At 37.6% G+C, this 72,089-nt stretch overlaps 1 protein-coding gene and 1 long non-coding RNA gene across 2 annotated transcripts; one reads left to right on the top strand and one right to left on the bottom strand.

The window, feature by feature from the left end:
* The first annotated feature begins 25,052 nt into the window (after positions 1-25,052).
* LOC107769865 (GRAS family protein RAM1-like) lies at positions 25,053-26,731 on the top strand. The gene has a single exon (XM_016589118.2). It carries the CDS (start codon positions 25,113-25,115, stop codon positions 26,508-26,510), a length of 1,398 nt encoding a protein of 465 aa, XP_016444604.2. The 5' UTR covers positions 25,053-25,112; the 3' UTR covers positions 26,511-26,731.
* A 23,147-nt stretch (positions 26,732-49,878) lies between these two features.
* LOC107769864 (uncharacterized) lies at positions 49,879-53,735 on the bottom strand. Its single transcript, XR_001644497.2, has 2 exons — positions 53,454-53,735; positions 49,879-50,428 (listed from the first exon to the last, which is right to left on the bottom strand). It is a non-coding gene; the product is annotated as an uncharacterized LOC107769864 (long non-coding RNA).
* Positions 53,736-72,089: the final 18,354 nt, after the last annotated feature.

The following is a 72,089-nucleotide window of genomic DNA, read 5'->3' as shown; positions in this document are numbered from 1 at the left end:
TACAAAGTTATTACAGTCCAGAAAAAATAAAGTAAAGAAAATACATCAGAAGTTGAAAATTACAACCAAGGAGAGCCTGATTCAGACTTCCTGTCTGAAGTATGAAGTAAACCAACTCCAAAGATCATGTTTCAAAGCCTTTCTACCAATTGGGTGTGTCAGAGTTCCCTAAGAGTTTCATAAGAACTTCGGGCAGTACTTACATACAAATGTATCGCCATATTAAGCCAAAGTGTAGTGTGGAAGGGCCAGCCCTCAAGTGTCCAAGTTCAGAGGGAACTCAAGGTCCCAAGGCAAGACTCACAAGAGGGGGGTAAAACTTAGAGACTAGGAGAGAGTGCAAGTGCAGAATTCTGAAAGGGGAAAAAGGGAACGGAAACAGTACACATAGGGATATATGGAATGGGGGATTGTGAGATCACAAAAAGAGAAGGCTGATGGGCATACCCAGCAATGGGATATGCTGGCACACCCTCTATCCTGTTTAGAGGTTAAGACCCCATTGGTTCAAAGCTCAGATCATGGACAACAACTCATATTGCCATGCCCTAAGCCACCGTTTACAAACACATAGGGTTAATGGGATATGGAGCGAAGATTCACAACATAAACAGGCAGTAGAACATAGGCATACTAAGCTAAATGTCGAACTCTACAAAGAATAATAAAGTATACATGGATAAAACTACTGTAAGTAAACACATTGAGGTGATGCTGAAACTTAAATCAGGACATACCAGTTTCGAAGAAATAAGTAGAAAAAGCAATAGTCTTGTAAAAGCCAAAGTTCAAACAGGAAGATAGAATAATATAAGTGTGAGTTCAGAAGAGATTGTGAAATTGTGAAACCTGAACTGTGTGTTTGTGAAAAGGGTCGTGCCTTTTATAGTGTAGAAAGCAGGCAGAAATAAGGTAAGAAAATAGTTTGAAAACTGATTGTCGATCAATTACACAAGGCTTCCCTTAATTAAGGGATTCAGATTCAAAACGAGTAAAACCATTTAAGGAAAGGAATTGAATAAAAACTTTGTGTAAAGCATGCAATTGAGGGCAAATACATAAAGGTTTTTTAAGGAAAGGGTTTTGACAGTACACGGTTTGAGAAAATAAGGTAAGAGAGTCAATTAACAGCCAGTAAATCACAAGGTCTGAGATTTGGTATGAATGAACCAAGTCAGAAAAGATGAAGAAGGGTTTTACTTAAGTCGAGTAACAAAGGAAATCAGTAAAAGATGGAAAGAAATCAATCAAGCTATATTCAGAAGAAAGTTTGCACTAATTGCAAATTTGAAAACCATTTAGAGGAAAATTCATCATATATAAGGAGCATGTGAGCATGAAAGAAGACTATCATGTAAATTAGTAGAAAAAATCCAGTGTAGAAGAGTTTAGCAAAACGTTCAGCATTGTATGAAAACAAAGATGTCCAAACTCGGTTCAGAGACTCAAAGTCAGTCTGAAAGAGTTAAGGGTTCTAAAATAAAACCCTAGTTCAATCAAACCTCCCAAACCCCCAAATTCTAGGGTTTCCACCTTGAATCAAGTAAGAGATGAGGAGGCAAGTAGTCGAATCGAAACATGTTTAGAGGTTTCAGAAAAGAACTGAAACTTCTAACATGCTTCTTCCAGCAACAGAACTCATGAACAACATGTAAATACAGTAGAGGGGTTCAAGGCAAACATAGTAAAGAAACTAATTCGAAACATGATGAGAAAAGACTGATAAAAACAGTAGAAGAAAGCCTGCTTAAGAAGAACCTTTTAAAAGAAACTTAAACAAAGTTCAATAGTAGAAAAATAGTAAGAACACGGTAGAAGAATATAGTAGGCGAAACATACCAGAACATAGTAGAAGAAAATAGCAAGACATAGTAGAAAAGCATACAAGCACATAGTATAGAAAGCACAGTAGAAGAACATACAAGAACGGAATATAGAAAGCACAATAGAAGAACATACATGGTAGAAGGAAAACATAGAGCACAGTAGAGGCAAGTACACACAAAAGAAAAGGGAAAGAACGTCAGAGAAACACTTAAGCATTTTCAGAAAACCCATCGTAGAAGAAAAACTTTGAAAAGTAATTTTCGAAAGAAAAGTTAGGGAGATCGTTTGAAAACTCAAAGAAAGCACAGATACACAACGGATCTAAAGAGATCGGAGAAAACCTCGAAGGGTAAGAGTTTCAGAAGAACCCTAGAAATGAGAAAGGCTTTGAAAAGGTCACCGATCTGAGTCGGAGAGGTCAGAACCAGGCTCAAAACACCATGGTACACTGGGGCAAGGCCGACGATGACTCTGGAACCTTGAATCAGCAGAGGTCTGGGTGAAAACCTTCGAGGCCTGGACTTGAATCTTCAGGTAGAGCAAGGGGAGGTGAGTATAGGGCCCTCACATCTTGGGAAGCCATGGTTTCCGGTAGGTTTCGGGGTGGAAGATGATGAGAGGCGGCTAGGGTTAGGGAAGGTTCGAGAGAGTTTGAGAGAGGGGAGGGTTTCATAGGCGGCTGGTTAGGTGAAATGATTTAGGGTTAAAGGGTGTTGGTGGATTAAAAAAGGAAATGAGGGATTGTGGTTGTTGATCATTTTGATCAACGGTCTGAATTTAATGGGGGGCCGGGCGGGTTGAACTTAATTGGATCAGGGGCAGGTAGTTTAGAAATTGGGACGCTCCATTTGAAATTGAAATTGGGGTTAATTGGGGAGTCGATTTGGGCTAAAATTTAAATAGGTAGGGCTAGTATTAAATAGCCAATTTTTCCCTCTTTATTTTTATAAAAAATAGCAAAATGATTTATGGAAACAAATTAAAGGTACTAAATTAATTAATAATACACAAATATTAAATTAAAAATACTGGGATCAATTTTGTAATTATAAGTGCAATTAAATCTTAAAATAGGCTAAAATTGCAATTATATGCAATTTAGCTTTAATAAATATTAAATAAATTTGTATAAATGTGTAAAATTACCTTAACTATATTTTGGTATAAATATGAGAATAAAATATGTTAATCACCAAAATGATAATTTGAGGAATAATTATTGGTTTTTGTACTACTAAAATAGGGCAATAAATTGATTTAAAAATCTTTAAAAAATTATGAAAAATACTAAAACATTTGGACACACTTATATATGCATGCATATTCTATTTTGAAAGTATTTTGCATTTATTAAAAATATACAGGAAAAAATTGGGTATCAACAGCCGTCTGCTTCGCAAGACTAAACCTTGTCTTGTTACATCATCTTATTGCATATCATGGGCTGAAATATCGCCAATCTGTCCAAAGGCGTCATAGTCTAAAGGCACCATCCTCATAGCCCAAAGACACCATATCATGGCTTGAGGATCTCTCAAATTTGTATATCATTATTCAAAGGTGTCATGGTTCAGAGGCACCATTTTCATGGATCGAGAACATCATTTCATGGCCTACGAATCCCTCATTAAAACAATTCATGGACCAGGACATCATGATCTAAGGATGTCATCTTTAACCGTCCGAGGACAACCTTCATGGTCCAAAGGGAATTTGCATCATGTTTAAATTTTCGCAAATACAATTGTAGAATCTTTTATCTGCAGGTAACCAGTAAGCAACCGCTATCCTAGCAAGAGCGATTTCGCTCTAGTTCCCTCCAACCATCCCGATCATAGCTGCTTCCACATATCGTGTCTATTCTTGTAGTAGTTTCATCAGCATACTCCGCAAGTGAATCCAGAACTACACATGGCCTGATTCCTGTAAAACCAGGGATATGTAGGCAACTTAGAAACTGGAGCTCGGCCTCTGCCTTTCAAAACATCCCATCCGGTCAAAATCGGCCATCATTTCTTTACCCGAAAACTCTTTCATCCTTCCCGGGTAAAGAGGGGCAGCTGTTGATACCCAATTTTTCCCTATATGTTTTGAATATGCATAAAAGCCCTCAAAATAGTGTGTGTATATATATGTGCATACATAAGCATGCCCAAGGTTTTTATTATTTTTCCCATAATTTTAAGGGTTTAAATTGATTTATTTTCTCCCCTTTTATCTATAAAATCCCAATAATTATTTCTGAAATTATTGTTTTGGTAATTCATTTATTTTATTTCTATATTTATGCAAAAATATGGCTAATGTAATTTTTATGTGTTTTCACAATTGCATTTAGTATTTTTAAAAGCTAAAATGCATATAATTGCAATGTTAGCCCATTTTAGATATAATTATGTTTATATGCATAAAATTGGATCCTGTATTTTTAAATTATTAATTATGAATTTTAAATCATTTTCGTACCTTAATTTATTTTTCCAGAAATTACCTACTATTTTTTATAAATTAAATATGGGAAAATTGGCTATTTAAATAATAGCCAAATTTGGCTTTCAATTATAGCCAAAATTGGACCCCCTTTCTAGCCCAATTTTATACCCAAATCACCCGACCCATACCCTATTAATCCTTACCCTAACCTGGAACCCACCTACCCGTTTTAATCCTGACCGTTGATCTCCTAGATCAACGGTCCAAAATATTCCTTTCCTTTTTAATTTTCAAATGACCTCTAACCCTAAGTCACTTTTCCCAATGCGCCGCCTTTAGATGCTCTTCATCTCCACTCTTTTCTCAAACCTAACCCTAGACTCCTCCACTCACCTCCTTCTCCGGTTATCTCCGACGACTATCTCTCAAACCCCAAGCCTCCAATGGTCACTCTCATCACCTTGCTCATCATCTCTAAGACATTCAAGGGTCCTGGGCCATGCCGATTTGGACCTAGGATTCTTGATTCTATTTTTTGAGGCTTCTCTGGTGTGATTTTGGGCAAAATCACACCATGTGTGTTACGATTTATGAAGTTCCAACAAGTTCTTTCTATTTCTACCTAGGTTTCCTTTTGAAACCCTAACTCTCTTCTAGATTTTTCATATCTGTGTTATTCACATGCTTCAACTATTTCCTTCTATGATTTGCTTATTTTCGAGCTTTCTTCTGAAATATCCTCTAGTCTAAACCGTTCTTACTTTCTTTGAAAACTAGGGTTTTCTCGGAGTTCTTTCTATACCGGTTTCAACTGATTTCTTTATGATTAAACCTTTCCCTCGTTTATCTTGACCGATTCTATGTTCCTACTGCTTTTTAACTCAACTCTATTAAAAGCCCTAATTTTTAAAAGATTTTCTTTACTTGTTTCTGTGAGTTAGCATGATTCTCTTTACTTGTTTCTGTGTGTTAGCCTGATTTTCTTTATTTGTTTCTGTATGTTTGCATGATTTTCTTACTCTGTTTCTATGTGTGAGCATTATTTTCTTCACTTTGGTTCCATGTGTTAGCATGATTCTCTTTTCCTAGGCTCTGTGTGTTAGCATAACTTTCTTTGCCTTGGTCTTGTTAATTTCTCGTGGTCACCATGCTTCGAATATGTCCTGCTGAATCTCTAGCATATTTACATCACCTATATATGACTGTGCTTGCTCATCTCTTATTTCTTTCTGCCTGTATAATTGACCTTATTTTGTTTGCTACTTCTGTTCATTCGTCTCTATTTATATGTTGAAACACGCAGAATCATGAGCCCTCATGATTGATTCTAATTTTCCTTAACTGATGGTAATTGAAAGATTTTCCTTCAAGGCCCTAGAATTCTACTTGTCTATTTGAATTCATTGATTATATTACCTTATTTACTATGATACTTGGTTTTGCTTAGTCTTTCCTTAATTAGGTCTTTCTTAATTTGGTCATAATCGACTACCTTATGCCTAATGGACTCTGACTTCTTTCCTTGTTTAATTATGCACTGATTCCTCCTTTCCCCCTTATATGGTACTGAATCTTTATATTTGACCTTGATTCCTCTAACTCAAGGAATTACTTCCTTGATTCTCTAAGTGATTGATTCTGAGTTCTTAAATTAGTATACTGTTGTGTTTTGACCTTATTTCACTACTTACTTTCAACTATAAATACCCTAAGTCTTTTATAAACGACACACACTTGGCTTCCAAAAACCCCCTCTCTTATTTAAAATGTCTGTGTTATTCTATTACTATTAGTCGGTTGCAAGCCAAGGCTAATCATCTGCGCTCTATGGTTCTTTCATTCTGCTTACTTCTATCTTCACTGGTATGTCCTAGTTTAATTTATAGCCACAACAACAACATGTTTCTTTTCTGGTTTCAGTTTCTTTTATTTCTAGCCTCTTTTACTTATGGTTTTGTTGTGGAGTTTGTAGTTTAAACATGCTAGTATAACTCCCCTCCCTTTAAGCTCATGTATTCCCTTGTGTGATTCAAGTATGTCTGGGCAATTGTTTTCCTTTACCTACTGTGCACTTACCATTTTGTGAATCCCAAATCCCTATTCCCCTATAACTGTTTATGTTCCTCATGACTGGTTTGTGATTATGCCAGTGTCAAGTTATCTCTGAGCATGTCCATACCAGTCATAATACTCCTACTGGGGACATGTGCTTGCAGGCAATGTCTGTGTATCCCCAAACCCCTTAACCCCTGTGTGATTACTGAATACATTTAGATTTTGTGAACTTGCTATGTATGGTCTTATCCTGAAGTGTTTGAACTCTATTTACTACTCCAACCTCTTTCAAACAACCTATATTGCTTTACTAATTGCTTTCAAAATAGACCTTTAAGTCTAGTCTTTAGTAAAATTCTTTCAAACATGTGTCCTGCACTTTCACTTTACTCTTAGTTAATAAGTTTTGCCTCCTCTAGTATGTATACTGCCTTGGGGTCCTCTTGAGAACCCTTGGGACTTTGGCATATTGAGGCTGGATTTCCACACTTCATTGGTTCAATGCTTGGCTACTAAGTCTAGGTGTAAGCATTGCCCAGGGTGATTGAGACCCTTAGGGAACTTTGATGCACCTAGACCTTGATTTGTCTGTGGAAATGATGTTTGAAAGACCATTGGAGGCTTTGGGAAACTTGGGCCTGATTGCAGGCTCCCTATAGAATAGCTTCTTAGTTTTCTATTTCTTTTATGTAATTCATTTGTTGGCCTGTAATATTTTGTAAACAGATATTCGGGGTAATTTAGTAAAAGGGGTAGGTAGATGTATACTTTGTGGGGGTAATATGGGTAGAAATCCTGCTCTTAGGATTTTACTTTCAAATCTGCCTGCTTTACTCAATAGAAAACAAGTTCATAAGGTGTGACTCTTGTTGAATCTGATTTCATTTTAGACATCATGTCTATAGGTTTTCACTTTTAATGTCATTTGCATAAGATATAAACCATGTTCATAAATCCTGCATTTGTCATGTTAGAAACCATGTTTCCAGGTTCCAAGCCAACATGTTTTAAATCAATTCAAGTGTAGATACCATGCATATAGGACATAATTCTGATTCAATAAGTTACTGCAAATTGCCTAAAACTAGTAACACGCCTAGATACCATGCTTATCGGGACATCTACTCACAATTATGTCTGATAATCTAATTAGCCTAATGAGTCGATTTTATCTCACCTAGTTTACTTCTTAAAACTAGCCTTGTCAAACGATAACTCTCTAAAATCGGTCCTTTCATAATTGCTTTAATCCCATTAGACATTCTGCTAATAGGTATTGAAAGGTTCTATTTCAAAAACTTGTCTGTTTCTGCATTAACATAAACACAGTTTTGCATATAGGCGAGCCTTAGGGCATTTTCAAAACTTGCATTTCTATGAAGCTGTTTCTGTCACTCGATGTCTCTGAATTCAAATAAGCTTTTAAAGAGGAGGTCCTAGGCAGCTAATAATGTTATGACTTATGTATCTGAAAGTGGTTTATTTCTGCATAATCACTTAGAAATCTTACTTTAGGACTTTGATTACTAAAGACCTTAATTGTGGTTGAGTCATGCTGCATGCATGCTTGTTTGCGGAGAAAACTATGAGCCTTTTACTTGCTCTCATTATGTAAAAGTCCTAGATGTTTTTTGACTGTCGCCATTAGAGTTTTGCCTTTAAAACCTTAGGGGTATATCTAGAACGACCTATAGGTAGAGGTCCCAACTCCCTCTGGGACTATTAAGAAGGGACGGATAGCAGCATATAATAGGAATCAATGACCAAACACTCGCTTTCTATGACTAATACGGGGATGGGAAGGGTAGGCATGGGATATAATGACTACGCGTTAATGTCACATGTAGCCCCTTATTGAGGAGTGTTTACCGGACATTGCGTGGGGTGATCCTATAGGATAAACAACCTATGACCCCTTCTTACCCCAAATCCTCTCCTTATTTAAAACTTTGTTTGTATAATTTGTTCAAACCTTTATTTAATTACTTGACTTGTTCAATGAGCTTTATAATTTACTTGTTTATATGGACTAATTTGTCAATATAAGTTTGGTCGGGACCCATAGTTGTAGACCAAGAGGGGTGCCAAACACCTTCCCCTCGAGGTTATTTCGAGTCCTTACCCTAATCTCTGGTAATGCAAACCAACCCAAGAGTTAATTGCTCTAGGTACCCTAACGCACCATAATCCGTTAGGTGGCGACTCTTCAAATACCCAATTCCTAAAAGGAAACGAGTCATTACACCCCGTGAATGTCGAAACCCGGACGTCCCTCCGCGAGGATGGGAAAAAGGGGGCGCGATAACACTTGAAAGTCTTTTTGAAAGTGAGTGTCTTTGTGAATTTGTCCCTTCTATTGTCATTGTAAATATTGTGAGTTTGGGGACTTTCTTTCTAGTGAGGGCATATGAACTGTGAGGTTCGACAGAAGTTGAGTTCTTGAAGTTGAATGCAATTGCTCTCAGCTGAGAGTAACATTGTCGAGGCTCAAAGTTTCACAAATTGATTAGTTTTCCTTGTAAATAACAATGATGGTTCGGGAAGGGTAAATAAACGAAAGGGCATGCTTCTAGTACTGACAACTAACACCGTCCACGGTCACTATTGTTTCATATCGTTTAGATGGAGTCTAGAATAGGATAGTGTCGTATTAGTTGCTGGAGGACAAACAAGAGTTTAAGTTGGGGGTGTTGATGTTCCGGAGAATTTCGGCACATTTAATACAAATTGCTTAGATTTTAGCTTGTTTTAAACGTAACTATCTTCTATGCTTATGTAATTTTAATGTTTTTGCACTGTATGAGGTTTAAGGACCTAGGAACATGGAAATGAAATCAAAAAGCCAAAAAAGACAAGAAAAAAGCAAAATACAATCACATATGTGAAGATACGGGCCGCAAATCCAACATGCAGACCACATAATGCAAGAAATTGCAGAGTCCAACAGTCAATTGGCCAAAGTCAGGTGCAAGAAATGCGGTCCATTATGCGACCGTATAACAGGTTTGCGAGCTGCCTAATGGATCGCAAACTCGCTGTAGCAGTTACTGAAGGTAGAAAATGCGGTGCAAGTTGAGATCGCAAATCAACAATGCAAACCGCATAACCTAACTGCGACGGATGCCTGTAAACTAGGGTTCGAAGATGCAATGGACTTGAAGAGAATGCGGACCGCATGTCTGTAATGCGACAGATATCCGGTCGCATAATTGACCTGTAAGGGTATTTTTGTCCGATTTTGGTCCAGAGTTTTGACCCACCATAAATAGATTTTATTGGGGTTTTGTGAGGGCATCTGGTCTTGTTTTTGAGCTACATTCCAAGTCTTTAATATTACTCTCTTTTGGAAGCTTTTGAGTGAAGAATCTTGCACTTTGTAAGCTTTATGGCATTTAATATTCTCATCTTTTTGTATTTTAGCATGTGTCGCTAACTTTAAATACTAAGGTTGTGGACCCCAAATGGGTGTTATATTAATGAGTGTTTAACATTGAATATATGTATAATGGTTGGTTGATATATATTTATTTCTCATTCTTCATTTATTGTTGGTGGTTGCAAACATAAACAAGTGCCATTAAATTCTTTCTTTACTTGGAAAAGTGAGTTAGAATTTGGTAGAAATAAGTATCAAAGACTCAAGGCTCTAAACCTTGTTTAATAGAATCACTTAGGAATAAATGAGTTTTATTTGGCATATATTGATTGTTCTTAGTTGCAACTCTTTTATATTTGGAAAAGTCATAAAGAGGAAATACTACCCAACTATTGAAAAATATTGGGTATTCATTTAGAAATCATTTGTATATCTAAAGAACCTTCCATTAGAAATATATCATATTAACACCGATAATATTACATTCCATTGAAGGGGACACAACCTTGGTTTCCTTAATCAAATTATTTACATTCTCAACATTACAATTAGTTATTTCTTAAAATCACAATCATATCATACTCTTGTTACAATTAACCGAATAGAATTACCACTTAAGTCAAGTAACACACTACTCGAGTAATCTTTTTACACCTATTCCATGTGGGATTCGACCCCAATCTTGTTGGGTTATTATATTTGATACCGACCGCCTTACACTATTTAATTAAAGTGTAATTTGAGAATATCAAGTTATGGCATAGTATGACCTACCTAGATAAGGTAAAAATCATGTGGTTATAAAACGGGTTCTATGAAACAAAATGTTGCAATAATCGTAATTTCAACAAAATACCGAGCAAAGAACTTTAGTATACCTACAAATGCCCAGAGGGACATTTCATCAAACTTTATATATGTTTGCAAAGTGAGGCCTAGAGATTAGCTAGAAGCTAGAGGAAAAAGGGGAGAAGAGTCGCATAGGCGCACTTACAAGGTCAAAGTCGTACAGGGTGCATAATAGAAGCTAGCAATAGTTACGATATTGGAAGGAATTCGATCACAAGTCATGGCGTGGTAAAGAGGCCTAAAGGGGGGAATGCCCTGGCTTTTGGAATTATTCAAAGAACAGTTGCCTAAATGGAAAGGAGAATATTAAAGTATTCGTAATGAGCTATGGGTAATGAGAATAATAAGTGCGCCAGTCAACATTCAAGGACGAATATTCCAACGAGGGGAATAATGTTACGCCCTGCAATATTATGTCGATATTTCATCCCGTAGTATTATATTACGATGATGTTATGCCTTGCAGTACTACATTACGATGATATTACGCTTTGTAGTATTAAATTATGACGATGTTGTACCCTGTAGTATTGTACGCTAAATTTGTCATAAGGTAATTGATATCAGTCCAAGGAAAAGATTATTTGGAGATTATAAAGACGATATTTCAAACAAGTGATGAGTAAATTCGTGAATGTGAGAGGGGAAGCAAGTCAAAGAAAATAAATTTTCGTCCAAGTTTGGCATGTTTGGATAAAATACGGGCCGAGCATTAATACCCGATATTTACGGACTAGTACCATACAAGGTACCATATGACCATGATAGTAGGATGTATAAAGTGTATTAAAAATAAGTAGAATTTTAAGTAATTTGAGACAATTCTTAATTATGCGGGTAATTGGTTAATTATCGGATAGCGAAATATTACCTAATTAATTAATTGATTAATGGATAAGATCCAAAATCTCACGTGGCAGCCAATTACTAAACCAACCGTATGACTCTTAGTCATAATTCATGACTAAGAATCATTTTTTATAGGTGGCAAAATAATGTGAAGTCTTACATATCAAGACCAATATAAAACTAATGAAAAGTTTTTCATTCCAAATATTTTTTTTTTATCAAGGATTACCATCAGAAGTGGGGGGAAGGATTGTTAGCCATTTTTTAAAGGCTTTCAATCAAATTCATTTCCAAAAACACTTCAAGCAAACTACTACTTTAATAACGTGATTTCTCAACTAAAATCCGACGAGGTTTGTTAGCACAATTAGCAACGTGAAATTTTGCGATTCTAAGGGAGTCCGGTGCAACCTTTTTCAAGAATATCGTACGGATGTTTATCTACTACTCCATGTATGTTAAGACTAAACCTTTCCTTCATTTTGGCATGATCTCATAACCACATGAGTTTGATAACGAGGTATGAAGAGAAATTCATATTCCTGAATTTATGTACATTTCCTAATCTCCTAAGTTACAGTATTCCCCCTTATCATATTCAATTGAGTATCGTTTTCTTCCCGTCAAGAGAGCAGATAGCCTATATATACAGTATTATATATATATATATATATATATATATATATATATACAGTATTACAGTATTTTCATTACCATCGAGCTATAATCGATGGGCAGGCCCCTATTAGGAAACCTCTGATCAGATGGTAAGTTATATACCGAGCCTGTTGTGGCCGAGCGCCTATGAGCGAGCCCAGTTGGTCGAGATACATAGCCTAGTATGGCCGAGCACCTATGAGAGAGCCTACTACGACAGAGCGGTTATATATATGTATACCGAGCCTTATAGGGTCGGACAACTATTTTACTTACTATATTGAGAGAGTTGAGTCAATATCAGCAGGTGAGCATATCTTCAGATTTTTTTGACTCCCAGTTACTTTCAGTTATTATATTATCAGTTCAGTTTCAACTTTCAGTATATTGCCTTACATACTCGGTACATTATTTCGTACTGACGTCCCTTTTCTGGGGGCGCTGCATTTCATGCATGCAGGTTTAGACAGATAGGGCGGTAGACCCCCTCATTAAGTGTTGCTCGAGTTCAGCTTGATCGGTAAGCTCCATGCCTTTCGGAGTTGCCGGGTCTAGAGCTTTATGTACATCTTGTGTATATATGTATATATGGTATGAGTAGGTCGGGGATTTGTTCTGATCATAGTATATCCACAGTAGAGGCTTGTGGACATATCCTATCAGTTAGTGTAATATGTTGGGCTTGTAGACCCTATATGTATATTTGGTTGGTTTGTCAGCTGCAATAATTATGGCGGTCTTGTCAGCCTAGCTTTATATTGATATTTAGTCAGCATTCACAATTGTCTTGCAATGTGGACATCAACGACATTACATGATCAGAGTCACTTAGTCGCAAGATAGGTGAGGCATCAAGTGCCGGTATCACCCACAGGCTCGGGGCGTGACAATAGTGTTTAGGAGTTCTGCAGAGGCTGAATACAGAAGCATTGCAGCTACAATAGCTAAACTCATTTGGCTACAAGGACTTATGCAAGAAATTAGAATTAAGGTAAACTTATCTATTGAAATTTATAGTGATAGCAAGGCTGCTATGCAGATTGCCGCCAATCCTGTATATCACGAGAGAACTAAAAACATCGAAATAGACTGTCATTTTATAAGAGAAAAGATAATGCAAGGACTGATAGTAACAAAGTATATTCCTAGCAAAGCTCAACCAGCAAACATTCTTATCAAGGGCCTGAACAGAGTTCAACATGAACATCTAAGCTCCAAGCTAGGAGTTCTCAATATTTTTACACCCCCTAGCTTGAGGGGGAGTGTTGAAAAAGGAGTAATTTAAGAAGGGCAAATTAGCAATTTCACAGCTAGTGCTAACCGAAATTAGGAAGTAGTTAAGACTTTCATTAGTTAGTTAATCACTAACTATATGATGTAATCTCTCACATTTGTAAATACACGGAAGAATACAATTCTCTCTTCAATCTAGACTCTCTTTAATTCTATCTCTGTATTACATCTTCTTCCGTATGTTCTTCTAGGGTTCATACCCTATTAATTCATGAACAATTACAGAAACCAATGAAAATATTGGAACTTTATATATGTTTGAAGTTAGGAAAAACTCTTGAAGGCTTGGTTAAACCATGTTAGAGTTGTTTCATTATGCATTCCCGTCGTAAAATTTGATGTGTTATTTCTACAATCACAACGGATAATCAAAGTCTTCTCAAAATAGTCAGAGAACTTAGAGTTGAAAGTGATAATAATCATATAGATACATGTCCAAAACCGTTTGAGCAGTACATATTCAACTGCTTCTTTTGCAATTCTTTTATCGTATTTTCACCACAAATTAAAAGAGATCACTGAATATATACAGCTTAAAAATATAAAAGAACATCTTTAGGCGTGAAGCACGGCTCTAGTTTGAAAATCCAACAAAATTCTTTTAAAAGAAGAAAAGAAAAGTATACTTTTAAAAAGCTTGCATTGAGTAACTGTGAGGAAATCGGACTGCCATTTGTCAAATGCATGGATTAAAAGAAGAATCGACACGCTTTGCATATAATTTAAGTAGCTATGCTACTCTCTTAGTAGGAAAGAACAAGATATCTTATTAATAATGTATCTGGAAAATAAATTAATACTTAACAGACAAACAATTAAATGAAAGAATATACTGTATACAACTAGCTATCAATACATGTTCTCCATTAAAAAGATACTCAAAAAAGTTTGAAATTCCACTCCATTACAACAACAGCTTCCATGTTTCTTGCAGATTTCCCGAACATAATTTGATTCTTTAAAACACTTTTTTCAATGTTACTAATTATTCCTTTTTCCGGCTAATAAATCATAATACTTCCAAAAGGAAGAAGACGTAAAATTCAGATTTTTATTCTTCTTAACCATTGAAAAATCTCCCTAAACCTTCAACCAAACTCTAACTTTATAAAAGAGGAAAAAAGGGAGAAAAAATTCAATTAGCAACACTACTTGTGAGTATCGAATTAAAACTTGTTTAAGATAATCTACAGTTGTTTCGGTTTGCCCTTTTTTTGCCAAAGAATTATTCACAAAGCGCATAATTAAGCTAGAAGATTATATTCGGTAAGGTGTGGAATAAACAAAACAATCTCATGATCTAATATTTTCAAGAAACAATATAGTGGTCCATCCTATACAAATATTTCAAAAAAAAAGAAAGGATGCCTTTCTCTGACCTCTCTCTAGAAAACCTCTCTCTAGAAAACCTAGAAGAAGAAGCCTAGTTCTTCTCTTAGACAACAAAGTTCCATTCCATCAACTACTACTCATATGTCAAATGCAAGAAGAACAAAACTTAGGAAAACAACAGAATGCAAAAACCACACATGCTCTCAACGGCAAAGACGCAGAAATGGAAAGTATTGCAGAAAACAAAACAAATGCACAGGGCTCTCAACAGCTCTTGAGCTCACTAATGGACAGCCCACAACACTCTAATGGAAAACAGGACCAAAAAAATACCTTCTTATCCAAGCTGCAAGAAAATCAAGACACTACTCAAACCAAAAACCACATAACAGTACAAAAATCTATCCTTGGCTTTGATACTTCGGATGAAACTGAAAACATCTTTGATTCGGACAACTTCATACCCATAACTTCAGAGGATAAGGAAAGAATATACAAAAATTGGGAAAATGTTCTAATAATAAAAATATTCGGCAGACGAGTAACTTACCAATTCCTACAACAAAAAATACATGCCATATGGAGACCTACAGAGCACCTATCACTGATTGACCTTGGATGCGATTATTATCTAATAAAGTTCACTAGACAGGAAAACTACGACAAAGCATTACACGAGGGGCCTTGGTTCATCGGAAATCAATTCCTCACTGTTAGGAAATGGGAGCCTAGGTTCATTGCCTCAACAGCATCACTGACCTTCTCAGCTATCTGGGCTAGATTACCAGAGTTCTCAACGAAGTTCTACGACTATGAGATTCTTCACAAAATAGGAAACAAACTAGGGAAACTTTTTAGGATCGACGTGTGCACTACTTCAACCACCAGAGGCAAATATGCAAGATTATGTATCCTAACACCCAATGAGAAACCCCTTATAACACACATCATAATAGGAAACCACTACCAAAAAATAGCCTACGAGGGTTTCAATCTCATGTGCGAGTCATGTGGACGACTAGGACACAATACAATCAATTGCCCTCATACTGCATCTACTTCTAAGCCAAAACCTGCTACTAACAATGACATGAACATGGAGGTTGATACCCTAACCAAAGTAATAGACTATTGGACAATAGTGACACATAAAGAAAACGCAACAAAAAGATCACTACCTATTACTAACCAAATCGATGAATCTGCCAAGACCACTACTGGGCAACAAGGCATGACAAGTGTCAAAAATGGAGAAGTCCCAATTGACAACTCACAAGGGCAACAACAGAAACATACGACCAACCCAAAAACCTGTTAAACCCAGCGGACAAAAACAATTACCCTTGCAAAAACCATATCTCAGACAACAATACACTAGACAACCCTATCAACATGGACCAAAAAACTATAGGCAAATCTAGTTGCTACAACACCCAAACGGTACCCTTGCCCAAAAGCACATTGGAAAACCAAACACCCCTACCTTTATCAAACATCTCCACATCACAGTTAATGCCCCACTTCAATACCTTAGAGCCCACAGAACCTGCAACAAAAAAGAAGGTCAAACCTACGTATAAACCTAGCGGGCAACTTCCTATGAACCAGGAGACAATGCAAAAATCTGGAGACTCCGTACAAAACCTAACTACAAAGGACAACTCAATAGATATAGACCAAAAACAAAGCTTAGGCAAAGCCCCATCAACATTAATTAGCGATTACAATCATCCTAAGACTAGGCTTCCCACCTCCAAAAAAGAAGACATTACCTCAAATGATCTCCTGTCACAAATCACTCCAACAAAAACAATTGAAAAACTCCTTTCGGACCAAAAAGCTGGTCATCCCATCCCAACAGACGTGTACATCACCCCTATGTATAACAAGTTGAACTATTTATCTACTAACTCAAACAAGCCCTCATCATCCAAACACTCATCTCCCATTCTGCCAAAAACCAAAGAGCATAACCATGGTCAGATCCCGCCACACAAATTTTCAACGCAGATACAACAGGAACAGGAGGAATGTTTGGATGAGAAATCAAACAAGAACACCTCACTATGCACACCATGCTCCATACCCACCCATGAACCCTCGGAGCCAATAATATACACAACAACACCATTACCAATGAATCATGCTCCACAGTCATGGCTGGAATATGGACTGACAGGCTTCTCCCTCAACTTGAATCTCAAGTTGGAAGGGCGAGACATCACGATTCAGCTGGAAAATTCGAGCTACCTTGCTCAAATAGTGACGGAGGGGCTGAGGATAGGGCTGGACAACGCGGCAAACCACCCATGGCTGGCCTTGTTCAACAACCAAATGCCTCCCCCTGTGGAATTTGGCAAAGTCCCACATCGGTGGGATAGCCATTTTGGTTGTGAAATTTTCCCTACAAAAGAAGGCCTAATGTTTAGGATTTAAATACACCTCTTATTTGCCTTCTCATCTGTTTAAGGCATTTGTATCTTCTCTCTTTAGTATTATTTCACTTGTATATTTGGAGTGGAATAAAATATTGGTTGTGTCCGAGGAGTAGGCAAAATTAGCCGAACCTCGTAAATTCTGGTGTTCTCTTTATTGTTGCTTTATTGTCTTATTTATTTATTATTTGGTGGTTGTCATAATTTTGGTATAGTAGTTGTGACTTATTCACACTATATACATTTGGCTTCCGCAACAATTGGTATCAGAGCCAAGGTACTGTCTTAGTATGCTCTATGGTTGCAGCATAGTCTGATCTTCCATATCAGAAAAGATTTATCTTGGTAACTGTGTCAAGATTCTGTCTTAGTATGCTCTGTGGTTGCAGCTTAGTCTAATCTTGCACACCAGAAAGGAAATAATCTTGATATGTGTCGTCAACTATTAAATAATATTTGTGTCAAAGTTGGGAGACAATAAACAAGAAGAATCTACATCAAGTGTCAACAATACGTCATCATTGGCATCTTCGCTTATGACAAGAATTGTGTCAAATGCGAAATTTGCGGTAGAAATATTTGACGGGTCCGGACATTTTGGGATGTGGCAAGGCGAGGTTCTAGATGTCCTTTTTCAACAAGGGCTAGATCTTGCTATTGAAGAAAAGAGACCAGATGCTATTGGAGAAGAAGATTGGAGAATTATCAATCGTGTTGCTTGCGGTACCATTCGATCCTACCTTGCTAGAGAGCAGAAATATCCATACACAAAGGAAACTTCTGCAAGTAGATTATGGAAAGCACTGGAGGATAAATTTTTGAAGAAAAACAGTCAAAATAAATTGTACATGAAGAAGAGACTGTTTCACTTCACCTATGTTTCTGGTACCACGATGAATGAATATATCACCAGTTTCAATAAGTTGGTCACAGATTTGCAAAATATGGATACAACTTATGATGATGGTGACTTGGCCTTGATGTTGTTGGCGTCACTTCCTGATGAGTACGAGCACCTTGAAACTACTCTACTCCATGGAAATGACGAAGTTTCTCTCAGAGAAGTTTGTTCGGCTTTGTACAGTTATGAACAAAGAAAGCGAGAAAAACAGAAGGGCGGAGAAGGATAAGCACTATTTGTGAGGGGTCGTCCTCAAAATAAAATGAGGACAAAGAAGGGAAGATCCAAGTCTAAATCCAGACCCAGCAAAGATGAATGTGCCTTTTGTCGAGAAAAAGGGCACTGGAAGAAAGACTGTCCGAAGTTGAAGAATAAAGCCAAATATAATAATGGAAAGGCCATTATGGATTCAAATGTAGCTGATTGTGATGATTCAGATTTCTCATTAGTTACAACAGAGTCATCAACATCATCAGACATATGGTTGATGGACTCGGCTTGTAGCCATCATATGTGTCCCAACAGGGACTGGTTTGTGGAATTTCAAGAAGGAGAATATGGAGTCATCCACACAGCGGATAACAGCCCTCTTACCTCATATGGCATTGGTTCAATACGATTAAGGAACCATGATGGAATGATCAGAACATTAACAGATGTTCGATATGTACCGGATTTGAAGAAGAATCTCATCTCTGTGGGAGCCCTAGAATCAAAAGGGTTCAAAATCATTGCAGAAAATGGAGTGATGAGAGTATGCTCCGGTGCACTAGTGGTAATGAAGGCTAATCGGAAGAATAATAATATGTACCGCTATTGTGGCAGTACAGTTATTGGGACAGCGACAGTGACATCCAGTGACGACAAAGAGGCAGAAGCAACCAAGCTATGGCACATGCGCTTGGGACATGCTGGAGGAAAATCCTTGAAAACTCTATCAGATCAAGGATTGTTAAAAGGAGTAAAGGCTTGCAACTTGGAGTTTTGTGAGCATTGTGTCAAAGGGAAACAGACAAGGGTTAAATTTGGTACAGCGATCCATAATACTAAAGGCATTTTGGATTATGTACACTCTGATGTTTGGGGTCCTTCCAAAACACCTTCATTGGGTGGGAAGCACTATTTTGTAACCTTTGTTGATGATTTTTCCTGAAGAGTATGGGTGTATACAATGAAGAGCAAAGATGAAGTGTTGGGAATTTTTCTCAAATGGAAGACGATGGTGGAGAATCAGACAGGCCGGAGGATCAAGTGTATTCGCACAGACAATGGAGGTGAATACAAAAATGATCATTTCAATAAGGTATGTGAAAATGATGGCATCATCCGACACTTCACTGTTAGACATACACCACAACAAAATGGAGTGGCAGAACGTATGAACCGGACCTTGCTGGAGAAGGTACGGTGTATGTTGTCCAATGCTGGCTTGGGCAAAGAATTTTGGGCTGAGGCAATTACATATGCATGCCACCTCATTAATCGCTTACCATCTGCTGCTATTAATGGCAAGACACCATTTGAAAAATGGTATGGAAAACCTGCTGTAGATTATAACTCTTTGCATGTGTTTGGCTCAACTGCATATTATCATGTGACGGAGTCAAAATTGGATCCAAGGGCAAAGAAGGCTATTTTTATGGGAATTACTTCTGGAGTCAAAGGATATCGCTTATGGTGTCCTATGACAAAGAAAGTAATATTCAGCAGGGATGTTACCTTTGATGAATCTGCTATGGTAAATAAGGTAACAGAAGATACCAAACAAAATGAAGGTGCTTCTAAGCAGGTGGAGTTTGAGGGAAAATTTATTTTTCCTACACAAGAAGCAGAGGAGGAAACAAATGAAGATTATCCTCTAGAAGGAGAGCCAGTAGAGGAGATTCCAACTCAGGAACCTCAACAACAACTTGAATCAATAGCAACCAGCAGGACAAAAAGAACAATAACGAAACCTGTTCGTCTCATAGAGACGGTTGCTTGTGCAACCTCAATTGTAGCTGATGATGTTCCTACTACTTATAAAGACATTGTCCAAAGTTCAGAAGAAGATAAATGGAGGATTGCCATGAATGATGAAATACAGTCCCTTCATCAGAATCATACATGGAGATTGGCCAATTTCCCGAAGGGAAAGAAAGCAATTGGGTGCAAATGGGTATTTGCAAAGAAGGAAGGATTTCCTAACCAAGTAGATGTTCGCTACAAAGCAAGATTGGTGGCCAAAGGATATGCTCAAAAGGAGGGAATTGATTACAATGAAGTGTTTTCTCCAGTTGTAAAACATTCCTCCATTAGAATTATGTTGGCTTTGGTAGCACAATTGGATTTGGAACTAGTTCAGATGGATGTAAAAACTGCGTTTTTACATGGAAACTTGGAGGAGGAAATCTACATGACTCAACCAGAAGGATTCAAAGTTGCTGGAAAAGAAAATATGGTGTGCAAACTTGAAAAATCGTTGTACGGATTGAAACAATCTTCTAGACAATGGTACAAGCGATTTGACGAGTTTATGTTGTGGCAAGGGTACAAGAGAAGCAAATACGATCATTGTGTGTATTTGCACAAGCTTAAAGATGGTTCCTTTGTATATCTTCTCCTATATGTTGATGATATGTTGATAGCTTCCAAGAATTCGGAAGAAATTGATAAGTTGAAGATTCAACTGAAGAAGGAGTTCGAGATGAAGGATTTGGGTGAGGCAAAGAAAATTCTTGGCATGGAGATAATTAGAGATAGACGTTCAAAGAAACTCTGTTTATCTCAAAAGGAATATTTGAAGAGAGTACTTCAACGTTTTGGCATAGATGACAAGACTAAGCCAGTTAGTACTCCACTTGCTTCCCATTTTAAGCTAAGTAATACTATGTCGCCAATGGATGAAACTGAACGAGAGTATATGTCAAAGGTACCATACGCAAATGCTGTTGGTAGCTTGATGTATGCAATGATTTGCACAAGGCCTGACATTTCACAAGCTGCTGGAGTTATTAGCAGATATATGCACAATCCAGGGAAGGAGCATTGGCAAGCTGTGAAGTGGATTCTATGGTATATTCATAATACTGTAGATGTCGGGTTAGTTTTTGAGCAGGAAGACAATCAGTCTGTAGTTGGATATTGTGACTAAGATTTTGCGGGTGATATGGACAAACGAAGATCAACTACTGGTTATGTGTTTACTTTTGCAAAGGCACCAGTTAGTTGGAAGTCTACTTTGCAGTCAACAGTTGCTTTGTCTACAACAGAGGCAGAGTATATGGCTATTACAGAGGCTGTGAAAGAGGCAATTTGGCTTCAAGGATTGCTAAAGGAGCTTGGTGTTGAACAAAAAGGTATCACAATTTTTTGTGATAGTCAAAGTGCTATTCAATTAGCGAAGAACCAAGTTTATCATGCAAGGACGAAGCACATTGATGTTCGGTATCATTTCGTACGAGAAATCATAGAAGAAGGTGGAGTCACGATGAAGAAAATTCATACTACAGAGAATCCTGCTGATATGCTGACAAAAGTGGTGACTGCGGTCAAGTTTCAACATTGTTTGGATTTGATCAACATTGTTGAACACTGAAGATTGAAGATGAAGACACAATCAAAATTTGTTATTGAAAGAAGATTGAAGATGTGGAATTTTTCCAAGGTGGAGATTTGTGGAATTTGGCAAAGTCCCACATCGGTGGGATAGCCATTTTGGTTGTGAAATTTTCCCTATAAAAGAAGGCCTAATATTTAGGATTTAAATACACCTCTCATTTGCCTTCTCATCTGTTTAAGGCATTTGTATCTTCTCTCTTTAGTATTATTTCACTTGTATATTTGGAGTGGAATAAAATATTGGTTGTGTCCGAGGAGTAGGCAAAATTAGCCGAACCTCGTAAATTCTGGTGTTCTCTTTATTGTTGCTTTATTGTCTTATTTATTTATTATTTGGTGGTTGTCATAATTTTGGTATAGTAGTTGTGACTTATTCATACTATATACATTTGGCTTCCGCAACACCCCCAACCCACCCCACCTTGGGGATTCACCCATCACCATGGAGCAGACAACCACGACCCACTCCTACTGCCCTTGTAGGGTTGAGCATGCAACTCCCTTTGTTCCAAGAAACCATACCCTTAATCCGAACACACTTCCAGCAAAACCAGGCAGTCCACAATGTAAACAACCGCTCCAATCCAATACCACAAACAAACCAAATGCAAACAGCAGCTGCCCACAACACAGCTACAGTGGCGGCACCAAACAATCCCCATGCACTTGCTCAAACACCGACGGAAGAGGGGGAAGACGAGGAAGGATCATTGACAGCAAGACGAGTGGAGTACGGCATGATAAGGGACCCAAAGACGCTGGTGTTCAAGGAAAGAAGAGAAAAAAGATACATCTTACGTTGCCCGCACGACTTGAGGAAATTCTCGATTAATATAAGAATTCTTCAAAGCCCCCCGAGAATCTACAAGTATGGGACAGTAATAATCCCAACCCTATACGAGCACCACTGGATGAATCAAGACAATATGGCATGGGGGAGTCCACACCAAGAGACTCCACGGCAGGCACAGGTAGAGACGTCCTAAACCCTAAATAGATCGATGAGTGTTATAATCTGGAATTGCAGGGGAGCGGGTAATGAGGAGTTCAGGAGGATATTTAGATCAATGTTAGACTATAACAGACCCTTTTTGGTGGCCCTACTGGAAACAAAATTAGCGCAACACCAAGCTCTAATGGTGGACTTTGGGTTCACAAAAATGACTCAAGTAGCAGCTCAGGGCAACTCAGGTGGAATGATTATGATGTGGAATGAAGCAGAGGTGACAGTAGATCAAGTAGCAAGCACTGAGCAGGAAATCCACGCCATGGTAAAGATGGATGCTTACTAGAGCAGGCGAGCCTCAGGTCACTCACGTCTTCAGAGAAGGGAATGGAGTGGCTGGCGCTATGGCAAAACATGGAAGCAAATCGAACTTTTTTGGAAATCCTATGTTGTTTCTCCCCGCCCCCTTTTGCTGTTTCTACTTTTGAACTGGACAAGCTAGGAACTTTGTGTCCTAGAAAAGTTCCAATTTATAATAACTCTTAAAACAGGGAGGAATAAATATCTTCATTACCAAAAAAAAAAAATATTTCAACCTACGACCTCTATCAAATTGATGGCTTGCAGTTTGCTGGCTATATTCACTACTAAGAGTACTTATTTTAGTCATTGTGAAATTTTCGGACAAAATTTCTCTTTCATTATTGGCAATAAATATAATGTTGTTGGTATTCGGAATATAGAGTTACATATGATTTCAGGATGAATAATCTTTATTATATATATGAGCATACATTTATTCAATTTTTTCCTACACTTGCGTTCTAATTGAATTGTGGTGCAGTCAAACAAATGCAACTCTCCAAATTCTGTCACTTGTATTACATTATTTTCGTTGCTGTTGATGTTTGTACTAATGTTATTATTGTTGTTTATAATACCTTCAACCTTGTTAAATTCATAAAAAACATTCTCTAATTTCCCTATGAAATAGAACTCCGGCTGCCCTTTTGTTTTAAACCCCTCCCTAATTAAGAGGATCCATAGTGTTTTCACACTTCCATTTCAATAAGACTCGAACCCACAACTTAACTGTCGTGGATAGAGGTGCTTTTACCAACTGAGCAAGCCTCACTTATCACTTCGGATGCCGTTCAATTGCAGTTTTGAACTCTAAATTCAATAGATCAAAAGTTCCTAAGTTCGCACCTCGAAAGGGCTATGATACTCTTATTCGACGAAAAAATAATAGATTATTCAAAAACTGAATACGTGTCACATAAAATTATTGCCTACACTATGTCACATAAAATACGTGCGTACATCCTTTTATATTAATATGATATCTGTGTAGAGACATTAGATTAAGACTAGGCAGAATATTGTTCAAAGAATCTACGTGTGGATTAGGACAAAAATTATAATCTGATTAAGCTCTACGATATAATCGACAAAAACACCAGCCTCATCAAGCCGTCATTATTATATCATAATGAATTTTATCTGCCAAAGTTTCTTTTTCCCCTTCATTAGTTTTAGACTTTCAGCAACCATACATATTGAACTTTCAATTTGACTTCACACAAAATTTGAATAGAACACTTCACAAAAAAATAAAAAAATAAAAAGATAGATATTTTTGTTGTTTTCTGAAACGCAGTCGCCCCTCGCATTTCACAAGAATTATAGAATAAGAAAAGTTGCAATAAAATGGAATCTAGGAATATATTAATAAAATTGACAGATAAGGACAACTTAATTTAATGTGGACTTCAACTAATATCTTAGACTATATGATAAGATTAATTAACGTGGGATAAGGCCAAAAAAGCAGTTCTTAATTGTCCATAAAAATGGAAAACCTATTAAGGCATTTGGTAGAAAGCATCTAGAAGGAGGAGGAAATGTGTCTTGTTGTTACACCAAAGACTTGTCTTTATGAGGACGGTAGGTTTGATATATAATTTTTTCACTTGTTTTTGTCTCTTTCAAGTTGGCATTTGTTTGCTTTCCGAACAACCAAAAGTAAGCAAAACACAAAAATTAAAACATCACTATATATATGATACACAAGTGTGGGGAATGGATAATATCTCTCAAACTTTCAATAGATTCAAATATGAGGGGGGAAAATCCGTAGTAGGATGCATTTTTATTGGCTTTATATAATACGAATTCAGATTAATCGGATCAGTAACTCCGAATATCAAATAATTAAAGAAAATAAAATATAGCATAATATGAAGGAAAAAACAAATAAGTTTGGACTTGACATTGAACACTTTATTTTTCTAACAAAAAGATACCCTTCAATCCTTCGTATTAATTAAAAAAAAAAAAGATTATTACAATCGAATACTCTTTATATAACAGCCCCTTGTCCTACAACTCTTTTCACAAAATGACAAGAAAGAATTTTCCAAGATAATTTAATCCCCATTATCTTACATTTTCCCCTTATATAAAGCTGCCTTTTGGTCCTCCCATAAAACGGCCCCTCTCTCTACACTTTTCATCTTCCTCTTAATTAGTTCATCTCTTATCAATATACAAATAAAGATGGGAGATATTGTTGATCAAGAAGAAGAGTTGTTGTGCCTTAGACTTGCTATAGTAACAAATTCATGTTGTGAGAGGAAAAAGATCAAGAAGAGAAAGAGGAAGGAATTAGCTTTCATCAACACTTGGGATTTAAATGAAAGTAATTATTGTGAAGGAAAAATATTTAGGCTTTTGGAGTTAAGAGAATCCATGCTAAAAATAGATGTAAAGAAAAAAGCTAGTGTGGTTGAAGATGGAAAAGTTCTTCATCTAATCCATTCATTGCTTATTTCTGCCACAGCAGTTGATGAAAATAGCTTTGATTCAGCTGTAGAAAATCTTCATGAATTATACCAAAATGTTTCCTTACTTGGAGATTCTGTCCAAAGGGTTGCTGCCTATTTTGCTGATGGATTAATAGCGAGGTTATTAACGCGAAATTCGCCTTTTTATGACATGATAATGAAGCTTCCTACACAAGAAGAAGAGTTCTTGGCTTTCACTGAATTCTACAAGGTCTCTCCTTTTTATCAATTTGCTCATTTCACATCTAACCAAGCCATTCTTGAAGCATTTGAAAAAGAAGAAAAAACCAACAATGGACTCTTGCATGTTATTGACTTTGACATATCCTATGGATTTCAATGGCCTTCTCTTATTCAATCTCTCTCTGAAAATGCAGCCACACCTAATAGAATCTCTCTCAAGATCACTAGCTACGGAAAAACAATCGATGAATTGAGAGAAACCGAGACAAGGCTTGTCAGTTTTGCAAAGGGTTTTCGAAATTTATCTTTTGAGTTTCAAGGGGTTTTAAGTGGATCTAAACTTAGTAACCTAATAAAAAGGAAGAATGAAACATTAGCTATAAATTTGATCTTTCATTTGAACTCATTAAGCAGTTATTCCAAGGTTTCCCACACGTTGAAAGAAGTCCATAATCTTTGCCCTTCAATTGTCACCATAGTGGAACAAGAAGGATGCAAAAGCCCTCAAAATTTCTTGCCAAGATTCATGGAGTCATTGCATTATTTTGCAGCCATGTTTGACTCATTGGATGATTGCTTACCAATTGATAGTATTGAAAGATTGAGCATTGAAAAAAACCTTCTTGGAAAAGAGATCAAGAATGTGTTGAACTATGAAAAAAATAACAATTTCTTATCAAGATATGAGCAAATGGAGACATGGAAAGGAAGAATGGAAAGCCATGGATTTTTAGGACTTCCATTAAGTTCTAAGAATATAATGCAAGCAAAGTTGCTTTTGAAAATCAGAAGTCATTCTTCCCCAATACAACTTGATGGAGGAAATGGAGGGTTTATGATATTTGAAACGGAAGATCCAAGAGCTATTTCTCTAGCATGGCAAGATTGGTCTATTGTAACTGCATCTGCATGGCATTGTGTACTGTAGAAACTATTCTAACATTAGTATTCAATTTTTTTTCCTTCACTGTGAAAAAATATATTGGAACTTCCTATATATATATATATATATATATATGGAGACACTTAAGTTGCCATGATTTTTTATTTAGACACCTCAAGTAAACTTTTTTCCGATTGAACACCAGTAGTAGTAGATCCAAAGTGTACCAATCAGACATATTTCGCTAACAATAATATGATTGATAGCGTGAATTGCACCATATAAAATGTTCTTTGCCTTGAATCTTGATGTTTCTGGCCGCAAATAATATAAAGATTGTGCTAAGTTTACCACTTTTAATTAGCTACCAACTTGGAAATTTGATTATGTGCATAAGATAATATATATGGTGAATAATAAGAACATGAGAACAATACTTTTTATAACACTCAAAATTTGAAAATAATTTCCTGTAAAGCATATCTCAGATCACAATATGATCATTGATCATCAACAAATGGCCTGTGATTTTTGTTGAATTGTGTTACCTCATTTAAAAATTTAAGTTTTTTTTTTGTTTGTAGGCGAGATATTATTATTATGCAGGAAATTAAAGAGAGTTAGTACAGTCCCAGACTGATTTTAATGAAACAGTCCCTAGTAACTCTTTGCGAAAAGTAGAGAAAGCAAATAAAGGTGATTCACTCCAGAAGTGGTCTTCATACTCAACGTTAGTATGTGAGTTACAGCTGCTCCCAAACTGTGGTACTGTGTGCGCCACTTGATGTCCTTCACGGTAGACATGCCTAACATCCGGGTGGCCCAATGCGTCGACCAGGAACCTGCAATCATGGAGAAAATTAGCATTAGCTTTGTTGTGAAAGTTATCTTGTAATAGGTAGAGTAATACCTGGCAATCTGTTTCCACTATAATTGGTATTTGATTTTTTATGAAAGGAAGTTCCAATCCATTTAGTAGGGCAAGAATTTCTCCTTGGATGGGTGATGAGGCCATTATGTGACAGGAGAATCCATCAATCCATTTTCCTTCGGAATCTCTGATGATTCCACCTGATCCTTCATTGTTGGAGTTTTTCTTTTTGGTGTGCACCATCTATATTGAGTTTATAAATATTTTGTGGTGGAGGTGTCCATTTTATTGGAATTTTTGTGGTTAAGAGTTTTTTGAAGTTATGATCTGATAGTCAAAGGTATTCCATTGCAAGCGTAACTGTTTTTGAGCTGTAAATTTTGGTTGAGCAGTTGTTGAAATAATTATAATTAAGATTGAGCCAAATATGTCAAAGGATAATTGGGGTGATAACAGCCAAAGGTATTGATGTGTTATTGGGTAGGAGGATACTCGTAGTGGAGGTACAAGTATCTTTTATCCAATCTAGTTGGTTTGATGTTGGGTTGGTGATGTTTAACTCTACCCATATTGTACTGTTCATAAGGCAATGAAGAATATGTGGTTTATGTTTTCCTATGTCCCACAATATTTGCAGGAGTTACATTTGATTATTTTTTTTTGGACAGAATTTGGCTTTTATTTCATCAAAAAATTGTCTTTACATTCCCAGATTAACCACTAATCTGCTATTTACTATTACAAAGTAAAACTATACTATACTGACATTAATTACAAGTTGCTATACTAAGGAATATTTTTTAAATTCTCCAATTCTGCTCGCCATTTGATCTTCTTTCTGCCTTGTATGTGTATATGTATTGCAATTTCCTTGCAAAGTTCATCTATGTTGTATCTTCCTTTGTTAAATCGCATCGAGTTCCTTTCATGCCAGATGTAGTAGACAACCATTGCAAACAATGTTGTGATCATTTCTGCCCTGCAATCTTTCCTCTTTGTCATACTGCTTATCCATTTCAGTTCATGCTGCCAGCTTCCTATCGCCTCACATTGCCCATACATATCAACACTCTTTCCCATAGAATGTTTGTACTTGGACAACCAAAGTATAGGTGATCAAATATTTTCACAGTCTTTGCACAGAACACACATTCTAACTGAACTTGAATACCAAACTTGGCAAGTCTATCCACAGTTGTTATCCTTTGGTGGATAGCCAACCATAGATGGAACTTGAACCTAGGATGAATATGTGCATGTAGATGAATACTCTTCCAATCTACTTTGGGGAATTGAGGCTGCAATTGGACATAAGCTTTATGTATCTGAAATTTGCCTTGCTTCACAAAGTTGTCTAGTGTGTTTATGAGATTGTTATGAATTGACCTCAGCTTCTGTACTTCATCATTTGCCTCTATGATCTTCCTCACCACCCATGCTGCTGTTTTGGGTGTGCTTACCTCTTCAATAAGCCTATTTTTTATGTAGTAGATATGAGCCCATGTAATCCATAAAGTATCCTTCTTCATAGCCAAGGCCCAGAGATGTTTTAATAAAGCTTCTTTATTCCATATCTTCATATTAATCACATTCAAACCACCAGTAGTTTTAGGTTGACATATTCTGTCCCACGCAATCAGTGCTTTCCTGGAATAATTAGTTGAACCAGTCCACAAGAAGGTTCTACATATAGTCTATATCATCTTCATGATCTTCTTTGGCAATAAGTAAATTTGATCCCAATACGTTTGTATTTCAAATAACACTGATTTTATGAGTTGAATTCTTCCTGAGTATGAAAGCATCCTAGCTTACCAACATCTTACTCTCTTTGTAATCTTTTCAACCAGAGGCAAGCATTGATGAATGTTCCGTTTTCTTGCAGATAGTGGAACTCCTAGATATTTAAAAGGTATACTACCATTTGCATATCCAATAATCTCGATCAGTTGTTCCTTTATATATTGTGCTACACCAGCAATATAAATAGAACTCTTTTCTGCACTTGCCTGCAATCCTGATGCATTTGAGAACCTATTAAAGGTTTCCTACAATATAGTAACTGATTGTGTGTCACCCCTAAAAAACATTAACAAATCGTCAGCAAAACAAATGTGTGTCACTCCCAGCTTCTTGCACTTTGGATGAAATTTAAACTCTTTTTGCATAGCTAATTGATTCATCTCCCTCTACAAGTACTCCATAGCAATTACAAACAGATAAGGAGACATTAGATCTCCTTGTCTTATACCTCTCTTAGCAGGGAAAGGTCTAGTGAATCCTCTATTCAGTACTAGAGAATACGACACTGTTGTCACACACTCCATTATCCATATAATGAATTTCTGAGGGAAGCCAAGATCTGTGAGCATATATCTAAGGAACTGCCTGTCCAATGAATCATATGCTTTCCTTAAGTCAACCTTGAGTACACACCTTGGAGATAAGCCTTTCCTATTGTAACTATTGAACAACTCATGACTAAATAATATATTATCCACAATGCCCCCCCCCCCTTTCTATGAATGCAGACTGTGCTTTCCCAATTATATACTCAATTACCTTTTTGATACTTTCAGTTAGAATCTTAACAATGATTTTGTACAACGAGCAATAGGTCTATAGTCTTTCATAGTTGTGGGTGCAGGAACTTTTGGAATCAATGTTATGGTTGTGCAATTCCATGTTTGCTTCATCTTGCTTGTTTGAAAAAAGAACAACGCAGCATCATATACATCTTGTCTCACTTCTTCCCAGTGTATTTTAAAGAACTCTATTGGAAAGCCCTCAACTCCATGGGCTTTATCATTTGGCATGTCTTTCACTGCTTCATCAACATCTTCATATGTTACTTTCTTTATTAGATCATGTTGTTGTTTCAATGATAAGCACGCTCCTGCTTTGATGAATTTGGTATTAGGACATGGCTTGATCCCAATGTCAGTTCCCATAAGATGCTTAAAAAAGGTGATGAATTCTTTTTCTATAACTTTAGGTTCTGTGACTCTAGTTCCCATATCATTATACACAATAGTAATTGAGTTCTTAGTTGCTTTGATCTTCAGCTGTGCATAGAAATATTTAGAGTTTGAATCCCCATAATCTATCCAGTTGACGCTTGCCTTTTATCTCAGAACTCTTTCTTCTATTATACTCCATTTCTCTAGTTCCTGCAAGGTATGCTTTTCCTTCTCAATCAGATCCTGAGTAAAGGGATCAAACTTCAAATTAATCTGAGTATACTCCAGTTGCTATCTTATTTGGCTCAATCTTTTCTCATAGCTTGTCATTTTCCTGTTTAATTCTTTAGTCACAGTTTTCAGCTGTTATAACTTCTGCCATATGCTATCCATAGGGTCATTTCCCAACTTCTGCTTCCATACTTTATCCACCATAGATTGAAACTCCTTGTGTTCCATTGTTACCATATACAACTTGAATGGCTTAGGATATATATTCTTTCTTCTCCATATTTGGACCACTATAGGTGAGTGATCTGACACCCCGGGTTCTAGGCAATCAGCTTCCACATGCCCATAGTCCTTGATCCATTCAAAGTTCCCAAAGGCCCAGTCAATCTTACTGTATACCTTGTCACTTGTATGCTGCTTATTGCACCAAGTATAGAAAACACCCTTTGTCTTCAATGGGGTCAATTGCATAGAGTCAATACAATCCTTGAATTCTTTCACCTCATTCATAGTAACTGGTTGTCCTAACCTATCATCAATGGTTAGGACATTATTGAAGTCACCACTTATGAGCCATGGAAGTTGAACCTGCCCCCCTATCAGTTGTAAGTCACACCATAAACTTGCTTTTTCCTACAATTTATTTCTAGCATACACTACTGTCAACATAATCTGGTATCCAGTCACTAAATCACTCACTATACAATGAACAAATTGTTCATGAACTTGAACTATGTTGACTAAAAGATTGGTCTTCCACAGAACCCAAATTCTACCATTCTCATCCTTTGTATAGTTGCAGCAATAACCGCAATCCTTTGCTACCTTGTACAATATCTTTTTTGCTTTCTTTTCTTTGACTCTAGTTTCCAGACATCCTAAGATATCTATTTTATTCTTTTGTAGAATGATTTTCAATTCATTCTGCTTATAGAGCTTGGTCATCCCTCTTATGTTCCAAGTACTAATGATTATGATGGGTGTTGTATGGGGTCAGGAGTCAAACCCCCTCCCTGTGCAGATGTTTGTCCATATTCTTCCAATACTCTGAATCTATTAGCATTGCTAACTTTATCAATTTTACCATGCTGATCTATTGAAGTATTCTGTCTTTCAGTGTCATCATCTCTATGTATCATCATTCTTCTTTGATCTGTGTTAGCTTTAGAGTTCCGTTTCCCTTTGTCACCTTCTATTGGAGGTTGCATTTCAGTCACCTTACCATTCCTCTCATCCTGTTCCTGTTGATCTTTTGACTTCCATTCCTGAACAACTCTCCTCCTTCTGCCTCTATTTCTTCTTTTAAGGGCTTTGAATTCAGCATCTTCTTCTTGCTTAATTAGCTTCCAACATTCAAAAACATCATACCCAAAATGCAAACATTTATTGCAAAATTTTGGCTTCCACTCGTATAGAATTTCCTGCTGTTTAATACCATTGGGAGTCACAATTTCAACATTCTCTACCAATGACTTTGTTATGTCCACTTTCACTAGCACTCTTGCATAAGAGATTTTGTTCAATTCAGCTATGTATTTGTCTGTGTACATTGGCATAGCAACATCACTAGCAATCTTGCTTAGAGCATCAGCATTCCAATACCCAACCAATAAACTAGGAAAGTGAATCCACAGTGGAATAATAGTGATACATTTAGGATCAAAATGGAATTCTCTCTCCTAATTCTATAAGATAAATGGCTTGTTATGATATGTGTATGGCCTTGCTTGAACAACTGTATCTCTATCCTCCACAGTTGTGAATCGAAAAACATAATAGCCATCATAGTAATATAGAATTTGGGGCTTAGATACAAAATCCCAAACTATTTCTACATAACTCACCATAGATTTCTAATACAGAGTATCTCTCAATACATACCCAATTAGAGCAATTTCCCAATATTCCTTCAACTCACTCACATCATCTTCATCTATTTGAATGACCACTTTGCCATCCCTGTGACTTGGTGGATTATATTCCAATCTCATCCCCATCTGAGAGTTTCTATTCTATTGTCGGAGTTCCTTTGCATGCACTGTCTTCTCCACCCCTATATCTGCAGTTGCTACAAGATACAGATCTGGAGGTGTCTTTGAAGATCCAACCTCAGAGAATTGTAGTCGTTTTGGACTTGGTGGCAGTTTATTCTTACACTTCTGAGCTTCTTTTGCTTAATTTTCAATTTTATTATTCCATTGGTTACCGTTTCTCTCTTTCATTCCATTTAGCTCGCTTTCCTCACCAATTGGTTGAAAACTAGCTGGTAAGAAACTTCCAAACATTAATGGAGTGATAGTCTGCATCATCGAGTTCACCAGCATTATAGCAGCAGTCGTCGGAGCTTCTTGCTTGTGTCTCCTAGCCATCAGTGGTGCATGTTAGCCTGCCTTGGCTTATCATGCGCTCAAAGCATTCCTCACCATGATTCTATTCAATTATTTTCGTACGGCTTAGGACAACTGCAGTGGGTAGACGTTGATGTACGTACTAATAGCCATAGGAATGTTTTGAGTTTGTTGTGGCATGGTGCTTTACATAGCCAGAAATGGTGAAAGGGTTCATGAGATTGAGTTGCCTATGTGAGCCTAATGAGAAGGTTGCAGGCAGATTTTGTTGTGAAGTTCCCATCTTTCATTTCTTTCCAGAAGAATGGGCCATTTATGTTTCTCAGAGAACGAAATATATGTTTGTGTTACACGGTTAGAGATCGTATTTGGTAGGTCGCATGGAAGAGCTTCTAGGTTCCAATTTTTATTAGTAATAATGTAGTTAATTTTTTTTATCTTCCTTGACTAACGGCCCCTCAATTAGTTCCCTTAGGGTATGTTTTTCAATAACCCATCTATCATCCCAAATGCTTATCTCGCTTGCGTTTCCAACATTCCAAGCGATGGCTTTGGAGAAGAAGGAATAAATTTTTGCAGTACTTTTCTAGATATAGGAGTCATTTGTTTTGTAAACCATAGGATTCATTCTGGGAGAGTTAAGGTATTTACCCTTTATTATTTTAGCCCATAGAGATTCAGGATGGAGAGGTATCTCCATAGTAGGCTTGATAGGAGTGCGATATTTTTTCCTTTTGCTTTGTACAGCCCAAGGCCTCCCTCTTGCTTAGGAGATGTTACCTTGTTCCAGTTGATATGATGGATTTTTCTATGGTCTGTGATAGAACTCCAAAGGAAGTTTCTCTAAATGCGATCAATATTATTTCTAGCCTTTGCTGGAATAAAGTTCATTTGCATGCAATGGGTGGGAATGGTTGACAAAGTCGATTGTATAAGCATTAATCTCCTAGATAGTCTTAGTAGTTTTGCTTTCCATCCCTTTAGTCTAGTCTTCATCCTATCAAGTATGAATTGATAATCCAAGTTTTTTGGTTGTAAGTTGGTAATTGGAAATCCTAGGTATTTTTTCACATTATTTTTTATCTTAACATTTAGTGTATTGGCCAGTAATGTTTGGTTTGTAATTGGTACGTTTGAGGAAAAAATTATTTTGAATTTGGAGAAATTTATTCGCTGCCCGAATTGATGGGAAATAAAGTTGGATATGCTTATGATAGAAGTTGCAGTTGCATTGTTCGCCTTGGATAAAAGTATAAGGTCATCCGCGAATAGGAGGTGGGATATGGATGGGCCATTCTGGCTTATTTTAATGGATTTTAGTTCAAAATATCTACTTTATAATCAATGCAACATATTAGTGATTGCATACAGATGATGAACAGGTACGGAGATAGTAGGTCTCCTTGTCGGATGCCTCTTGATGGTTCGAAGCATTTTGTAGGTTTGCCATTCGCAATCATTGAAGTTGATTGTGGTAGATATGCAATTCATGATAAGTGTTATTAGGTCTTGTAGAAAATTTAATGCGTGCAATGATCTCCTGACGAATGACCATTCAAGACAGTCAAAAGTCTTTTCAAGATCAATTTTGAGCATCATCTTCGCAGTCCTCCCCATATAATTCTTGAAAGAGTGGATTTATTCTTCGACAATTATTGCATTGTCAATTGCTCTCCTTCCTGGAATAAAGCTGCATTAGGACTTATAACTTTATTGAGTAAGGGGCGTATACGGTTTACAATAATTTTTGTTATAGTTTTATAGATGGTGTTACAAAGGATGATGGGCCTATATTAAAAAATATTTTGTGCGTGTTTGACTTTGGGAATAAGTGTTACATAGGTATTGTTTATTTCATATGGTATTACTAAGGTAGCGAAGGTTTGTGTGCACATATCTATGATAGTTGAGTTTGTGTCAGACTAATATTTTTGGAAGAAAATTGGGTGGATTCCATCGAGACCTAGTGCATTTAGTGGTTTAAAGAATTTTATTGCTTTATTGATTTCCGTGACTGAAAGAGGTCTAATAAGTGCTTCTTTATCCTAATCTGTTAGGATGTTGAGTAGGCTTGGGTTAGGTGCTATAATATATGTACATGAATCTAGTTCAGTTGTGTAGATATTTGAGAAGTGTTTAATAATAATATCATGTATTTCTTGCGGCTCAAAAGTCTAATTACCAACTATGTCATTTAGCCGTAGTATCCTGTTTGTCCTGCTCCTCTAGATAGCGGATATATGAAAGAATTTTGTGTTGGCATCCCCGTCATTTATCCCCTGAACCCTTGATTTTAATTCTAAAAATCTTTTTCATTTTGGAGAATTAAGTTATATTCATGAATAATATTATTTTCAAGGTTATTGTAAAATTGGGGTTTATTACGTGGGTGCATGTTTTAGAGCCCCACAATGCGTACAAGGAGAGCTTTTTTTCAAAAAAGTATTTCCAAATGTGGAATTGTTCTATTCTTCCACGTGTTCTATGAAGGAGGAAATGGTAGCTGAGTAATTTGTATTATTCCAATGTTTCTTAACTATGTTTGAGAAAAGTGGGTGACTAAGCCACATTATTTCAAAGCAGAAAATGTGTGTTAGTTTACTAATATTTTTTCACAGACTTAGCAATAGTGGACAGTGGTCTGAATGTGTACGACAGTCCGAGTTTCGAAGAAATCTGTAGATTCTTTCCAAGATTTGCTGCTATTGTTTTTTCTTTTATTTGTCCATGTAAACTGTGGACCCACAAAACCCAAATCAATAATTTCAATAGCATCAAAACAATTTAAAAAGATAGTATTTCTATTACTGTTTATGGGCCTACCTCTATACTTTTCGGAGGTGGCTGTGACCTCATTAAAGCCTTCACATAATAGACACAGGTAGCTATAATCTTTAGCAACTATTTGCATATTATTCCACAGAATTTTTCTATTTATTAATAAAGTGTTGGCATAAACTAAGGAAACTAGCCAAGGTTTTGAAGTTCTACTGACCTGGATGTTTGCATGGATCTCCTGGTCAGTAACTACTACTGTATCCATCTCCAACTCTCCATGCTTCCACAATAGTATGACTCCACCTGAGTAGACATCTGCACTAATTTCAAACTATTCAGTGAAACCAATAAATTCCATGAGCTTGTAGTGGCTCTGCATGTGTGTTTCAGTGAGGCAGATAATTAATGGATTGTTCTAGTCGACAATGACTATGAAGTTGTGTCGGAATTCTTAGTTGTTGCACCCCCTGCAGTTCCAAAGGAAGATCTTCATTTTGGGTTCATCTAGTTCCCACCCGGGGCCAGTGACATACGCAGGTGCACAACTAGTGGATGATCCGCCCCGTTGTGTACTAGCAATGGCAAGTCTTCCTCCGTCAGTGTTGGCATAATTAGTGCTGCATATTTGTGGATAATCGAGAAAGGGTAGGTGTGAATGTTCACTGCTATTTGAAGCACATTTTCTTGAACTATGACAAAGTATCATTTTTCTTTGTTTTTATGGAGTGTGGTCGATAGTGATTTTCGTAGTGTGATGTATTGCAACATTTGATCTAGGATTCTTAGTGATTGCACTTCTGTGTTCATTAGGATGATCATATCGGCCTCCGAATTCAAAGGGGACAATGGCTCCGCTAGTAGTGCCTCCGACTCTATGTCCAGATTTTCTGATAGTGCTAGCTCCTCCATTTCCGGTAATGAGAGCAACTAGGTATTTGGTGGGGGTGTATGAACTTGTTGTTCCTTCTGTACATGCTGGATCTCATGTACCTACATTGGCTGGTAGTATCCCTGAACTTGTGGTGGTTGTTGTGTGGTTGTGTCTAGACGGTTTACCATCTCCATCGCAACTATTTCCAGGTTGTACATTGTTTCCATTTGTATTTTAGTGTTGGGCCCCCAGCTCTGTATCTGCTCGATAAGGTACTGCGTGTTCTCCAACGAGAACTGAGCATGCTGGTGTAACCCCACTACATCTAGCCATGGAGTTGGTGGTGGGTGGTGCACGACTGGAAGCATTATGGGCTGCTGTGGTATTTCCATTAGAACTTGTACTAGGATTACTGTTGTTTGAACAAAATAGTTGGTTGTTTGGGTGTGGCTGTGTTGATCTGGAAAATGTTGGTTGTTGTCTCTGTTGTGGCGTGGGTGGTGGTGACATCAGTGGTAGTGGTAGTTGGAGTGGTGGTGGTAATGGCAATACATTTTTAATAAGTGGAAGAGCGGGGACTTGGTTTGTGAAAGAGAGTGTGGTAAGGGAGATTATGGGAGTGACCGGATGGTAGGGGAGATTACTTGGGGTTTTGGTTTGTGGGGTTGAGTTGAGAGAGGGTGATTGATAGGGTATTTGATAGGTTTGATAGGATTTGACAGTGACAACTATAGGGTGGTTAGTAGGGAGGGAGTATGTTTCATAGTGGGAAATGATTTCATGCATGGTAGGCTTCTTAAAAGTAGTGTTCATAGTATAGTCATTATTTTTAGTACTGCATATTTTATTATTTTTCTCCGATTTGGTAATCTGCTCATGTCCTTGGGATCTCATGTGTGCTCCTTTGTCGTGCCGATTTTGGGGTATTGTTGTTAGTGATGTTATGGGCGAGATAATGTCATTAGTTGCAAAGGATTTTTTTTTGTGTGGCACAATTAGTAAGCAGTTAGTTGTTGAAGCCGAAAATAGGAACGAGTGAATTTTTTGTTATTGGTGATGTATAGTTAGTGATGTCGTTGTTGATGGGGTTGTAGTGTCAGGTTTGCCATTTTTTTTATTTTGGTAGTTTTCTAGATCCAGCTGACTTAGCATAGAGAATTGGTTTTGTTAGGTATAACTAGTTGACCCTTCAAAGGTGGTAGAAGTGAGAAAACCTATTTGTTTCTTGGTCCCCAAGATTGGGGTAAGTATAGGGGTGGGTGGTCTAGAATTTTAGCTAGTAGGGGGCAAATTAGTGTTTCTATTTGATATTTTTATTTTTTATTTTTCTAATTCTTTTTCTTTTAATTTATCTTTTTTTTCGACAGGAAGTTCTCTTTGATTTTTTCCTTCCTTTTCTTTTTATTTTCCATTTCTTTTTTTCTTTTTCAGTAGTTTCTTTTTCTAAATTTTGTGAATAATGAGTTGCAGTGGTGTAGCTTTTGTGTGAGTATGACACCGTCTTCACTATTTATTGACCGTGCCAGATGTAGAGTTGTCTTTTGTCTTTGTGAATATTGGATTCTTATTCTGACATTGACATAGGTTGTGTCTCACGCATCCGCATATTATGCACAGTGGATTGGTGTCTTCATAATGGATATCCTATAGATTTTTCCCGATCATGAAATTCCTTGGTGGAGATTTTCCTAGGGGTGCCAGAATACACAAGCGTAATGTCCCCTTGTTATGTTCGTAGTGCATTTGTCAATCTTTAAAGTGTCCCCAATCATTTGGCCAATTTTTTCTAGTATTTCAAGGTCGTAGTACTCAGTGGGGAATTCCTGAAGGCGTACCCATATTGTGGAGAAATTAATATGGTTTGCGTTGGGATTGAAATCCAGTGTCCATTTTTTGACACTAAGGTACTGTGAACCAATAAACCAAGGTCTGTTATTGATGCTCTTTGGTAGTGGTCATGGGATGAGAACCAGATCATGTAGTAGTCATTACCTAAATCGATGAAGTTTATGGGTTCTCATGAGTTCTAGATTCTTGAAATTTTGTGCATAATAAGTTGTAGAACATACGTTTTCCCAATAGTTTGATGATTAAGGATTGTTTCTAGGGCTCGTATAGTCTGGTTTTGTTCGCTATTGTAACGGGTATGAAGTTAGGGTGGTTTGATGGGTTGTCTTTTTCCTCTTCTAAACTAAGGTTGCTAAAAATTGTGCAATCAAAATTCATGGGAGAAAAAGTTTGTTTTTGGGTTATTGTATCTCTATAACTAACCTGTGTCTCCATAAATGTGTCACAATTTTTTGATCGGTGTATATTGCATAAAAGCGGGTCTTCTTCTTCATTAGTTAGAGTGCCTTCTTCCATTCTTTGGCTTTGTGGTTTGGTGGAAGGTGACTTTTGCAGTGGTCTTGTAGTGAGTTGTTTGAATGGTTGATTGATTGATTTCCGTTTCTCTCTGTAGTTTCTAGAGAGAAGTCAGAGCACTTCTCTATATAACATGATGAGTAATTTTATTGATCTTAAAAAAAATTAAGTTGTTATACAATACTTTTAATTGATTTTGGTTTATAAGTACTCAGCTTATTAGTATTTTTGGTGTTTACCATATATATAGATAAACCAAAAAGTATTTATAAACTTATCTAAACACCCTCATAGTACACCTTTTGTCACGATCCAAAATACCAACTAATCGAGATCGTGATGGCGTCTAACATTGGTAGGCAATCAATCACAACAAGATAATGCAAAGAAAAGCAATAAATATTTGACAGCTGAATGAATAACATAACCTAAAGCAACTTTGTGATAACATAATAAGTTCTAAAACCAATAACTAACATAAACCACCCCAAGATTTGGTGTCACAAGTACATGAGCTTCTAAATCCAAATAAATACAAGGTTCTGAAAGAAATACGATACTGTTCAAAATAAAATGAAAACATTACAATGAAAATGAGAAATTGACTCTAAGGCCTATGAACGGGATATAACTCTACCTTGAATCACTATCTGGTATCCACTAAGTACCTCTCGGGACTCCGCTAGTACCAATGCCAAACTCTGCACAAAAAGTGTAGAAGTGTAGTATGAGTACAACCGACCCTGTGTATTCAATAAGTGTCGAGTCTAACCCTGATGAGGTAGTGACGAGGCTAAGATAAGACGCCTACTAAAACAATGTACAGTTATATACATAAAGCAACTGAATAACAAATAAATCATCAAAAGTAACAATAGGGTAGGGACATGTAGGAAGTCACAATAAGAGAATTCAATAAGAATCACTAAGTAAACCCATATCAAAGTAAGCACTGAAACCATCAAATCAATCTTCCATTTCAATTACCAAGTCAAAGCAATAGAATCAACAAATTATACGACATCACCCTTCGTGCTTTTACTCTCACCTTCACCATATATCATAAATACAAATGCACGATATAGTCCTTCGTGCTTTTACATTCATCCTCACATGATCATAATAAAATGTATATGCATGACATCATCCTTCGTGTTTTTATTCTCATCCTCACATGATCATAATAAAATGTATTTGCACGACATCAACCTTCGTACTTTACTCTCATCCTTACATGATCATGATAAAATGTATATGCACGGCATCACCCTTCGTGCTTTAACCTCTCATGATAAATAAGCATGTGCACGGCATCACTCTTCGTGCTTTAACCTCTCATGATAAATAAGTATGTGCATGGCATCACCCTTCGTGCTTTTAACCTCACATTCACTCAATCAATGATATCAATATGCAAATGAGGCATGGCGACATCCTTCGTTCTATTCACTCTTCCTCACTAAGCAACAACAACACAAATATCAAGCAAGGTGGGAAGCAAATGCACTTCATCAATTGTATTGAATTCCACTCGTCATACAATAGTCTTTCCACAATTAGAGACAACAACCAATCACATGTTACACACTCTCAACACCCAATATCTCAACAATTCAATATAAGAAATAACTTGAAAGTGACAAGTCAAAGAATAAGCAATCTATCTAAGGCATGGAAGGCATCATAAATGAAATAACATGGTACAATTAAGGAAAATTTTACCCACATTCTTATCCCAGGTCCAACGTATAAGGACTCATCAGCTCGCATTTACGTCATCCCCAACACAAAGTTCACATAGCAAATAGACTCAATTCTACCTTAATGCCCTCAAATTAAAGTTAACCACGACACTTACCTCTTTACGCAACCAAATCAACAATCAACTACAACTTTTCCTTTTAAACAAGCCACTAAACCAACCGAATCTAGCCAATTATCGTTCAAACATTTCAAAATAAGCTTTAGAAACTATCCACAAATGAAAAAGATTCAATTTTGATCATATTCGAAAAAATCAATAAAAGTTAATCACAGCCGCATGGTCAAAATTCAAGATTCAGACCAAATCCCGATTATCCATTCACTCCCAAGACCGATTATGTGATTTGTTTCGAAATCCGATCTTAATTTGAGATTTAAATCTTAATTTATAAAATCCCTAAATTCTACCCAATATCCTAATTTCTACCTTGAAAGTTATAGATTTGGTGTTAAAAATTCATGAAAAGTAGTTGAAATTGATTGAAAACTAGTTAAAGATGTTTACCAATGAATTTGGAAAGAAAAAGCTCTCAGGAAATTACATCTATGGAGTCTAGGGTTGAAAAATAGTGTAAAATAAGCTAACTCCCATTTTTTCCAACTTTTACCCAGCTGCAGATATTGCAATTGCGAATGTTCGCAAAAGCGAACACCCTTTGTGCCCCCCTGATATTGCATTTTCGGCCCAATACTTTGCATTTACGAAGTCCCATCTATCGCAAAAGTGGTCATGCATTCGCATTTGCGAAGCCCTCTATCCAGCCTCTCAGTCGCAAAAGCGACAATTAAGTCGTGAAAGGGAACCCCAGCGATTTGCAAACGCGACCATTTTTTTGCATTTGCGAAGAATGTCTGCCCATCCCATATTTTGCATTTGCGGGCCTGACATCAAAATGCGAGACTCGTAATTGCGATCAGGTCTTCGGAAATGCGAGACCTGGAACATAACACCAGCAACTACTGAGTAGCAGTTCCAAACTTAACTCTAGTACATCAGAAACTCACCTGAGCCTCTCGGAATCCAATCCGAACATTCGCACAAGTATACTTAAATCATACGGACTCGCTTGATAACTCAAATCATCAAAATAACATTACTTATCAAGAATCGATCATCAAAACTCAAAATTTCAACTTTGTAACTCATTTTTTTAGCTTTTTACATAATGCACCAAAATGCGCTTGAGTCACCTTGGACTCCAACCAAACACGTGTACAAGTACAGAAACGTCATACAAACCTACCAGGGTCATCAAAATACCGATCCAAGGTCAATTTCCCTGAATAATAACCGTGGTCAACTCTAGCTTAATTTTATGTCAAAATTACATTTTCTTCAAAATTTCACATAAAATCTTTTCGAATAACGATATAGACCACACACATAAGTCATGTAACATCAAATGGATCTATGAGAGGTCTCACAACATATAAATTAAGGCTAGTACTCAAACGACCTATTGAGTCGTCACATTCTCCAACTCTAAAAGAAACGTTCGTACTCGAATGGACATGGAAAAGTACCTGGTGGTAAAAATATCTGGGTATCTACTCCGCGTATTAGACTCAGACTCCCAGGTAGCATCCTCGATCTGATGACCCCTTTATTCCACTTTCACAGAAGTAAAACTCTTAGACCTCAACTTTCAAACCTTCTAGTCTAGAATAACCAGCGGCTCTTCCTCATAGATCAAATTCTCATCAAGCAGCATCGTGATGAAGTCTAAAATATGTGACCTATCTTCATGGTACTTCTGAAGCATGGAAATGTGAAATACTGAATGTACCCCTACTAGGCTAGGAGGTAATGCAAGCCAATAAGCAACCTCTCTATAACTCTTTTCAAGATCTCAAACGGGCCAATAAACTCGGGCTTAACTTGCCCTTCTTCCCAAACTGCACCACGCCCTTCATAGGTGATACTCGGGGAAGAACCTTCTCACCTGCCATGTAGGCCACATTTTGAACCTTCTGGTCCGCATAACTATTTTGCCCGGATTAAGCTATATGAAGATGCTCCTAAATCACCTTACCCTTTTCTAAAGAATTACGAACCAAATCAATGCCCAACAATCTGGCTTCACCGGACTCAAACCAACCAATCGACGAACGATATCGTCTCCCATAAAAGGCCTCGTACAGAGCCATTTGGAAGTTTGACTGATAGTTGTTATTGTAAGCGAACTCCGCTAGAGGTAAACACTGGTCCCACTGACCCCCAAAATCCATAGAGCATTCTTGAAATATGTCCTCCAATGTCCGAATAGTGCGCTCGGACTATCCGTCCATCTGAGGATAAAACACAGTACTCAGCTCGACCTACGTGCCCAACTACGCTGCACGGCTCTCCAAAATGCAATGAGAACTACGCGCCCAGGTCAAAAATGATGGAAATGGGCACACCGTTCCGATGGATAATCTCCCGAATGTAAATCTGACCCAATTGCTCTGAAGAGTAGGACGTCATCACCGGAATAAAGTGTGCAGAATTAGTCAATCTGTCCATAATAACCGAAACTGCATCATATTTTCTCAAGGTCTGTCGCAAGCCTACTACAAAATTCATAGTGAGGCGCTCCCACTTCCACTCTGGTATCTCCAATCTCTAAGTCAATCCACTCTGTTTCTGATGCTCATACTTCGCCTATTGACAATTTAAATACCGAGAGACATGATTGACAATATCTTTCTTCATGTTCTGCCACCAATAGTGTTGTTTCAAGTCATAGTACATCTACTTGACACCTGAGTAAATAGAATATCACGAATTGTGAGCCTCCTCAAGGATCAACTCTCTCAACCCATCTACATTTGGAACACAATCCGGCCCTGAAGCCGCATGACACTGTCACACCACCTTTTTACACACCCGAGGGTGGATATAGGGGAGTTTTTCCAATTTAAGTGACATTATTCGAAATGAGATTATTTAATTTAATTTCTTCAAAGTCACCACTTGGAATATTTTTTATTTGTGTTCCAAGTCACTGGTTTATTTTAAATCCCAAATCGAGAAAAATTTGACTTTCCTTTTGAAGTCTGCGAACCAGAAATTCTGAATAATGAATTCTGTTAACCCGAGGGAAGGTGTTAGGCAGCCCCGGATTCCGTGGTTCTAGCACGGTCGCTTAAACTATCATAATTGGACTATTATCTGACTTTAATACATATTTTAGCATATGTCACATTTTTAACTTATTAACCGCTTTTAATTATTTTTAGAAATATTTAACGTTATTTAAAACACGCATTGAACCACGCCAAATGAAATGCATCCGTGGTCCACGACACATTTTATTTAACATTGTTGAGATTTGGATTTGGGTCGCATGAATTGCACACCCGAGTTTAAGAAGGTAATATTATTAAAATAACGCGCCTAAAGCAACTGCGCATTTTTAACTTTGCGAGGGCTATGGAAATTTGCTAAATGGCGCGCCTCGAATTCTAAGGATTTAAAAGAAATAGTTAAATGAGGGCCACACATTTGAGATTTTATTTGGCGCGGTGCACCTCAATTCCAATTTTAAAAAGGGAATTCAAGCTAAGTTTTTGAAGGCCATAAGCTATTCGTATCGCCTAATATGGTGCATCTCCAATTTACTTTGAAAATCCAATTAATTAATTCTAATGGACTTGCAGAATGTCTAAATGTTTAATGAAATCCTAATTCTATTAAATAACTAGCAAACATCAACTTAAAGGATCAACTAAATCAGAACCAATTTTAACAAATAGCACTGAATCCAATCTATTCATATTGCTTTAGAGCTTGGACCCAGTGAGCCCAATTCTCAAAATGGAGGGGACGGTCAAATATCCATAGTAACATGGAGTCTAAAGACATCTACTATTGGGCCAACTTTAAGCCCAAGTTTTCAGAACCAACCATTGTTAACCCCATTTACAAGAAAATCAATCAAAGGGTTATGAAGTGCAATTGAGACAACATTTTAAGCTCAAAGTGACCAAACGCATAGTTCTTATAAACTAACAACTTTAGCGGTATGAACAAACAAACCATCAATAAGTTGATATAACAAAATACACAAGACTCAAGCACCATTCAATTGAGTTTTCCAAGCCGCTATCACATCTCCCATACATAATTACTTCATTCAATGATTTACATATTAATATGGTTCCCTCAAAGTCAGCATACATTTTTAGCACATGTTTCTCTATACTCCATTTTCATGCCTTAAATCCCCACTCCAAATGATTTTAACTCAACAATTAACTTGCAAACAATGAGATATTTAATATAAACTAAATTACTATAGAATTTTAATCACACAAGACAGCAGTTATAGAAGAAGTTTAAAGTTTCCATTTGAATTCCAACTCAAACTTCCGGATCTTTACACAGCTTTAGTCAAGCTTCAATTCCATGATAGTTTCAAAGGAATACCTAGAAATTACAAAGGATAAGAAATGACGGATTAGCAATAACAGTAGCAGGAACTAGCCCAGGTTCAACAATCAACAGCGAAACCAGCTTAAACAGCTCAATGGAATAGTACACAACTGGAAAACTTGAATCACCTTTTCTGAAATTTTAGCTATTGATTTTTCAGAATTTTTACCTCTATTTTTCTCTTCTCAAAAATCTGACTTGAGCTTCAAGCAGCAATGCCTTTATAGGCAAGCTATTAGGGCAACCTTAAGGGTTCAGTTTTTTCCTTTAGACCTGTTCCAATTTTTATTTTTGCAGCTTAGTCCCTAAATTACTGACTTGCTTGCCCAACAAGTCTGTTTTTCAGCTTCTAGGAAGCTTCTTCAGGTGGTTACTCATAGATTTCCTACGTACATTACCCAAAAGAGCCCTTAGTTACCCTGTTTTTACCCCCTGGACCAAACGAGTATGGGTTATGAATCCAAACGGGCTCAATGGTTCATTAAACATGGGCTCAGGTTCAAGCCAAACCAAACTTTCTTGGAATGGGGTCTAGACTGACCTCAGAGCCCAAGTAACAAGGCTGACCCAAAACCAAATCAAAGCATGAAAGGGAAGCACTTAAGTAACTTCAAAAAACTAAGAAACAAACAGATTGACTAATTAACGATCACAAACAGGCATTGAACTAATTGAGAAATTAAGCTAAATGACCAAAACAAAATGTAAAATCAAAGGTTCAAACATGCAATAAATAGAACTAGACAAACCAAAGAAATCAGAAAACAAACTTAAAAAGGAAAACAATCACCAAGAAGAGAGGTTCTGGATCCAAGACTTTGACCCAGGCTCAATTTGGATGACCTCTGACCAAAGAGAGAACAAGAACAGAGGTGATACATAAATAATTTCGAAACCAAAAAAAAATGAAAGGGACCCAGGCTCAATGCGTATATTTTGGTATTTTTCATGATTTAAATAAAACTTAAATGTGCACAAAAATGCAAACAATTAAATAAAATTCTACAAAATTCCTAAAATGGTAAATAATTAACAAACATCTATTTTCTTGGGATTTTATAGGAGTATTTTATATACGGCAAAAATCACGTGCTCACAGACAGCATCATCTCCAATCACAACCTCCTTAGCACTACCATGTTGCACAGTGTCTTTCAATACCAACAAGTGCGGATCATCAAACCGGCGAGCCGTGATACGCTCCAACAACGATGATTGTGTCGTAACAAAAGAAAGAACTCAGTTAGGCACCTAAATATCTAAACTCTAGAACTGATTGGTCAAGGGATGAACATCCACGGCTAATGGCCTCTCCAGTGCTGGTAAATATGCCAAACTATCTGTGCTCTCTACCTTCCTACTTAATGCATTAGCCTTCCCCAGATGATATAGTATGGTGACATCATAGTCTTTCAACAACTCTAACCATCTCCTTTGCTACAAATTACGGTCCTTCCACTTGAAACATGTGCTGGAGACACTGATGGTTGGTATAGACCTCATATGGAATGCCATATAGATAGTGCCTCCAAATCTTCAATGCGTGAATAATGGCTCCCAACTCTAAGTCAAGCATAGGTTAATTCTTTTCATGAACCTTCAACTGTCGGGACGCATAGGCAATCACCCTACTGTCCTGTATCAACAATGCACCAATCCCAATACACGATGCATCACAATATACAATGTAAGGTCCCGAACTTGGAGGCGACACTAACACTGGGGTTGTAGTCAATGCAGTCATAAGCTTCTGAAAGCTCACCTCACACTCATCAGACCATATGAAAAAAAAGCACCCTTGTAGGTCAACTTGGTCAATAAGGCCGAGATAAATGAAAATCCCTCCACGATCCAGCGATAATAACCCAGCAAACCTAAAAAGTTCCAAATCTCTATAGCTGAAGTAGGTCTAGGCTAGTTCTGAACTGCCTCAATCTTCTTAGTATCCACCTTGATGCCTTCGGAAGACACAACATGGACTAAAAAGGCAACCAAGTCTAACTAGAACTCACACTTCAAAAACTTGGCATATAATTGACGACCCTTCAATGTTTGAAGTACGATCCATAGGTGTTGTTCATGCTCCTTTCGATTGCGGGAGAAAATAAAATATCATCGATGAAGACAATCATGGAGGAATCCAGATAAGACTTGAAGACCAGGTTCATCAAATCCATAAAGGCTGTTGTGGTATTAGTCAAGCCAAATGACATCACAAAGAAATCGTAGTGATAATACCGAGCTCAAAAAGCTATCTTAGGTACACCCGATGCCTTAATCTTCACCTAATGGTAGCCCGACCTCAAGTCAATCTTGGAAAACACCTTGGCACCCATAAGTTGGTCATATAAATCATCAATCCTCGACAATGGATACTTATTCTTGATTGTGACCTTGTTCAACTACTGATAGTCTATGCACATCCTCATCGATCCGTCCTTTTTCTTCACAAACAACACCGGTGCACCCCAAGGCGAGACACTAGGTCTAATGAACCCCTTGTCAACCAAATCCTACAATTGTTCCTTCAATTCTTTCAACTCATCACCTAGCATGTGCGTCACCTCAACAACAATCGCATCACACGTATTTCAGGGATTCATACCCTCAAAACCAAGTTTAGAAGTGTTACTTACCTCAAACCGCACAAATCCCTACTCTAACAAGCCATTGCATTGCGAATCGGCCTCCGAACGACTCAAATATAGCCACAAACAGCTTAATACAAACAATACAAGCTATAGGATTCAATTCTTTGCGATAAAGCTAAGTTATTTAACAAAAGTCAAAAAATCAACCCAAAAAATCTGAGCCTACATCTCAGAATCTTACAAAATTTAATGTCACTACCCTGGTTCGCCTTCCGTGAACCATCTTGACTATTCTCCATGACTAGGTAAACCTAAATTGCGGAAGATAACCAAAACTTGCAGAAGTAAGTAATTTAAAAAAAGAAATAAGGCAATAATAGTGTTTAAATGTGCCGCTCGACATACACCATATATAAATCTCAAAACCAATATCCAAATCCAAGACCCGGAACCCACAAATCACAAGCTAAGAAAAATAAATACTACATAGCTCTAACTTCAGAATTTTTGTCTAATAAGAACAGAAGTACAGAAGGGCTAAATACTAAAAGCATGAATAGAAAGGGACTTCTCGGTCTGCAGACACGGTAGATGTACCTCGAAGTCTCTAAGCAATCGCCTCCCTCAAGGATGGTAGGTGAGTAGAAGTACCTGGATCTACACATGAAAAAATATGCGCAGAAGAGGCATGAGTACACCACCGGTACTCAGTAAGTTCCAAGCCTAACCTCGGTTGGATAGTGACGAGGAAGGTTAGGGTCCTACTGAGGTTAAATAAATATAGAGATGACAGGATAAGATAAGCAGTACAATTGGGAATCTATAGTAAAAATCTACAATAAGAGTACAATAACGGAAATAGAGATGAAGGCAAACCACAAGGAAGTAACCGGGGATATCACAGTATCCCGAGGATCTCTTAGTACCATCAATATATGCCAGAGATCTCTTGGTATCCCGAGATCTCTCGGTATCCTCAATATATAATAGGGATCTTTTGGTATCCCGAGGATCTCTTGGTATCCTCAGTATATGCTAGGGATCTCTTGGTATCCTCAATATACATGTCAGGGATCTCTTGGTATCTTGCACCTCAGTCCAAATCATAAATACGTACAGGGGATCTCCCAGGATGCCGTCCCGTAGTCCCAAATTAAAAACACATAGAAGCAACACACGAATACTCAATTAAATGCAAAATTTCGTACCAAGTAAACAGTTAATTCTAGCCTAACATGCTTCACGTAATGCAATTAAGGTAGTTTAAGCCGTAATTAAATCAACTAAGCATGCTTTTCTAAACTACAACAGGCTAAATTCGTAAGTAGACTAAAGCAGGAAAAAGGAACTCAATTGAAATACTTAAAGTAAAACCGGATTTTCAACAATTAGCTCAAGTACGCACTCGTCACCTCACGTACAAGACATTTCAATTACCAAATATATCATATCCTAAGGGGAATGTCCCCCACACAAGGTTAGACAAGCCACATACCTCGAACAGGCTCAAAGTCAACCCGAAACCACGTTTTTGCCACGAGTACTCGACTCCAAATGACCCAAATCTATTCAATTCAATTGCATAATGTAAATAACACTCACTACTGGAAAATGGCTATTTTGCGACTGCAAAAATGGTCAAAAAATGCTAATTTCCGATTAGACCAAAATGTTGTAGTCGCAAAATAGCTAGTCTGAAATAGTTTGCGACCGAATCCGTCCGTAATTTGCGACTACAGCGGTCGCTAAGGCAAAATAGAAAAAGGACTAATAAATATGCTAAAGTTTCTGACTGACGCGGTCGCAAACAAGTTAAATTAAATTTTAATTTTATATTAACTTTTCCACTACTTCAGTCGCAAACGGTATATATAATTACAATAATATTTAGTTTTGTTTGAGTTTTTCCACTATGGTGGTCGCAAATCTAATTTTAAATTATTTATTTATTTATCCTTCCGACTACTATGGTCGCAAATCTAATTTAAAACTATTTATTTATTTGTATTTCCGACTACAGTAGTCGCAGATGTTCCTAAATCTGAAATATTTTGATGCATTTTGCGACTACTATGGTCGGAAATAAGTCGGAAAACTGGGAATTTTATGCCAAATTCCAACACTTTTAAAGCAATATCACCTACCAATTCAAATATACAACAACCAATTAATCTACCATGCCAACCAACCAATCCACTATTGCAACTAATCAAATTCATAAAATGCAAAACATAAATATTTGTAACTAAAACATCCAAAAAGAGTTAAACATTGTGGCACCATTCAATCTAGTCTAAAATATTACAATCATAGTCAAGTGTAAATATTACCAAGTCTAAACATCCAACTACAATAAATAATAATGTCTCAAAAATTCAATAACCATAACAAACTAAAACTCATTATCCCCGCCATCCTCGCCATTCAAAGGACCAAATGGACGTCCGCTCATAAATTTCTCCACTAGACTGCAATTTGTTAAAATTTGCGCGATCTTCTTTCCTTTCCTCCTTCAACTCTTCAACTTCTTTTCATAATGCTTCTACCTCTTCGTGTTCTTGCGAATAACTCGCATCACCAGACAACAATGTCGTAGAACGACCTACAGAATATTATGATCCAAGACCGTAGGTTCTACCTTTCTTTGTGCCGCCAACCACCTGCGTCCATATTGAAGTTACATTGTTGAGTGACACTTGGGTTGAGCTACCATCCTCGGAATCGGGTTGACTTTGATGCCATTCCTCAAAACATTGCTGATAGGCTTCCTGAAATTATGGAGTCAAACCGATACTTGAAGAAATTAAAATGTGCGTTTCATATTTTTCCGATGAAGCATGTATCTATAAAAATACAAACACACACATAAACAAGGAAGGAAATGGTGCAAGTATGATGAAAGTAAAATTTAAGAAGAAAGAAAAAACTTATACTTAGGCAACAAACAATACTTTTTCCATTTTTTCTAGCTCATGCTTCCTTCTTTTTCCTTTACTATTTCTTTCTTCCCCAATCAATGCCATGCTCTTTCTTTATCTTTTTTTAATTCCTCCAGTCTACTTCTCACTCATTAATGTCAAGAATCATTTCTTAGGGAAGCACTACAGGATCTTTTTCTCAAACTACCGCTACTTCTGAGAGCCAACATCCATTATAAAAGTACATGGATATGTGAGTCTACATGAAGAAATTTTGCATGCCAAAACCAGAGGCAAAAGATGCACAATTACAAGCCAATATAAACTGGATATGTACTAATCAAATTGTGGACTGGATATGTACTAAGAAGCACTTGGAAGTTGGAAATTAGGGTGATAGAAAATTATTTTATTTCCTCAAGGAAAATGCTTACAATAAAACCATATTAACATCTACGAATTTTTCGGGATGTGTATCTAGACATAAATAATCACATGTTTTACAACAAAACCATTTTAACATCTACGAATTTTCGGGGATGTGTATCTTGACATATTGCTTGATAGAGCAAAATTTGTTATAGCTGCATAAGTCCTTGGTGACTTAATGTATAACCAATTTTTTTATTCTCTTATATTTGAATGATTTGTTTATAAAAAAGTCCAACCTCATGAAAAATGCACTTATTCTGTGCAAATTGTCAGTCAGTGCATTTCTATGAAACAAAAGGAAGGTTAATGCTTCCATGCTTCTCCATCTGACGGAAGACACAAAATACCAGGTGGCCTTCTATTTTCATAGTGTCATCTCATATGAGGAGTAGAGCTCATTGATGCATACAACCTCTTTAACCTAGGTATAAGGGGTAAGTAATGCATCACCTTAATTGGAACCTTCTTATTTTTTTAATTTATGGCTTTCTTGTAACGAGGTTGGTTATAAATTTGCAATTATCTAAGGCTGCATCATCCTTATAAAATAATATGTAACCTTTCTCACAATAGTCAATCCTCTCTGATGAAAGTCCTAACTTGAAAACCAATTTCTTTGCTGTGTAGAAATCTTTGGGTAGGTCAATTTTATTAGGATTAAGTTCATTCATAAGGCCAATGATAGAGTCCATGCCCGCTTGAGAAATACTTGAATCTGATTTAATACTTAATAACCTAACTGCGACAGACAACTTAGAATGCATTGAGCCTTTATACAATGGACGACTTGCTTCCTCTAACTATTCATAGAAGCGCCTAGCATCATCATTTGGTTCAGACTGAGCCCCCGGGTGCATCACAAAAGCATCCCAAACCATTTCACTGAATCAAGAATTTTCAGCATTATTCTCTGCTAATGGACTATCCTCACTATCAAAAAAAAATTGAAAATCGACGTTACCAACACTAGCAACATCCTCTCCATGAATAGTTTACACGTAATAATTTTCCATAAACCCTTTTTTATAAAGATGAACTTTAACAATATTTGGTTGTAATAACTTTCTGCATTTGCATTTCATACAAGGACACCTAATCACCCCTTCACTGAGAAATTCATGAAGTATTTTTGTTTTAGCCATAAATTCGGCAACCCCTTCTATAAATTCCTCCCTCAACCCACTACGATTAGGATAAGTTCGATTATACATCTATCTACGATGTGCAAGCTCCATCTACACAAAATAAATCCAAGATATGTAAAATAAAACATATTAATTAGTATTATGATCATTTAACACAAGCCATCTATACAAATACATTCTAATTGCAAACCACATTTTCTAAGAGATTCCATTTCGTAACTAGCTACTTACAATACTTTCCATGGAACTTATCTGGAAAACACAATCAGAGAAAGATGGAAAATTTATAGAAAAAAATAAAAATGTAACTAGGTACTTACATATTCAGCACAATCTTAGTGCTGCTTAAACAATAAAATTGTACTTTTACCAATCAAAAAAAGAAAACATCTACCCATAACTCATATGTTAACCTATAAGTTTGCGCATCTGATCTCATAGATGCAGCTGGGCAAATACATTACTTCTTTTTTCTGATAATAACATTTTCGGTCAGAAATTAACATTTTTCTAGTAATGAATACTGTATGTTATGGTTATTAGGTAACTATATATTCTGATCTCGTTGCATTTACTCTCTATCCTCAGAACCCCCATATCATCTCACAACACTCATTTTAAACGAAATAAGACCTATAAACTTTCCTGATAAACTGAAATTTGACTAACATCTTTAAATTTTACTTGTAACTTAAAGGATCTAAAAATGAAATAACAATTAATTTACTCAACCAATATAACTAAATTCTGTATGTTCAGGACTCAATATCTAGAGCATGAAGTACGTTATCTGGGGGATTTTAACATTAGCAGTTTTCAGGAATACGAATGAGTATTTGAGAAGAACTCTAATATATAATTGAACTTCAAAAATTAATAAAGTGAGACTTGCCAAATATCATATTATGAGCAGGACATTAGCAGTTTTCAGGAATACGAATGAGTATTTAAGAAAAACTCTGATATATAATTGAACTTCAAAAATTAATAAAGTGAGACTTGCCAAATATCATATTATGAGCAGGATTTAGGAGATAATAATTTAGAGAATAGTTTACACAAATTTAGACGATAATTTATTCACTCAACTGAAACGTTTCTCTTCTTACATACTGAATATTATAAAAAGCTCCTCTTATTTGGAAGATAGAAAATCAAAGCAAATAGAAGATACTAAAATATAAGTGAAACAGAAATACAGTACGGAGAAATACACAGCAACTTAACAACTCAAAAATACGGAACAAAACAAGAAAAATCACAAATAAATGAAGCATGAGGGATTTGATCAAACATACCTCGAATTTCAGCAAAAGAAATTAGGTTCTGCGACCTCAAAAGAGAAACCTCCAAATTTGCAACTTGATGGAAAAATGGATTTGAGAAACCCCCGATTCCACTGACGGATTTGAGATATAAAAAGGGAAATAAAAACTTAGTGAGTGATTAGTGATTTACCTGGGATGAGATATTAAAGAACGGTCGAGCAGAGAGAGAGAGGCGGTCGAGCAGAGAGAGAGATAAATGAAATTGGGGAAATAGGGTTTTGTTGTGAAATATTAAATTAATATTACTGACCATCTTAGTCACAAACTCACTTAATATTCTTTTATCATTTTGTATTTTAGTTTTGTGACCGAGACAGTTGCTTAGTGGGTAACCTGATATTTTAACTTTTCAATGTCCGACTGAATCGGTCACAAAAGTGAAGGCAGGAAATTGGCGCATTGTTTTCCCACTGCCTTTGTCAGAATAATAGTCGATTTTTCTTTTTATAAATAAGTAATGAAAATTCAATTTTTTTCCGACCACTGCCGTCGCAAAAGCAGTCCCATTAGCGACTACTTCATTTTCGGCCACAAAATTCTGTCACAAATTGATTTTTTCTAGTAATGACTTCAAGTAACTGGTTCTACAATTAAAGTCTAAGCTAATATGCAAAATTATATAAAATGACCAAAACGCCCCTTAGGCCCACGTCTCGGAATTGGGTGAAATTTATATTTTTAGAAACTTCGTACTCTCACGAGTCTATTCATAACAAGAACACTGAAATAGGAGTCCAAATGACCCATCGAATTCTCATTTAAAGGCCTTTTAAACTCAAGCCCTAATTAATTATTTTTTTCCCAATTTCTCGCCACTAATTAGGTCTTTAATCACATAAAAACAAGTTATGAAGTCAAGGATGTTACCTCCAAGCGTTTCTCCTTTGTTTTCCTCAAAAATCTCTCTCAAAAGCTTTAGACCCGGATGAAAATGGTTAAAGAATCCCTCAAATTCGCGAAGGCAACTATTTATACAGCGATTTCCGCATTTGTGACCCTGGGACTGCATCTGCGGTCCCGCTTCTGCGGAAACTACGTCGCATCTGCGACTTTCATTAAATTACCAGAAACTGCATCTGCGATCACCCTTTCGCAGATGCGCTACCACATCTGTGGTATTTCTGATGCATCTGTGGAACCCGAAGAAAGGACCAAAATTAGCTTCTGCGATCTCCTTAGCCGCTTCTGCGGCGCCACATCTGGGGTCCCCAAACTGCAGATGCGATAATACCAGAAGCAACAACATACAGCAGCTGCAACATTTCCTCAACTTCTCGTTAACCATCCGAAATCACCCCGAGGCCCCTGGGACCTCAACCAAAGGCATCAACATATCCTAAACCTTATTCAAACTTGTACCAATCCTCAAAACACCTAAAACAACATCAAAACCTCGAATTAACCATGGATTTAAGCCTAAGAACTCCAAATTTCTCAAAATACGCTTTCGATCAAAAAGTCTATCAAACCTCGTCTGAATAACTTGAAATTCCGCACACACATCCCAAATGACACAACGGAACAATTGAAACTCTCGGAATTCCATTCCGACCCTCGGATCAAAATCTCACTATCAAAACGGGAACTTCCAAAATTAAATTTTCGGCATTTCAAGCCTAAATTAGCTACGGACCTCCAAAACACAATCCGAACACGCTCCTAACCCCAAAATCACCTAACGGAACTAACAGAACCATCGGATTTCCATTCCGAGGCTGTCTTCACACTGTTCCGAATACGGTCAACTTTCCAATACTTAAGCTCACATTTAGGGACTAAGTGTCCCAAAATTCTCCGAAACATAAAACCGAACATCCCGGCAAATCAAAAATAGCAAAAATAGACTGGTCGGGTCGTTACATCCTCCTACACTTAAACATTCGTTCATTCTCGAACGAGCATAGAGACATACCTGAAGTAGTGAAAAGATGAGGGTAACGGCTGCGCATATACTGCTCAGTCTCCCAGGTCGCCTCCTCGACCGGCTGACCCCGTTATTGGACATCCACTGATGCAATGTTCTTTGACCTCAGCTTTCTAAACTGCCTGTCCAATATTGCCACTGGCTCCTAAATATAAGATAGATCCTTGTCCAACTGGACTAAACTGAAATCCAACACGTGCGGCGGATCACCTTGATACCTATAGAGCATCAAAACATGAAATACCAAATTAACTCCTGCCAAGTTGGGAGGTAAGGCAAGTTCATAAGCAACCTCCCAACATGCCTTAATATCTCAAAAGGGCCAATAAACCTTGGACTTAACTTCCCTTTCTTCCCGAATCTCATAACGCCCTTCATAGGAGAAACCCGAAGCATAACCCACTCTCCAACCCTATATGAAGCATCACGAACCTTCCGGTCCGTGTAACTCTTCTGTCTGGACTGGGCTGTATGGAGTCTATCCCAAATCACCTTAACCTTCTCCAAAGCATCCTGAACCAAATCTGTGCCCAATAGTCTAGCCTCACCCAACTCAAACCAACCCATCGGAAATGTACACCGCCTACCATATAAAGCCTCATACGGTGCCATTTGAATGCTGGACCGATAGCTATTATTATAAGCAAACTCCGTTAATGGCAAGAACTGATCCCAAGACCCTCCAAACTCAATCACACATGCATGGGGCACATCCTCAAGAATCTAAATAGTGCGCTTGGACTATCCATCCATATAAGGGTGAAATGATGTGCTCAACTCTACTCGAGTACCTAACTCATGCTGAACGGCTCTCCAGAACCGTGATGTGAACTGGGTACCTCTATTTGAAATGATGGAAACCGGAATACCATGCAGACGAACAATCTCCCGGATATAGACCTCTGCCAGCCGCTCCGAGGAATAAGTAGTACACAGAAGAATAAAGTGAGCGAACTTGGTTAGCCGATCCACAATCACCCAAATAGCATCAAACTTCCTCAAAGTCTGTGGGAGCCTAACTGCAAAGTCCATGGTGATCCGCTCCCACTTCCACTCCGGAATCTCTATCTGCTGAAGCAACCCACCAGTCTCAAGTGCTCATACTTCACCTGTTAACAGTTGAGACACCGAGCTACAAATCCAACTATATCTCGCAGCCCATCAACATTGTGTACACAAATCCGACCTTGCATCCTCAATACCCCCATCATCACCAATAGTCACATCTCTGGCATCTCCATGCTGAACCTTGTCCTTGAGGACAAGCAAATGAGGGTCATCATACTGTCGCTCCCTAATACGATCAAATAAGAAAGACCGAGAAAACACGCAAGCTAGAACCCAACTGGGCTCCGAAAGATCCAATCTTACAAATTAGATGCCTAAGGCCTGAACATCCATCGCCAAAGGCCTATCTAATACTGGTAAATAAGCCAAAATCCCCAAACTCTCTGCCCGACGATTCAAAGCATAGACCACCACATTGGCCTTGCCCGAGTGATAAAAAATAGTGATATCATAGTCCTTCAGCAACTCCAACTAGGGGTGGGCATAAAATCCGAAAAACCAAATTCCGAACCGAACCAAATTAATTTGGTATTTCGGTTTCGGTTTTTTCGGTTTTTTGGTCTAATTCAGTACTGGATTTTCGGTATTTTGGTATTTCAATTCGGTTCTCGGTATTATAATTTTATAATTTCAGTAAATCGAAATACCGAAAATTTGGTGACCCTATATAATATATACTCTTCCTCTCTATTCTCTTCTTAAGCCCAATTACGAATTACCCAAGCCCATACGGCCATACCGTCCCACCCAGCTCCCCCAAGCCCAATTACCCAAGCCCCAAGCCTATTACTTTTCCTCTCTAATCTCTTCAGTCTTCTCTTACAGCCTTAGGCCCTTAGTTAATCTCTTTACTCAGACCATCTGAAATTCTAAATCAAATTAGGGCATTAGGGCTTAACTTAGGATATCATCTAAATCGAGAATCGACTGCGACTCTGTGAGTCTACGACCAGTCGACAGTCGAGCTCGAGTCTCATCTCATCTTCACCGGTTAACTTCACTACTTTTGTAAGTCTCATCTCATCTCATCCCAGTACTCTCTGAGGTTTCTTCTGAGTTTTTATATTTTTAGGTTTTGAACTTTTTAAGTTCAGAGTTCAGACGCATAAGTTTTTTAATTTCTGATTTTCTGCATCAAACTAATTTAGGGTTATAGGCGGCGATTCCCAGCTCGATTCGATTCCTCACTCCTCACAAATTTTGGGAAAACGAAGTGTCGAAGATGTTGTTGTCCTGTTCCAGTGTTCCGATCTCGATTCAATTTCAATTTCAAAGGTATGTTTCGTTTTCTTTTGGTTGTACTACTGATTGAATGAACTGTTGTTCCGAACTTTCCTTGCATTTTTCTTGTGATAGACACTTTAGGATGATGACAGTTGAGTGAATTCACTGTTAGTTTTCTTTGTTGTGACATTCTTATGGTTGTTGGTTGCTGGAGTCATAATAAGTTAGCTTGTTGAAATCTTAGTTTCTATCAGGAATATTTCACAAGGATAACCGAATGTGAAAAGAGTTATAATCATCTCTTGCTGGAATCTTAATACTTTTGTAGTTTTGTTTTATTATCATCAAAATATAATATTCTAACTTATGATTTATATTCCTGTTGTTGCTGGAATGGCTGTGACTCATGCAGATCTTGCACCAAGTCGCCCTAGTACCAATTTAGGTAGCAAAATGGGTGCATTTCTTATGGTCTTGTCAATACTTCTTGGCCTCCTATGCTTCATTCTCTCCCTCATTGCCGAAGCCACGCATTCTCAAGTAGGTTTCTTTTTCGTATTTAACTTATATACGCAGATGGTGTAAAAGAACTGTATACTATAAGTATGTTTTAACATATTGCAACATGTAATTTACTTTATGTTTCAAATTTACTTTATCGTTATCTTTTAGGTGACCTGATTTTTGTAAGAAGTTAAATTATGCTACATAGTTTCTCTCAAAAAGATGTACCACAATTTCTGTTGAAAACAGGGAAAGGTTCATGAAAGAAGGCCAATTTTAGTTAAAAACATCTTTTAGAACAGTGAATTGTTGCATATTGGAATTGAAAAATACTTAATTTAAATGGAAATTGCAGGTGATATTGAGTGGAAAAAGAGGAGGGAGAAATGAATGCACATATACTGGTAGTGGGAAAACACCTCTACTGTGTGCTTCTGCTGCATTTTTGGCTCTGGCTATTGCCATGGTGATTGAACACACATATTTGTTGATTGTTGTGAGCAAAGCAACTCCTCCTCATATACTTTATTGGGATCCTCATTCTGATTCTCTCAACACTCTTGTTTGGCAAGCTGAGGGTTTCTTTTGCTGTTGCGGAGATATTGTTACTAATAGGGCTAAGTGTAGAGTCTGGACATCTAAAAAATTGGGAAATAGCAAAGGAAAGTTGTTTAGTAGTAGGACAAGGATTATTCTCAGCTGCTGGAGTTTTTGGTCTACTGAGTACTGACAGTTTTCTTGGCGGCTGGTTTATACATGATAGCACTAAGAGCACAAAGACTTTTGTTTCATCAAGAAAGTATAAGTCGTCAAGTCCTAGAAACCTCTATGCTTTTTGCATCTCCACCAACATCTCCTCGAAGGCTCGAACTATCATTAGCCATGTTCCTAATGAAAATCCAATTTCAACAACAGCTCAGAGTAATGAACAGACTACTCTGTTAAGTGCTAATTTTGTTAAGACTGCTGCATGCCTGCATCTGTTGCACCTTGATAATTTATTGTTTTTATTTTTAATTTTGTTAAGTTGCTGCATCTGTTGGTTAAGACTGCTGCATCTGCATCTGTTAATTGGTAATGCAGCCAGTAGATGAGCTATTTAGGTGCTGCATCTGTTGCCTCTTTGAGACTTTGAATTGTGCATACTGCTGCTGCATGTGTTGTTGCCTTTTGAATTTTTAGCTTTTGCTTAGCTGCAGTTACATTAGACTGCTGCTGTATCTGTTGGAAATATATTGTTAAGCTGATGCATCTATTGGTTAGACTGCTGCTGCATCTGTTGGTTAAGACTGCTGCATCTGCATCTGTTAATTGGTAATGCAGCCAGTAGATGAGCTATTTAGGTGTTGCATCTGTTGCATCTTTGAGCCTTTGAATTGTGCATACTGCTGCTTCTTGGAATATTTGATACATAATATTGTCATGACCATGGTATTCCTTGCTTATTGACATGATATTGTTCAACCCACTTTCCCAAGGGCACTGACACGTAAAATATGAAAGGGTTTGTCAAACTATCAACCATTGTCTACTTGTCTCTGGTGTGTGGTAGCTGAAGAGCTAGCTACATTCACTTGAATCAATTTACATGGACTCGTTTACGGGAAGATATTACTCCCATTGTTCTAATTTTTTTGGTTAAATTACTGAAATGCAACAATCTGAATGGGTCTTGGTTAAACCGAAACCGTACCGAAGCCATACCGAACCAAAATAAGAAATACCGAACCGTACCGAAATAATTTGGTACGGTATTTGGTATACATAATCGATAAATCGAATACCGAACCGAAATACCGAATGCCCACCCCTAATTCCAACCACCTCCTCTTGCGCAACTTTAGATCCTTTTGCTTGAAAAAATGCTACAAGCTCTAATGGTCAGTATAAATTTCACAGGGAACCCCATATAAATAATGGCGCCAAATCTTCAGGGGCGTGAATAATGGTAGCTAACTCAAGGTCATGAACAGGGTAGTTCTTCTCATGTATCTTCAACTATCTGGACGCGTAGGCAATCACCCTACCATCCTGCATCAGCACCGCTACGAGGCCAACCCTCGAGGCATCACAATAGACAATATAAGACCCCGAACCTATAGGTAGTAGGCTATGGTCAAAGCTGTCTTGAGCTTTTGAAAGATCGCCTCACACTCCTCCGTCCACTGAAACGGAGCACCCTTCTGGGTCAACCTAGTCATAGGGGCTGCAATCGATGAAAACCCCTCCATAAAACGACGGTAGTAGCCCGCCAAACTAAGGAAATTGCGGATCTCGGTAGCTGAGGATGGTCTGGGCCAACTCTGCACGGCTTATATCTTCTTCCTATCCACCTGAATACCCTCACTTGATACCACGTGGCCTAAGAATGCCACTGAATCCAACAAAAACTCACATTTCGAGAACTTAGCATATAACTTCTTCTCTCTCAAAGTTTGAAGCACAGTCCTTAGGTGCTGCTCATGATCTTCCCGACTCCGGGAATACACCAGAATATCATCAATAAAGACAATGACGAACGAGTCAAGTTATGGCCGAAACACACTGTGCATCAAATGCATAAAAGCTGTTGGGGCATTGGTCAGCCCAAATGACATAATAAAGAACTCGTAATGACCATACCAAGTCCTGAAAGCAGTCTTCGGGATATCTGGCTCCCAAATCTTCAACTGATGGTAACCTGAGCGTAAATCAATCTTAGAAAACATATGTGCGCCCTGAATCTGGTCTAACAAATCATCAATACGAGGCAAAGGATAACGATTCTTCACTATAACCTTGTTCAACTGGTGATAATCAATACACATACGCATAAAACCATCCTTTTTCTTCACAAACAAGATAGGAGCACCCTAAGGTGAAATACAGGGCAGAATAAAACCCTTATCAAGCAATTCCTGCAACTGATCCTTTAACTCCTTCAACTCAGGAGGAGCCATATAATATGGAGGAATAGAAATGGGTCGAGTGTCCAACAACCGATCAATGCCAAAATCAATATCTGTATCAGGCGACATGCGTGGAAGATCAGCTAGAAACACATCGGGAAAATCCCCTACTACTAGAAATGAATCAACTGAAGGGTATTAATACTGCCATCTTTCACATAAGCTAAATATGCGTCACACCCCTTCTTAACCATATGCTAAGCTCTAAGGAAAGAAATAAATCTATTGGGAGTGTAATCTAAAGTACCTCTCCATTTAACATGTGGTACACCTGGCATAGCCAGCGTCATGGTTTTGGCATGACAATCGAGAATAGCATAATAAGGTGACAACCAGTCCATACCCAAGATAATATCGAAGTCAACCATACTAAGTAACAATAAATCGGCTCTAGTCTCAAAACTACTAAGAGCAACCAAACACGACCGATAAATGCAGTCCACAACGAGAGAATCTCCCACAGGAGTAGAAACATAAATAGGGGAACTCAAAGAATCCCGAGAACACCCAAATGCAGAGCAAAATAAGAAGACACATAAGAGTAAGTAGAACCTGGATCGAATAGAACTGATGCATCTCTGTGGCAAACCAATATAATACATGTGATGACAGAATCGGAGGCAACAACCTCGGTACGGTCAGGAAGGGCATAGTATCTAGCTTGGACTTCCCCTCTAAGGTGACCTCTACCTCCCCAACCTCCACCTCTAGCTGGCTGGGTAGGTGGGGTAGCAACTGGAGTTGTAATCATAGCCTGAGAAATCTGCGGGGCACGTTGTAGCTGAGAAGTCTATGGAGGTGCACTCCTCCCAAGTCTAGGGCAATCATTCACTACGTGGTATGTGTCACCACACTCAGAACAAGCTCTGGGAGGACATGTCGGCTACGAATGGCTAGGGCCAGGTCTGCTGGACTAACCTCTGAAAGCACCCCGCGCTGGAGGCGCGCTAGAAACTAGAGGTGCATAATAAGGCTCCTGAGGCCTAGGAGGAGCTGGAGTACTACTGGCTGCTAGAAGAGCTGAATGAACAGGGCGACTCATATAACCCCTACCATGATGACCTGCAGCTGGGGTACGAGCACCAGAATAATGGCCCGACTCTCGAGACCTCTTGGCCTCCCTCTCCTTTCTCTCCCTAGCATGCATACCCTCAATCATCCTAGCAATGCTCACCACCCGCTAATAAGAAATATCCATCTCCAACTCACGAGCCGTGCTAGATTTGATGTTGGGAATAAGACCCTCAATAAATCGGCGAACTCTCTCGCGAACAGTAGAAACCAAGGCTAGTGCATGTCTAGCCAAGCTGGTTTAATGGACGACATACTCTGAAATAGTCATAACACCCTTATGCAAATGCTCAAACTCTGCGCGCCATGCATCCCTGAGGCTCTAAGGAACATCTTCCTCACGAATAGATCTGAAAACTGGGCCCAAGTCAGTGAAGCAGCCTCATCTGAACTGTCTAACTCATAGGTGCGCCACCACTCATAGGCGGCTCCTCGAAGCTGGAAGGTAGTGAAAGAAACCCCGCTCGATCATGAAATACCCATGGTACGGAGAATACGGTAACACTCATCAAGAAATCCCAGAGCATACTCCGATTCTAGACCACTAAATACAGGGGGCTTGAACTTCTAGAATCTCTCAAGCCTTAACTGCTCATCCTCGGAAGCCGCTGCCCTATCCTCGGGCTGAACTGGCACTGTAGGCAGCACAGGAATAATCTTAGGGACCTGCTCAACATGCACTCGCTGCTCAAGAGTGTGAGCATCGGGAGTCTATGCTCCTCCCCCGGCCTGGGATGTAGCTGCAGCAAGGGGAAGTAACCCTGCCTGAGCCAAAGTGGTGTACATGCTCATAAATTGTGCCAAAGTCTCTTGAAGAGCTGGAGTAGTAGTAGCAGTAGATGTGTCAGGTGCCTGGACTCCGGCTGGATCCACTGGTGGTACCTCGGTGGCAGCTCGCGCAGGTGCCCTGGCTGCACCACGTGTGCGTCCTCGGCCTCTACCCCAGCCCCGGCCTTTGACGGCTGCAGTAGGGGGCATGAGTGCCTGATCATCTCAAGTAGCACGTGCCCTCACCCTTTGTGAGAGAATAGAAGACAGAATTATAGAATTGTTATGTCAAAATATCGCACGACAAGGAATCAAATGAAGTGGAAATTTTCCTAACAGTTACATAGCCTCTCGTTGATAAGTTCAGGCGTCCTCGTACCGATCAGCGAGACTCTAATAAACCAGCTTATGATCCATGACTCCTATGAACCTAGATCTTTAATACCATCTTTCGTGACAGCACCTAGTCTCTACGACTAGGTAAGCCTAAATTGCGAAAGATAACTAAAACTTGCGGAAGTGAACAATTTAAAAACAAAAATAAGGCAATAACAGTGTTTAAATGTGTTGCTCGGCATACACCATATATAAATCACAAAACCAATATCCAAACCCAAGACCCGGAAACCCACAAATCACAAGCTAAGAAAAATAAATACTATATAGCTCTAACTCCAGAAATTTTGTCTAATAAGAACAGAAGTACAGAAGGGCTAAATACTAAAACCAGGAATAGAAAGGGACTTCTCGGTCTGCGGATGCGGCAGATGTACCTCAAAGTCTCTAAGAAGTCGCCTCCCTCAAGGATGGTAGGCCAGAGTAGAAGTACCTGGATTTGCACATAAAAAAACATGCGCAGAAGAGGCATGAGTACACTACAACGGTACTCAGTAAGTGCAAAGCCTAACCTCAGTTGGGCAGTGACGAGGAAGGTCAGGGCCCTACTGAGGTTAAATAAATATAGAGATGACAAGATAAGATAAGCAGTACAATTGAGAATCTACAATAAGAACCTACACAGGATAATAAGAGTACAATAATGGAAACAGAGATGAAGGCAAACCACAAGGAAGTAACCGGGAATCTCACAGTATCCCGAGGATGTCTTAGTACCCTTAATATATGCCAGGGATCTCTTGGTATCTTAAGGTTCTCTCGATATCCTCAATATATACTAGGGATCTCTTGATATCCTCAATATATGCTAGGGATCTCTTGGTATCCTCAATATATGCTAGGAATCTCTTGGTGTCCAGAGGATCTCTTGGTATCCTCAATATATGCTAGGGATCTCTTGGTATTCCGAGGATCTCTTGGTATCCTCAACATACGTGTCATGGATCTCTTGGTATCTGGCACCTCATTCCAGATCATAAATACGTACAGGGGATCTCCCGAGATGTCGTCCGGTAGTCCCAAATTAAAAACACATAGAAGCAACACAAGAATACTCAATTAAATGCAAAATTTCATACCAAGTAAACAGTTAATTCTAGCCTAACATGCTTCACGTAATGCAATCAAGGCAGTTTAAGCAAATAGGCAATTAAATCAACTAAACATGCTTTTCTAAACTACAACAGGCTAAATTCACAAGTAGACTAAAGCAGGAAAAAGGAACTCAATTGAAATACTTAAAGTAAAATTGGATTTTCAACAATTAGCTAAAGTACGCACTCGTAACCTCACCTACAATGCATTTTAATTACCAAATATATCATATCCTAAGGGGAAGGTCTCCCACACAAGGTTACAAGCCACTTACCTCGAACTGCTTCAAAGTCAACCCGAAACCACGCTTTTGCCATGAGTACTCTACTCCAAATAGCCCAAATCTATTCAATTCAATCGTGTAATGTAAATAACACTTCAAGTAACTGATTCTACAATTAAAGTCTAAGCTAATACGCGAAATTATGTAAAATGACCAAAATGCCCCTCGGGCCCACATCTCGAAATCGGGTAAAATTTACATTTTCAGAAACCTTGTACTCTCACGAGTCTATTCATAATAAGAACACTGAAATCGGAGTCCAAATGACCACTCAAATCCTCATTTAAAGGCCTCTTAAACTCAAGCCCTAATTAACCATTATTTTCCCAATATCTCGCCACTAATTAGGTCTTTAATAACATAAAAATGAGTTATGAAGTCAAGGATGTTACCTCCAAGTGATTTCCCTTTGTTTTCCTCAAAAATCTCTCTCAAAAGCTTCAAACCCGGATGAAAATGGTTAAAGTATCCCTCAAATTCGCAAGGGTAACTATTTATATGTTCTGCCCAGTGATTTCCGCTTTTGCGACCTTGGGACCGCATCTGCGGTCCCGCTTCTGCGAAAACTACGTCGAATCTGCGACTTTCATTAAATGACCAGAAACCACATCTGCAATCACCCTTTCGTAGATGCGCTACCACATCTGCGGTATTCCTTACACATATGCGGAACCTGAAGAAAGGACCAAAATTCGCTTCTATGATCTCCTTAGCCGCTTCTGTGAGCCACATCTGCGGTCCCCAAACCGCAGATGCGAAAATACCAGAAGCAGCCAAAATACAGCAGCTACAACATTTTCTTAACTTCTCGTTAACCATCCGATATCACCCCGAGGCCCCCGGGACCTCAACTAAAGGCATCAACATATCCTAAAACCTTATTTAATTTGTACCAATCCTCAAAACACCTAAAACAACATCAAAACCTCGAATTAACCATGGATTTAAGCCTAAGAACTCCAAATTTCTCAAAATACGTTTTCGATCAAAAAGTCTATCAAACCTCATCCAAATGACCTAAAATTTCGCACATACATCCCTAATGACACAACGAAACTACTGAAACTCTCGAAATTCTATTGTGACCCTCGAATCAAAATCTCACTATCGAACCGGAAACTTCCAAAATTCAACTTTCGGCATTTCAGGCCTAAATTAGCTACGGACCTCCAAAACACAATCTGAACACGCTCCTAACCCCAAAATCACCCAACAGAGCTAACGGAACCATCAGATTTCCATTCTGAGGCTATCTTCACATTGTTCTGACTACGGTCAACTTTCCAATACTTAATCTCTCATTTAGGTACTAAGTGTCCCAAAACTCTCCGAAACTTAAAACCAAACATCACGACAAATAAAAATAGTAGAAATAGATTCGGGGAAAGCAATTAATAGGGTAACAGGGCGTAAATTCTTAAGATGACTGGCCGGGTCATCACATTTATAAATTTCGAACACACATTCAATAATGAGTCCAACCATACCAAAATTACTCAATTCCGATCTCAACTCGACCTTCAAATCCTCAAAGTATAGTCTATAAAGTTTCACAAATTTTCCCCAATTATTCCATCCTGAAACACTAATTATATGGTAAAACAATGATAGATTCATGTATAATAACCAAAACCGAGTTAAAATCACTTACCCAATCAACCTCTTGAAAATCCCTTGAAGAAACGCCTAAATCTGAGGTCTCTAATCTCAAAATATGAAAAATGGATTCAAACCCTCGATTTGAAATTTTATAAGTGTTGTCGAGAGGTTCCTCTTTCGCGGTCGTAGAAAGCCCCTCGTGATCACGTAAGCTTAAAGCTTGACGCTCCAGCTGACCACTCCTTTACGCGAACGCATGAACCTCCTCGCATTCGCGATGACATGAGCATCACAAAGCTACACGAATGCAAACTTACTATTGCAAATGCGAAGATCAAATTTCCAACCGCCAACAACAACTCTTCGCAATCACTTCCCCTTCTTTGCGATCCAAAGGAGGAAACCATGTGCAGAAATCAGCAGTTCCACGAAGTCCAAAAATGAAGCTGAACTTTATCCGAATCACACTTGAGGCACCCTGGACCCCATCAAAACATACCAACAAGTGCTAAAACACGATACAAACTTAGTCGAGGCCTTAAATAACATCGAAAAATATCAAAAATACGAATCGCACCCCAATTGAAGCCTAATGAAACTAATGAATTTCCAACTTCTACAATTAATGTCGAAACCTATCAAACCAACTTCGATTAACCTCAAATTTTTCACACAAGTCATAAATGACACAACGGACCTATTCCAACTTCCGGAACCAAAATTCGAGCCTGATAACCACAAAGTCAACTATCGGTCAAACTTCTCAACTCTCTAAACTTTAACTTTTTCAGCTTTCGCCAATTCAAGCCAGAATTACCCGCGAAGCTCTAAATCAATATTCGGACACACTCCTAAGTCCAAAATTACCATATGAGAGCTATCGGAATCATCAAAACTCTATTTTGGAGTCATTTACACATAAGTCAATATCCGGTCAACTTAGGCTTCCAACCTTAGGACTAAGTGTCTCAATCCATTCTGAAATATCTCTGAAACTAAACCAACCACCCTGGCAAGTCACATAGCAACAAATGAAAACAAAAATAATCAATAATTGGGGGAACGAAGCTACAATACTCAAAAAGATTGGCCGGGTCATTACACATCCACTTCAAATATATCTATCTTGTATATTGGAGACTCTCACACAGCTGCATCACAATCTACTGGTACTTCTTCAGTTGTTGGTACTATGAAATAGTGTACTGTAGAGAATTTACAGTACGATTCTCTTCATTGGTTGATTATTGTTTCTTATGGCGACAAGTGATTTTTTGTTTCCTTTAAAATCATTCAATAAAGTTTTGCATATATTGGATTTAACGAACATTTATTTCATATATTAAATTTAATCCAGGTTTTTGCCATCTTATCAGGCCACCATATGGTACTCGAATCTATGAAGCCATTTTTTCATGAGCCGTAGAATTCTTAGAAAGAGACATCGCACCAGATCAGATTGAATGTGTGAAAATAATTTAAGGTAAGAATAAATTAAAATTTATTAATACTTATCCTCATTCGTCTAACATTATTAACTTCTTTTTGCAGGTTAGGTGCGTATGGCAGCCTCCGCCTAAAAATAAGGTGAATGTTTTTTATAAGAGAGCACAAAAGCGGATAAACGATACACATCATATTGCTAGGAAAGGTGGAAACAAGTCTAACTGGATACGTCAAGATGCTTGGGATAAACTCTTGGCGAAGTGGAACATCAATGAATGGAAGAAGAAGAATGAACATGCAAAGATAAATAGAGCTTCTACTAAAGGTGGAGTTGCATATTGGAGGTTCAATTAGTTTTGTGGCCCGTCATTTGAGATAGTAAGTTCATTTTAAATGTATATACTACAAGAAAATATATAAGAGAATATATATATATATATATATATATATATATATATATATATATATATATATATATATATATGACGTGACTTATGCTGAGGTCTTTGCGGAGACCCACAAGAAGAAGAAAAATGACAGCACAAGAGAAGGATGGATCGAACCGCGTGCTTCAGAGATATTTGTATAATCCCAGCTTCAATACTATATTAGATTTATTAGATTATTTTATTTATATAATGTGTATTATTGTTATTTTAGGAAAAGTATGAGAAAGATCTGGATGAATGGCGACAAACTCAGCTTGAAGGAACTCAACCGGCCCCGAGGATATGATTGAATTATGGACACATGCGGCAGGTGACATGAATAAAGGTATAGAGTTATATAAAATTATCTGTTTAGCATTAGTTTTCAAGTTGTGTGTTTATTTTCTTACTCATTTTACTTTTTTCTTTGTTTCTCATAAAATAAATAAAGGTCGAGTCCACGGACTTGGATTTCAGCCATCTTTCAGTCGTCCTACCGTATTATTCACTGCATCAATTTCTAAAGAAGACATGAAAGCTATACATCCAAAAATGAATAAAATGTCACAAGAATGGAGCGCAACTCAGGCTTTGATCCAAAAATTATTGAAAAAGAAAGGCAGTCAACTTGCAATATAGGAATTTGATACTGAGGAGGAGACTGTATCTAACGAGGAGCAGCTATTTGAGTTTTATGTTATGACATGGTTATAATATGTAGACTTGTATTGGGATATTTATGCTTTATACTTAAATAATTATGTTACGTTTTAGACTTGAATGTGGATTGTATGTTTTAGAGTTGAATATGATTTGGTTAGTATGTGTAAACTATGAATGTGGGTTAGTATTTTAATAATTAAATGTGATGTGGTTGTGATATTAGGTGTTTTATTTGGTTTATTATGATATTAGGTGTTGTGATGGCCCGATACGTCATTTTGAGTTTTAGCTTTTATTTTCGTGTTACGAGACCTCGATTAGCTCTGTTTAGTGTTCATCAATTTGCATGCACAGTTCGTGTCTTATTCTAGAAAATTTTATGTGAAAACTGAAGAAAATATGAATTTTAGCCAAAAAATGATTTGAGTTGACTACGGTCTATATCTTATGTAAACGAATCTGGATCGATATTTTGATGACCCTAGTGGGTCCGTATCGTAATTTAAGTGCTCGGAATTGAATTCAAAAGTCCCTAACTTGTTTTAACATGATTTGTTGAAAACTAGTAATTTGAAGGTTTAAGAATTCCGAAGTTTGACCGTAGGTTAACTTTATAGCTACCAGGTTCGAATTTTGGTTCTGAGACTTGGTATAGGTTCATTTTACTATTTATGACTTGTCTGGAAAATTTGGTGCAAAATGGAGTTGATGTGATTCGGACGTTCAATTGTGAATTTCAAACTTCTTAAGTTTCTTTAAAAATGTCATGCATTTTGATGTCCGATTTGTAGTTCTAGGTATTATTTTGGTATTTTGATAATGCGAGCGAGTTCATATGATGTTATCACACTTGTGTGCATGTTTCATTGGAGCCCGATAGGCTCTGGTGAGTTTCAGATAGGCTACAGATCATTTTTGAACATAAATGTTGCAGTTTCAGCTGGTTTTTTTATGTTTGGTGCATTTTTCTTTGTGATCGTAAAGCTACTCTCACGATCGCGAATGGGAAGTTGGGTTGGGGGAGGATTCCTTCATTGCAAACGTGAAGCACTGGGGGGTTCACCCTTCACAAACACAACCAGCCTCTTGCAAATATGTAGGGTAATTGGATTCTAGGGGGAGTTGATCAGATTCTCTACGCGAACGCAAGCCCAGGCTCGCGAACGCGAAGGCCAGGGGTGATAGGCCATCGCGAACGTGTAGTGTTTCTCGCGAATGCGAAGGCCACTTTGGTCGCTGCTCTTTGCGATCGCATCAGACGATTCGTGAACGCGAACAAGGCCGGGCGCCCAATAATTTAAATGTCTCAAAGTCGGCATTTATCCCATTTTTCATCATTTCCAAGTTTAAGCTCGGCCTAGAGGTATTTTTGAAGAGGTTTTACATCACAACTTCACAGGTTAGTATATTTTAACTTGTTTTCTTCTATTTTCAAAAACACCCATTGATTTTAACCTTTAATCTATGCTTTTCCATGGTAGAAATTAGGGATTTAGGTAAAAATTGGGGATTTTGAGAAATTGAGTTTTAGACCTCAAATTGAGGTCAGATTTTGAAACTAATCATATAATCGGGCTCGGAAGTGAATGGGTAATCGAGTTTTGATCTGAATCACGGGCTTTGATCAAGTGGGCCCAGGGTTGACTTTTGTTGATTTTTCGGAAAACATTAAAAATTCAATCTTTTCACTCGTGGTAGTTTACAAAGCTTATTTTGAATTGTTTGAACTCTATTTTGTTAGATTTGATTGGTTTGGAGGCTAATTCTAGAGCAAAGTCCTCAGTTGAGCTTTGATTTGATTGCGGAGTGAGGTAAGTATTGGATCTAACCTTGACTTGAGGGAATTAGGAATTTTTAAATTATGTGTTTTGTGGATTATGTGAGAAAATGGTGTATATGCAAGGTTACAAGTGTATATACACAGTCAAGATATCTGTTTTCCATTTTTTGTTATTTCATAAATTATCTTGTTCCATGCCTTAATTGTTACATGCTTTATTTGACTTCTATGCCATAATTGTTATTTGTCATTTAATTATTAATCTCGTACTAAGTTGTTCGTCCCTTCCATCACTCCATGCTTATTTGCTACTTGCCTTTAATTGTTTTACTTGCACATTTTGATTGTCACATGTTTTACTTGTCCTATTGTTTTTGTAATATTTGTTGCATTCTATGATATAGTTTCATTTGCGTGAGTTTGTTTAGTCTTTTAGATATTGATAAACTTGTAACATTGAAACTTCAAGTTTATTAGAGATTCTTTGATTATTATGTGGTCCTTTATTGCCTTATACCTTTTCACTCTTGATGTAGAAATTCTTGTAAATTGAGCTACCGGATTATTTATGTTAATTGAAATTATTTGTGGAGTGGGTTGAATGGTAATAAATTGAAATGGTAGAATAATGACGGATTTTGACATTTGTAAATGATGATATAATGAGAACAGGTTACGCGCCGCAACGGATTGTATATGTGATACTTGACATTGATAAATGATGACATAGTTGGATCAGGTTGCGCGCCACAACATTTTGTATATGTTATACTTGTTGTTATTGTTGAGTTGGCATTGGCATTTTTATATGAGATTATGAGGCGTGTTATTTTGGGCTTTCTGATAATGAGGCTTAAGTTCATTTTCATGAGTTAATTGTTTTACTTTCAATTCATGTTCCTTTTCATGTTATTATCATTATTACTACTCAGGTTATTGTAAGTGGCCTGCTTTAGCCTCGTCACTACTTTGTCGAGGTTAGGCTCGGTATTTACAAAGTACATGGAGTCGGTTGTACTTATACTACACTTTGGACTTCTTATGCAGATACCAGAGTTTGTCCTAGCGGCGCTCAGTAGCTTTTGCTCAGATTCTATCGCTATTGGAGAGTTGAGTTATAGTTGCACGGCATCCACAGCCTTGAAGTTCCCTTCCCTTCTATCTTTACTGTTTTATTGAGTTTCAAAATAGTGTATTTTGTTCAGACCTTGCTTGTAGCACTCTAGATGTTGATATACTCGTGACTCCAAGTTTTGGGTTATATTTAAACTTCGTTGTTCGGTATTATTTTACTCTACTTTAGATTTATATAATTATCATTGTTAATATTTTCTTTTCATTTTAAAAATCAGTAAATTTTCTATTTCATGTCGGCTTTCCTAGCAAGTAGATGTTAGGCACCATTATGA

Source organism: Nicotiana tabacum, chromosome 16, assembly GCF_000715075.1.
Source record: "Nicotiana tabacum cultivar K326 chromosome 16, ASM71507v2, whole genome shotgun sequence".
Taxonomy (NCBI): Eukaryota; Viridiplantae; Streptophyta; class Magnoliopsida; order Solanales; family Solanaceae; genus Nicotiana; species Nicotiana tabacum.
The sequence above is the reverse complement of the archived record's forward strand: the minus strand, read 5'-3'. Positions and strand labels throughout refer to the sequence as shown.

What these genes read in the sequence shown, in the direction of transcription:
- LOC107769865 (XM_016589118.2), top strand. Translation starts at nt 25,113, where the DNA reads ATGGGAGATATTGTTGATCAAGAAGAAGAGTTGTTGTGCCTTAGACTT.